Source organism: Ipomoea nil, unplaced genomic scaffold (genome assembly GCF_001879475.1).
Source record: "Ipomoea nil cultivar Tokyo-kokei standard unplaced genomic scaffold, Asagao_1.1 scaffold1509, whole genome shotgun sequence".
Classification (NCBI taxonomy): Eukaryota; Viridiplantae; Streptophyta; class Magnoliopsida; order Solanales; family Convolvulaceae; genus Ipomoea; species Ipomoea nil.
This window is the reverse complement of record NW_017617937.1, coordinates 2207202-2278907: the sequence shown is the minus strand read 5'-3', so window position 1 is coordinate 2278907 and position 71706 is coordinate 2207202. Positions and strand designations below refer to the sequence as shown.

Below are 71706 nucleotides of genomic sequence, written 5' to 3'. Positions count from 1 at the left end.
TCAATATTCGTAACCGCAGTGAACTTCAGCATCTTGATGATGCAATTGCTAAAGAACAGGTGTGCAGTCTTTTCCTAAGATATGTGTTGCTGCTCTTCTTCTTAATTGCACCCTCTATTAGCTGGTGATGTATATACATAGAGTTAACATGAATATCACATTCTCTATTTTCCCTCCCAGGCTATTGAAAGAGAAGGAGCAGCTGTGCTGGCTCTAAGAGCAAGGCGTCAGATCATTCTTGATAACATTCGTGACAATGATGAACTTGGTGTAAATTACCAGAAGGTGGAATCCCCTGCTGGTGTCCCTCACTTTTAAAAGTTTTGATCACTGTACTCTTTTCCCATGCATAAAGTCCATCATAATGCAGGAGATTGAAGCAAATGAGAAGCACAAGTGTCAGCTACAAGCCATGATTGAGGAAGCCATAAACAACAATGGAAACAAAACGTACTTAAGAATTCTTAGCCAATACAGGCTCCTGGTAAATAACTACTATTCATATACCTTATAAGTCATAACTGTGCTTAATAGATACTAAATGCAGTATGTTGGTCTTTATTTATTTATTTATATTAATCCAATGTTTGGCACCGATTTGCAAATTTGAATTATCCTTGCTGGCTGAAAAGTATAACTGTTACCTTCAGAGTTTCCTTATTGCAAATTCTTCACCTTTGTTGTTCCACTACCTCTTTTGGTTGTCATGTGGACATGTGCCCTTCAGTCTGGCTGTGGATGGTGTCTATTATAGATGATAATTTGATAAACATGCAATGGTAACTTATGAGTTTTGCTGGGATTAAATAACCTTTCTTTCATCCTCACATTTATTCACCAAAATAATGTAGGGAATGGCTAATACTGAGCTTCAGTTTGAAATTGCAATGAGAGATGAAGTTATCTACAACTTGAGGGAAGCACAATCAAACCTATGGAATTTACTTCTGAGCTTTGGACTAAGTAAGAAGCAGATATTGGATCTTGCTGCTAAACAAGGAATACTTATTGAAGACTGGAGAATGACATCACGACTTAAGCTGTCAGAAAGGATACAATGTCCAAGTCTGGGTGGTCGAAAATATCCTCCAGCTTCTTCTCCATCAACTTCTCAACACTTCATTAAATCATCTTGCAGCTTTCCACTAAATCAATATTTTTATGCTAGGTAATATTTAACTTGGAAAATTTCAAACTGCCCCCTATAGATTGTAGAGAAGAGCATCGCAGTTCATATTACTATTCTCATGACCAATCTCTATCAACTTTGTACAAGGCCTAATGGTAGTGAAAGCTGGAACAGTTCCCCCTCTGCCACTCCTGATAGATATCTCCAAGATTTTGGTACTTCACATCTACCACCAAGAAGCCAATTTTATTCATGCAGTGAGAGTAATATGCCTTCATCACTCTCACGCAGCAGCAGCAGGTATGTATGCAATTATTCACTCTGAAATTGACCTAGCAAAAGAATGTTCCTGCAATTATGATCATATTCTTCTTTCAATATCGATTAAAACTCATAGTTTTAGAAATTTGTCATCCCGTTCAAGTTCTGTTTCCTCACTAACCATACTCCTCAATCTTATAAACAATATGCGCAGATGAGCAGCCCAAGGCAGCAGTTGAATCAAGTCTCCATGCTGGATTAAGTATCAGCAATGATTTCTGTCATGAGTGGTCATGGATCGCAGGGTTCGATACTATACCAGACTCATTTCCATCCATGTATTGAACTGAACCTGCAAGATATCCCCCAGGTTCCGTTTAGTGTCCATTGCCTTGATTCTCAGCCAGCTTAGCTCTGTATAGAAACTTCTCCGGCAGTCCAAATTTGACGCCGTTTCAGAAGCTTCATAGTAATAGTTGAGGTTGAATAGGTTCATTTGTTGATATATATATATATATATATATATATATATATATATATATATATATATATATATATATATTGTTCGAGCACTACATCAAATAGATTCTACCTACTTTTAGGTGAAAATTTGTAAATAACAGCACACAAATTGTTATGCATAGGAGTTTTTACCCATTTTGGTCCCTTGTCTTTTTAAAATTATCCCAATTTGGTCCTCTGTTAGGTTTTGCGTCAACTGACGGTTAAATGTGGGAGTATTTCAGTCAATTCACCCCAATATTAATGTTATTGTGGAATTTTCCCAATTTCATCGCAACCGAAGTAATCCAACCGCCACTGACGGTCACCTCACTGGAAAAACTGAAGATCTCCGACATCTACCACAGCCTCACCAACCACATCCACCGCCGCAACTACCGTGACCTCTACCTCCGTCACTGCCATCATAAAAAAGACATCAGAACAAGCAAAATTGATGAAAGAACAAATTGCACTTTTGGTCCTGTGAGTATTAGGGTACTGACAATTTGAGTACGTGACTTTCAAAACTCCCAATTTAGACCTTTAACTATGTAAAAATTGACAGATTTGGTCCTCCGGGCCAAATTGCCGGCCAATTTTGGACTGAAAAACATAAATTGGTTCGAATTTATTTGTGTTGAGGGCAAAATCGTCATTTCACTCCCTTCTTCTTCATTCTCCCTTTCTTCTTCGTTCTTCTTCTTCTTTCTTTCTTCTTCTGTGCTGCTTTTTTACCGACCCAATACAATGCATGAGCCATGATTAATTAATTTAATAAAAAAAAATCATCTAAATTTCTCTCAAACCAAATTTGGTAAATCCAACAATCACCCATTTTCCATTCTCCTAAATACATAAAAATAAAACGGTTGTACATAAAAACATATATGTAATCAATAAATACATAAACATATATTGTTGGGTCATGAACTTTCTGAGCTCTGCCTGGGCAAACCGCCGCTGAAGTCCCTCTCCGTCTCCGCCACTGTCGGCGACGCCCTGTCCGTTCTTAGAAGCTCGGAAGGCATCTCCATAAGCGTGTGGATATAGTGATTTATATATGAAGATTATTTCATGAAGGGAATTTAAGAAAATTTTGCGAAATGATTAATATATTCTTTAACAATATAGAAATTCAAAATAAATTATTAATGATAACAAAAGCTACAAGTAATAGATTAAAGAAGCAGCAAAGAAGAAGAAAGAAAGAAGAAGAAGAACGAAGAAGAAAAAGAAGAAGAAGAACGAAGAAGAAAGGGAGAATGAAGAAGAAGGGAGTGAAATGACGATTTTGCCCTCAACACAAATAAATTCGAACCAATTTATGTTTTTCCGGCCAAAATTGGCCGGCAATTTGGCCCGGAGGACTAAATCTGCCAATTTTTGCATAGTTAAAGGTTTAAATTGGGAGTTTTGAAAGTCACGTACTCAAATTGTCAGTATCCTAATACTCACAGGACCAAATATGCAATTTGTTCATTGATGAAATTATAAAGAAGCTCAGAAAGAAAAAGGCAAAATTGATGAAATTATAAAGAAGCTCAGAAAGAAAAAAGGCAAAATTGATGAAGTTATAAAGAAGCTTAGAAAGAAAAAGGCAAAATTGATGAAATTATAAAGAAGCTCAGAAAGAAAAGACATCAAACAGAAAAAATTGATGAAATTATAAAGAAGCTCAGAAAGAAAAGACATCAAACAGACAAAATTGATGGAATTATAAAGAAGCTCATAAAGAATGGCGAGCAACGACCATCATCCCCGCTCGTTGCCTCGCCAGTGATTGGTATGGATTGGTTCCCCCGCCGTGATTGCCGCTGCTTCGAACCCTCTCAGGAATCTCAGACCCAGTCGCAACTGCAATCTCTCGCTATCTCCTTAGCGCGGTGACCGCCGTCGGCCCGGGCGAAGAACCCAACCAGGCGATCCGGATTGGATTTCCAGACGCTGAAGGCGAAGTTGATGGACTCGATATTGGGGTCGACATCTTCGTCATAGACGAGGACGGCGCGGGTCAAGATCAATTTATGCAGGTAGAACTGGAGGTTGAGGCTCGTAGATGGTTGCCGAATCACTGAGATTGAGGCGATCCGGATATATGTGAGGTTTTGCGAGAGCTCGGCTAGGGTTTGGCTTGAAGTGGAGGGGTTGCTCCAGAGAATAATCACGGTAGAGACAGAGTTTGTGGCGGCGGAGTATGTAGCGCCGATGGAATGGAGTAGTGGAATCCGATGCTCAGAGTAGCCGTTGATCAGAAAAGTCGCCCACAAAGTCCTAGAATAGTCATTTAGTGTGAATTGACTGAAATACCCCCACATTTAACAGTCAGTTGACGCAAAACCTAACGGAGGACCAATTTGGAATAATTTTTAAAAGTCAAGGGACCACATTGGGTGTAATTGAAAGTCGAAATGCAAAATTGAGAATGAGTCATAGCCAAGGGACCAAAATGGGTAAAAACTCTTATGCATAGTCTATTTTAACAGTGGAAAGACTTGCTTGCATATAGTAAGTAGTTCATAGGTGGTTTTAACTTGTAACATTTCTTAGAAATTGAAATATACCAGAAGTTTACGTAAATGATTATATGACTTGGTTTACAGGCATGAAGTGACTCTTCCAGATGAGAGATTATAGATTCGAGTTCAGTGGGAAAGGTATTGACTTTTTATGCTTCAATAGATTAAAAAAGTAGTTATATAATACTATATTGTTAGTAGTATTAAAAAAAAAAAAAAAAAAAAAAAAAAAAAACTGTTTTCGAACTACTGAACTAAAATAATGCAAATTCTGGAGAATCCTATTTAGCTGCCGAAAAGATCGAGGCGGATTCCGAAGGTGCTAGTCTTTCGAAGCAGCGATTGGGATGGCCACCTCAAAGACGGAACCAATGGAGTCTTTCAAGCCCTACAAGCTCAAGAAAACCCTTGAAGGCCACAAATGCGCCATTTCTGCGGTTCAATTCTCCGACAATGGCCGCCTCCTTGGCACCTCTTCTGCGGACAAGACCGCCCGGGTTTGGTCCGTATCTGAAGGCGCCCTTCTCCACGAGTTTCAAGGGCATGACCAGGGCCTCTCTGACCTCGCCTTCTCCTCCGACGCCAGGTATATCGCCACCGCCTCCGACGACAAAACCGCCCGCATATGGGACGTTGCTACTGGATGCCTTGTCAAAACCCTCTCCGGCCACACCAACTACGTGTTCTGCGTCAACTACAACCATCAATCCAATCTACTTGTTTCGGGCTCCTTTGACGAGACGGTCAGAATTTGGGATGTGAAGAGCGGGAAGTGCCTCAAGGTGTTGCCGGCGCACTCGGACCCCGTCACCGCCGTGCATTTCAGTCCAGACGGAAAATTGATCGCGTCGAGCAGCTATGATGGATTGTGTAGGATTTGGGATGCTTCCACTGGGCATTGTATGAAAACCTTGATTGATGACGAAAATCCGCCTGTCAGCTTCGTCAAGTTCTCGCCAAATGGAAAGTTTATTCTCGTTGGCACCTTGGATAATACATTGGTAAGTTCCTTCTTCTTTTGCTTATTATACGGAGTATGCTTTAAAGATTGAGTTTTGGAACTTATGGAGGCTTTCATTTACCTCCACCACTAGCATTTTACTTGCTGCTTGTTGAAATTAAGTGTTAATTGATATTAAAATTTCAATTTTCCTGCTAGACCTCTCTTATATATGCTAGACTAGATGTATGAAGCATTCCTGAATTCAATTTTAGGTGGAGAAATGCTTAATCTGTTGATCAAAATGTCATAGCATTGCTTGAACCTCTAATTCAGTTCTGCCATTACAAATGTGTGAAACTTCAGTGCTTTGCCTTTCCAATAATACATTGGTAAGTTTCTTATTTTTTGGGATCTTATCATTTTTTTCCTTTATAAGATACTTTCACCATTCCAGACGTAAGATTGGATTTTGGGAAGTAGATCTAGTTGTTTGTCTGTCTTGTTGAAGTTAAGCATTAATGAATTTGAAATGCGAACTTCCGGGTAGTGCTTTGGGAAAGCGCTTGTGTTTGTGGAGATTAAGGGTGAATTATAGACTGGTTAGAGCTTCTGATACGTATGGTCCAATGAGAACATCAATCTGTTTGATGGCTATAGCAGTTTTTGAATGTCAATCCTTTTATACATTGGGCATTAATAACATTCTTGAACTTAATTTGGGTAGAGGAAGAGTTTGTGCTTTTTGTCAAAATGATGTTGAAAACCATAGCAAAGAATGAATGTCTATATATGTTCAACCATTTAAACATATTCATGAAACTTTAATGGTTTATCCTTGAGTCTGCCTTCCCAATTCCTAATGTTAACGATGTAGATCAGACTAAGTTCATTTGATTTTATGTTAAGACACTACTGCAAAATTTGGCCTAGGTGGCTGCCTAGGCGCTAGGTGCCCCTAGGCTGAGGGGATTTTAGCCTTAGGCGAACATTAGTCAGCCGACTAGGTGCCCAAGTTGGGCAATTCGGCCGAGTGTGTTTTTTTTTTTGGTGTGCTGTTTTTCTTATTATTATTACTTGGCTGCCTAGGGGCTAGGCATCCCCCGAGCACCCGCCTAGCACCTTCTACAAAATTGATGTTAGATTGGGTATCTTGCTTTAATGAATGCCAATCTGGTCAGCCATAAAATCAAATTCACTTATGAATAAAGTAGGTGCCTGGAGAAATAGCATTGAAAAAGTGTTGGGCTACAAACATTCTTTTCTTGGGAAAAGGGTTTTATTGTTTCTTCATGTTCTTTGCCACTTGCCAGTTAAGAAAGCTTCAAACATGAGAAAGTTTGATGCCTTTCTAAGGAACATTTGTTTAAAATAATAATAATAATAATAACTTCTTTGGATAATACATTAATACACCACTCCATAAAGTTTGGTGGAAGCCTTTTTTTTTTTTTCTTTTTCTGGTTTTTCACTCTTCCCAGTCAATAGTAACTAATCCAACCCTTCTATTGGTTTGGCCATGGGTGTAATAAACTCCTACAGTGTCTTCTGCTCTTTTTTCACCATGGGGAAGGAAGAGCATTGTGAAATATGAAAGCGGAGAACCTTAAGAAAATAGTGTAGTGATTCTTAGAGACTTGGGTGATCATGAATCCTACCTGTCAAACTTTTGCCTCTTCATTGTTGGTTACAAGGATTTCTTTATGCTGAGTGAGTCGTATTACTTTTGTTCCCCTATATTTTATAAGTAACGTTTTATTTGTTTATTCTACTGCCAATCTGTTCCTAGAGAGACAGCAAACATGAAATTTGTATCCTTCCAATTGTTTCTTTGCTAGTTGTGATGTTACAAGTAGACTGAGTGCTTTGCTTCTGTTTTGCAGCGTCTTTGGAACTCTTCAACCGGTGAAATCTTGAAAACATACCGCGGGCATGCCAACTCAAAGTACTGCATTTCTTCAACGTTTTCCATAACAAACGGGAAATATGTTGTCGGCGGCTCTGAAGATAACTGTGTATATATGTGGGAGCTTCAATCCAGAAAAATAGTTCAGAAACTGGAAGGCCACTCTGATGCTGTTATATCAGTGGCATGCCACCCAACCCAGAACCTGATTGCTTCTGGCGCTCTCGGGAACGATAAGACTGTAAAAATCTGGACTCAGGAGTAGTAGGACTAATTTAATTTGTTTACTTACTCCATTACTCCTATCTGGTGATGATGAGTTTGTGAGGATGAATTTCATTTCTGCACTGAAGACTGAAGTAAAGGCCTTTCAATCTCTCTCATCTATAGTCACATATTTCAATCCCTAGCTAAAAGATCATTTCATTTGTAGTTCCAGATTGTATTGTATAGTAGGTGGTAAATGGTAATTGGTATGCTACATCATATCAATTCAACTCTGAATATCCAAGATAGAATATTGAAGAAAACATATTGGTTGAAAACCGGATCTAACGACTGCATCAATAAATATTTAGATTTCGAGTAATATTATATGTATTTTTTTAATTTTATTTTTTACTATTTGTTGACCGTTACATGCATTTATTGATCTAGAATAAACAAGTGACTTATTATTAAAGAAAATTTTCATTTTGATTGTGCTAAATATTTAATTTGAATAAAATAAAAGGACATTTAATTCAAGTTACATGTTTTGAAATCTCATAAAAGAAAATCTCACATTACTCAAGAGAATTGTATATAAATAAATCGGATAATAATCTAGAAAAATACATGGTTCGATATAATTTGTGAAAATTTTATTATTTGTACTAATACTGAGTCATTTTAATTGAAACTTTATTTAAAAGACTTATTTTTCTTTTTATTTCACATTAAAGAAAACTTATTTATTGTTTTCATACGAGGTACCAAAATATAGTGTGTACCATATGGGCGGACTCCAATACTCAATTAATAAATAGTTTGTCTAAATAACAATATCTTTTTATAGTCAACAATTTGGCCTTGGTCGATGAAAAAATTGTACGGTAAATACTTGGAATAATATAGTTCAAACTTCAAATACATGAGTTGGCGACTTAAACATACAATATTATTGTATCATTGAAGATAATGAGGGGTGTATTTTTGGGCCATTTAAATTTATTATTTTTTTAATGGTGGGAAAAGCACCCGGGATAATGGACCATGATCATTAATTGTAGGTTAATGACCCTATTTGGAATATTGTGGAGATCTATGCGTAATGTTGTGGGATTTGTCCTTTTGGGTTATTGTTGTCTTTGGACTTATTAAGTCTATTAGATCGTTAGACCTAAACTATATATGTGGGTTGCAATATGTGTGGACAAGTGAACGCAAAACTACACAACGTAAAACTAAAATGTGCATCTTATATAATATATAAATACAAACTAAAGCTAAAAAAAAAAATGTGACCACTCAAAACTACAAAGTGCACCTACATGTTCTTTTATTACACTTTTACAATTCATATGGTCTACACATCCTCCCGTATATTTTTATATCATTAAATAATGAATACACCGTGGTTTTGTTCGATAACGTTTGCACATTAATACACATTTATATTTGATCTTTCATATATCTAAAATCTAAAAACATAATAAGTGTGAATGAAAGTTATATCCCTGATTTATGTCCGTTTTTTTCGTTAAGTTTTTTTGTACATTATGCTATAAAGGTTGTACATTAAAATATTTTGGACAAACATACCCCTACCGTTATAACTTCTGTTATCTTTTTCACTATTGTTACCATACACATGCATCCACCATATTTTCTTATCTTCTTCATTAATAATAATATATACACATTAAATATTTGAGTTATATGTTAATTATTACATAAATATAAATATCAAATTTATAAAAATAATTTACATTATTATTATTATTATTAAGAATAATTTAAAAATCTAAAATCTAAATAAATTTAAAATTTTAATATAATGTATTAATATTGGGCACCTATTTTTTGCGCATCACGCATAAAAAACACTAGTATATACATACACACTATGAATTTAAATTTCACATGCTATTTAATTTCAAAATATTCATTTAATAATTTATTTTGTCTCTATATCCCCATTCCTCATCATGTTCATTCAATCATTTGCCCCCACCGACCGGCCTCCCTTTCTTCTCCTCTTCTCCCTCGACCTTATCCCACGTGTGTAATTTGCTACATCAATGCGGGGTACATATATGTTATAATTAATTTAATTAATATTATCCTTTGTTCTTACCTTTTAGATCTGATGACACGCAATGCTAGAACGTGTAGTCAATTATGTTAATTAAATTATAATAATAAAATAATTAGCAACGAAGCTTTGAGTACAGTGTGGTCACATGTGCGAGATTACCGTATCTTAGCCAAATCAGAGTTGCACATGTCATATTATATTATTAATCTCGAAATTGACACTCATTTCATCCACTATACAATACTACAACTCTACAAGTACCTAGTAATTAATTTTCTTAGATCATCACCCTCAATGTTTTTTTTTTTTTTTTTTTTTTTTTTTTTTTTTAGTAAAAACCAAGTGTGCAGTTTTTGCACAAATAAAAGATTGAATTTTTTAGTGTTTTATTCTCTTGTAAGTGCAAAACTTTTGTGGTGTTCACTGATTAAAAAATGAAAACAAAGCTCTCTGCTTCTCTCAGCGTGTTGGAGACGCAGGCACCCAATCGAGCGCGTGTACTGCGTCAGACCTCTTTTTTTTGTTTTTGTTTTTGTTTTTTTTTATTTTTATTTTTTTTTGTTTTTGTTTTTGTTTTTTTTTTGTTTTCCTTATTTTCTCTCTCTCTTAGTGACATTTAAAAAACTGTGTAAAGTTCAAAGCTGATGAGGATGCTCTTATAACCCATATTTTTGTTAGAAGAAAACAAAGAAAAAAAGGGATGAATTTATTGATGAAAACAAATTATGCATGCCTATTTATACATTTGACAGAGGAGAATTTTGTTGTAGTAGCATAATTTTTTTAGCTTATAAAACTATTTGTCGATGAGTTGGTGTTGTAGTTATAACCAAAAAGATGAAAATGATTTATTTTCAAACAAACGTTTCAAGATTTAAAAAAAAAAAAAAAAAATCAATCTTATTTGATAGGCAGGGGCGGCACCCCCAACCCTCACCCCACTCCACCCCAAAAATTTTACGGGAGTAATAAATATGTATGTATATATTATTATATTAGGAACAAAAGATCTCTTTTGGATCCCCTTAATTTTTATTTTTATTTTTAAATTTAACTATGTATATATTAAATAAGTCTGGCCAATCAGATGGAGTGTTCTCTTTTATGTGGGAAGTTATGAGATTGAGTGGAGGTGTTATTGACTCTTTGTGCATATTTGAACAAATACTATAATGTAATAAAGTCAGTAGCATTATTAAATAAACCTTAAACATATATTTAAGTCCAAATAATTAATTATTTATTTACACTTTTAGGACGTTCATTTGCTAATTCAAAAGATTATTTTTGAAATTGAAAAAACTAACGTTAATATTTGTTCTTTAATTCGTGATTTTGAGTTTTGTCCTCATCATCTCTCAAATTTTTAGAATATTAATTTAATTAGTAAAATAAATATTAGTTAATTATGTAAAAAAAAAAATGTTGCCAACAAAGTGCAAAGTAATTCAAAACTTTTATTTGATAAAAAAGTAACAAACAAGATTATTATTGTATATATTTTGTGTTATATGTAAAATTATAAAGTATCAATTGACATTAATGTCAATCGTCACATAAAACATAATTAAAAATTATGAATCATACTCCGTAGTATATTTAGGTATGATAAATATAATAATATAATATATGATCGGTACTGGTATTAATTGACATGGTAAATTATGTTATAATTTTGGTCCTCCTAACATGAAATTTTTTGGCTCCATCACTGATAATATGTGGTTAAACAAATATGCAAAAGATAAATATTATTGTTATTATTATTATTATTATTATTATTATTATTATTATTATTATTATTATTACTATTATTATTATTATTATTATTATTATTCATGTGAATGTGAATACAGGAAGAGGAGTTCAATTATTTCATCCATAATTGTTATGGTTGTAAATGTGAATACAGGAAGAGGAGTTCAATCATTTCATCCATTATTGTTATGGTTGGTTTTACAATTTTTGGACGGTCATCGATTGGCTAATAATTGCATTTGTTGGTATTTACCAATTAAAACAATTAGCCAAAATTTCATTTATTTGTTAATGATACGGTCGATACGGATTAGTACTGGTATGTTGTTGGGCGTCAGTCAGGTTGGCTGAGTTTAACTTATGTTTGATTCGAGACGTGACACTGTGGTTTATTATGGATATATGTAGTTAAATGATTAATGTTCACTTACTTATCATTAATTAGTTTTAAGTACAATATGATAACCAGATAGTTAAAGAACTATGTGGTTAAGCGTGCAGTGCTTGACTTACACCACGTTGAGATTCATCAATTGGTATCAGAACCGAGATCACAGGTTTGAATCGATGATGAGGATAGGTGCCACTCACATGATGAGTAATTCACAAGGAGGTAATCATAGTGCAACACTGAGATCCATCATATGTGCCTCTTGCATCTAATATAATTAAAATAAATAGAAAAGACTTTGAATTTGTCCTGGGCTATCTTCACATATGTTATATAACTTTAAATTTTTCATCAAAACTTTTTTTAACTTGTATATGATGCAAAAGACCAATCATTATATCGTGCACCAGGGCGCACAATGCATTGTGTGCCCTGCCTGCAAAACGACGTCGTTTTTTATGTTAAGATTTTATGTGTATTATGTTAAAAGTTTATGTGTATTTTGTTAATAGTTTATGTGTATTCTGTTAAGAGTTTATGTGTATTATGTTAAGAGCTTATGTGTATTCTACTATACAATTATGTATATTCAAAATAGGGGATTTTTTTTAGAAGTTAACGGCAGAAACAGAAAACGGAATTTAAAGAAAAAAATAGATACAAAATGACATCGTTTTGACAGGATGTACAATGCATTATGCGTCCTGGTGCATGATATAATTTGCCTACAAAAGACACTGCTATTGAATATTGATTAGCACCATAAACTCTACTTCTTCCCGCCTCGGCCCAATTCCACTCACACGAGTCGTTATGCTGTGCATCCGTGTGCACCATGCATGTTGCACACGGATGCAAAAACGACGTCGTTTTGACGTCGACTTAAAAAAAAAATCAGAATTACATAACTACATATCTATAATTTCATAACTATATATCCAGAATTGCATAACTACACATCCATAACTTCATAACTATAAATCCATAATTGCATAACTTCATAACTATACATTCAGAATTGCATAACTACACATCCATAATTTCATAACTATAAATTCAGAATTGCATAACTATACATCTATAATTTCATAAATATACATTCAGAAATTATGCACAACATAATGTTGTTGACGGGAATCGGAACTGAATTTTTTTTTTTTTTTTAAAGTTGGACGCGCATTTTTAATCAAAACGACGTCGTTTTTGCATCAAGGTGCACACGGATGTACAACATAATTTGCCCACTCACACACGTGTATGTATGTATGGCGTGAGACTGAATATAAATTCATAAAGAATGTTACTTTAATTCACTATATATGGACGTACCTAACTTCAATTCAATAATCCAAATGATAAGGTATTTTATCGTTGTTTTGTGCGATATGATTTGTAATAGAAAGAGAGATGATGTCACGTTTTGATGTAAACAATATTTTGGATGAAAAAAAAAGATTAATGAAATGAGATTAAAAAATAGTACTACGTAATAAATAATAATTAAATTAATTATATCATCTAATTTAATTACTATCAATAACAAAAATAAGTATAAATTTAGTCTTTTTGTTGCTCTAGTCTATTAGCATTTGAGAGTATGTAAGTCAAATAGTCAATTGAGGCACATTCCTCACTTTACCTTTTTCAATCATTGTCAAGACATGAGTAGTAAAGGATACTTAAGGTGAACGATGGTCTACAAATTTTATCTCGTTAATTTTTTCTTTATTTTTTTTACAATATATATATATATATATATATATAAATTTACAAGTATTAAAACCATTACTTTAGATACATAAAACTGATAAAAGTATATACTATAAGTATATAAATTCACTACTGTACCCGCATGCCCCACTATTATGTTAAAAGTCATACTTGTTTGAAAGAGAGATCCTATTATTGAATCCTCGTGCATCATATGTGAATTGAACAACATCCTTAGAACTTAGCTATTAAACTCAACCTAGATGAGTTAGTCCAATGTATGTGAAATTAACATTAGGAAACGTGGGAAATAAGATAAAATTATTATATTCTCAATAAGTGTTATACATATATGCCAATTTTTAATGCTATGTTTAATTATTGTGTGTCCATTCCCCCGAATGACTCCAAAACAATATAATAAAATTATCATAAAAATCCCCATAACCAAAGTCGATTATAATAATATTTTTTTTACCACGTCACATTAATCTGAGAAGACACTGTAGTATGAGCAATGATACAACACACTTCACACTCTCTTCCCCTCTTATATATACTCTATCTATGTATGCCTGTCTTTCATTAAATAGCTACAATTGCTCATATCCTGAGAGGCCATCATATATATTGCTCTTATATTTTACTACACAGTTATTTTTTTTTACCTTCTTTAACGTTTACTTGTCAAGGGTATTATATGGACGTTTCACCAGGCTCTTGCTTCTCCGAACAGGTAAATTAGAAACTGTCATTTTACTAAAAATGATTAAATCATACAGTAAAAAGAATAAAGTTAACGGTTGGATTTTACAGGATTTTGACGATCTAATTTTCAACGGTGAAGATGAGATTATGAACACCATTGAGGAGCTAGCGGCGGCACTCGGGGAAGATTTGCCGAACGCGTCGTCAACGTCGTCGGAGAGCGTTGACTCTGCGTTGACCGGCAAGCGAAGCCCGAGCCCGAACGTTGTTGAAACTCAGGAAAGGGTTCCCAAGCAGCGGAAGCTTCATCACGGCGTCGTCCATGGAAAACCCGACCATACTACGGCGGATCTCAGTCCGTCGTCGTCTACCCCGTTCATCCTCTCCTTCGGCTACCCCAATAACTGCTTTCCGCAAAAGGGGGAAGACATCATTTTAGAAACCTTAAAACCTGAAATCCCGGCGACCGTCGACGCCGCCAGAAAGAAGATCAACAGTAGCGGCCGTGCCTCGAAGCTGCCGTCGAACACCTACGATCACATCATGGCGGAGAGAAAGCGCCGGCAGCTTCTCAGCCAACAATTCCAAGACCTCTCCACCATCGTCCCCGGCCTCAAAAAGGTAAAAATTACTCCGTATCATATAAGGATTATCTGATCTAACATTAAATTTCCTAAAACTCACAACCTAGAACGATTCAACGTTGTCGATTCAGATGGATAAAACCTCGGTGCTGGGGGACACGATAAAATACTTGAGAAATCTACAGGAGCGAGTTAAGAATCTGGAGGAGCAAGCCAGCAAACAGACCATAAAGTCGAACGTATACGTTCGGAGATCGCAGCTGTTAATCGAGGACGAAGGATCCTCGTACGAAGACAGCGGCTCCGGCGAGCAGTCGCTGCCGGAGATCGAGACGAGAGTGAGCGACAGAAACATTCTTTTGCGGATTTACTGCGAGAAACACAGGGGTGTTCTCACCAACATTTTCACTGAGGTTGATAAGTTTAACCTTAGTGTAACCAACACCAGCGTTTCACATTTTGGGAGTCTCGCACTCGATATCACCATTATCGCCGAGGTACGATTTTTTTCATTTTTTAATTCTTATTCTTAGCTTGCACAGTAATAATTGATTAATTATAAAATTAAAATTTAACGTAATGATGATGCAGATTAAATAGTTTTCAATAATATTATTATAATCCATCCATCTACTTCCACCACATTCTACCAATATTATTGTTGAAACTCGATTTGATTACATCCCTAATTAATTTTTTTCTTTTTTTTTTTGGAATTATTAGATGGAAAAGGAGAAGGATTTGTCCGTAAAAGATCTGGTGAAAGGAATACGTACAAGTCTGCAACATGCAACACGAGCATCTAAGAAGTCAAAATAAATAATTTTATCAAAGACCTCGTGATCGAGTGACATAACTGTGGTCCCTCAAATGAAAAGGAAAGAAGTCAAAATAATTTACGGAATATTTTTTTTTTGAAAGCTAATTTACGGAATATAATTACATATACTTTCATTTTTTATTTGAGGGTGATGATACACTGTTATGGTTTGTACAAGCCCTAAAGTATATGAAAAATTTGACAAAAACAACATTTCAAGAAGTCCTAATCACTGAAGTATTTGATTGTAGACTTATAGATATTAGATGAGATGTCCTAATCATGCTTAAATTGTGGAAATTATGGCTGCCTTATATTGTACCACTTGTAGTCATGCCATGGGCCCCTGGCACATTGCTGTAACATCTATTCATTGTTCAACTAACCCCAAATTATAATGTATAAATTAATTAATTCTGCTCACAAAATTATTATTATTATTTTAAAATACCTGCTCCTAGGCTATTTTGTCTTGAATGCCAATGTAGAAGGCACATTTAACTTCTTATAGTATCATATCGAAATTAATTTTCCTTTACACGGGACCGGCCCAATTAAGGAGCAAAATAGTTATATTGATTTTTCTATATGAGATGGAGTTTAAATAGTTATTTCGATTGAATTATGACGACTCTGTAGGAGGTACCTTTAAGCCTGTATCATGCTTAGACTAATCCAATTATTCGCATGGGTTGGCCCAATTAAGGGGTAAAGTGCCTAGTTAGATTGATTTTTTTCTATACTAGAGGGAGTTCAACCTCCCGACCTCGCTTAATGGATGAGAGTGCACGATCACTCACTCCAACCAAGCTAGTTATTAATTTGACCATATTGTTTCTTTAAATTTAAATATGTTTCCAAATTTAATTATACTTTTACATGTTAAATATGATAAAGATTAAAATTAAAGATATTAATTACTATATAATGTGATGATATCTCTGATTCTGAATGTGTTAACATTTCAAATGGGTGTTCATAAATTTAAGTACTTTTAGTTGGCTGATAAAATTAAAGCTTGCCCTAGGCTATCCCCATCTCAAAAATTACCCCCTACTTCTAGATGATGTGGCTTTTTGTTAGCAATTCTCTTTTATTTTATTTTGCCATGTCACTTAGCAAGCTTGCTGTTGACAGCTTTTGCTGCATTGACTATATATATATGTGGTTTTGGTTAATGATTTTTATTTTGTTATTAACTAATTTATTTTAATGCTTAATTATTATTTAGTTTATTTTTAAATTATTGTATTGAAATTTGTTATGTATAAGTTTTTAAATCATTTTTAAAAATTACGTTTTTGAATTTTTTGTATAACTATTTTTAATATTTAAAAGTAATTTATTTTAAAAATTACTCCGGATGTTTTTTGATTTGAGGTCATTTTTATTATTTTTAGTGTTTAATGTAATTTATATATTGATATAAATTAATATATAAAGAAGAGAAAATAATATTTATTGTGAAAAAGATATTAATTTTTAAAGTGATGTGAAATTGGGGCCTACTTTAAAAAGTTGGTTGAAATTGTAGGAATGTGGTGTGAATAGTAAATGATTTGTGAATTGGGTGATGTAAAAGTGGGACTTATTTTAGAAAGTGAGAGAGAGTTGTTGGGATGGGGTTAGCCGATTAATAAGACTATCGTCAACCCTAAAATTTTGGTTCTTTCAAAGTGACATGGCAAAAACAATATCACTATATATTAATTGAAATTCTCTTTTAAATATGATGTGGCTTGCAAGTTGCAATCCTTGCTAAGGCTGTCCTTACCCCTGCAAATATGGTATTGGCAAAGTGAAGTGGAAGATGACATGTCATTACTCAAGTTATTTTTCTTTTGTTTTAATGCCAACTGGCTTGCAAATTTGCTTAAATAGTAAATTTGCAAGCCAGTCTTTTGGCAGCTTTTGCTCAGCAAAAGCTGCGGAGCAATTGACTTTTTATTTTTTGTTTAATTTTTAATTTTGTTTATTATTATATTTATAATATAATATGAATGTGGGACCTATTTTTTAGAGTGAGATGAATTTGTAGGGATGTAGTGTGAATAATAGATGATTTGCAAATGGAATGATGTGGAAGTGGGACCCATTTTTGAGAGTGGGAGATGTTTGCAGGGATAAGGACAGCCTAATCTAGCCAGGATTGCAAGTCTTGGAAATTGTGGCCAAAGTGCAATGCATTAAATATGAGAGAGAATTTAGGTTTTTTATTTTTTTTTATATACTTTTGTCATGTTTTAATGATTTAAATAATAGGGAGTATTATTATTAAAATGTGATGTGAAATATGGTCTCACTTTTAAAAATGTGTTAAAATTATAAAGGTGTAGATAAAATAGTGAACAAATTATAAATATGATGGTGTGAAAGTAAGACTCATTTTTAAGAGTGAGAGAGTATTGAATGAATAAGGATAGCATAAGATGATGATTTAACTTGCCAAGGGCAATCGTGTCATTGGTAAGAGGGCTTAATATAAATATCACGCTCTGCATTGCAAAGAGCATCTTCTACTACACATTACATATTATATTAATCTCTGTAATATTAGCTGGTCAGGTAGCCTTGATCCTAACCACCAACTTGTTGGTTAATTTATTTTTAAAAAATCTCGAAATAACAACCACAAATACAAAAAAAAAAAAAAAAAAAAAAAAGATTTATAATCTTGTTTGGGAGAAGATTTATAATCTTGAAGATTATAATCCCAACTAACATATATATAAATATATATATAAACAAAAAGATTTAAAATTTATCAATATAATCCCACTTATGGAAGAAAATGAGAAAAAATGAAGGATCCAAGTGGTGTGATACTCACATTGTCTTTAAAATCGATTCGCTACCTCCCGAGGTGCTAGGAGTGTTGTAGTATCAGTCTTCCAAGATAAAATGATCAACTATAGTTTGAGTACATCTTTGGCGAACTAGAACAATAAGCTTGAACACAATCAATTTTGAAAAATAAATGAGCAGAGTTTTGAGAGGAAGACAACCTAGGAGTAGAGAGAAAATGATTTTCCATAGCTCTAAAATTCGGTCCAAAAACATAAGTATATATGAGGGACTAATTGAATTTCAGCATCAAGTATCACACGTAAATCCAATTTAATAATTAGATTAAAACGTTTGAAACAGTTATATTTATTATAAAAATAATACAAACGGTTACGAAATTAATATACAAAAATTTGAGTGGCCAAGAAGTCCGTATGTCTGAAAAGTAAATTAACCTTTCTGAATTAATCTGAAATTTCACTGCACTACGAACAACCATTGTTTCAAAAAACCCGAACAGTCAACTGCTCTAAAGGTGCTATAAATTGCACCTTTCGTGAAAGGTGCTGCATGAGCACCAAAGTGTTAATATTAATTAGCACAACCTTTAAATCCAACAGGGTAGTTCAAGTCGCGGGTGTATACAAGTCAAGCCTTTTCAAACTCAAATTTTCTAACTTAGATGAATCTACTTTGATAATTAATTTCTCATTCACCCATTAACCGTTTTGAGAGTACAATATATCAATTTTTTGTCTCAATATAAAGAACCCGAATCCACTTTGACCCGATTCAAATTGAAAGTGGACCCCACATATATTTGTACCACAAAATAGCCACTCAAAATTGTCATTAACTCTCAAATAAGCATTAACTCTCACATGGAAAAATAGCTTTAAAATGACTTCTTTTTTTTTTTTTTTTTTTACAAAGGAAGGGTATCATTAACTCTCACATGGAAAAATAGCTTAAAAAAGACATTTTTTTTTTACAAAGAGGGATACCCATACAATCTATGCCTACAACGAGGCTCGAAACATAGACCTCCCACATAAATGAGCAATTTGATACCAGTGAACCACAACTCACTAGGTTTACTTAAAAATGACACTTAAGTGACTATTTTAAAAATGACATTTTAAGTGAGATTTCAAGTTTTTTACTTTACGTTCATAAAGCGAAAGTTTGTAACAGTTGCAAGTATGTACAAAAGGTTGTTACATTATAAATGGGGAAAATGACATTTTTTTTCAGAGTTATATACTTATACTACTTTTTCTCCATGAATTATTTATGTAAGTATATTAATTCCCTTAATTATTTTAATAGTGACAATTTTTCCCCTGATATATTAAATTGACATTTCTACCTTTAAAATAAATATTTTATTTATTTTTCTTCTCCAATAAATTATTGCGTATATGTAGGGATGACCACGGTTCGATTCGAATTGAACTGAATACTATAACAATCAAATTAAAAGTTTCTGATTATGATTCAAATCCAGAATCCAATATTTGTATTTTAATTTATTAAAATTATGAATCTAAAAAACTGGATCCTAAACCGTGAACCAACGGTTCCGATCCGGTTCGCGATTTTGAACCGTATTTATTTTAAAATAATCTAAATTCAACAATAAATGTATTTTATTTTTTCAGTTCGGAACATGAACCGGCCGTCCCGGTTCGCGATTTTAATAAACTCTAAATATCGGGTTTCGATTCTAAATTGTAATTAGTATATTTCGGTTTGGTTGCTATAGTATCTGTTTGGTTTGAACCAAATTGTGGTCATAATTTGTTGAAGAAAAAAAATAAATGAAATATTTATTTTAAAGGTAAATATATCCATTTAACATTTCAGGAAAAAAAACAACCACTTAAATAATTCAGGAAGTAAAAATCTCATATAAATATATAACTCAAAAAAATGTCATTTTCCCTTATAAATACACAAGTCACAAATAAATAATTAATCAATTATAAATAAATCTCACAAATCAAATGTATAGATTTCAAATAAAATTTCATAGATAATTATCTTTTTTTGTTTTTTCTTCTTCACGGTACACAAGGGCCCACATAAATTAATCTTGTCGGGTAAGACGTTAAGGTCTTATGGTTCAAACTTGAAACCTGGTTAAATTGGAAAACAACTCGCCACTCATCCACCGCAAATTATGCCGTGGAATCGTGTTCACCGAGAATGGTGAACACAAGTCAAAACGACGTTGTTTTTAGGCAAAAAAAAAAAAAAAATCACGGATGTGGAGTTAACGGCGCGTTACTGATCAAATTATGAATTTTCTGTTATGAGATTATGAATTTTATGAAAATTCATAATCTCATAACAGAAAATTCATAATCGCATAACAGAAAATTCATAATCTCACAACTGAAAATTCATAATCTCATAACAGAAAATTCATAATCTTATAACAGAAAATTCATAATCTCATGGTTCCAAAGTGAATGTGTAGGCATGGTTCCAAAGTGAATGTGCAGGCATGGATTCATAATTTATGAATGTCCGTGATTTCGGACGGGAATATGTAGGCATGGTTCCAAAGTGAATGTGCATGCATGAATTCATAATTTATGAATGTCCGAAACTCCGAAATTATGAATGTAATGAAAATTCATAATCTCATAACAGAAAATTCATAATCGCATAACAGAAAGTTCATAATCTCATAACTGAAAATTCATAATCTCATAACAGAAAATTTATAATCTCATAACAAAAAATTCATAATCTCATGGTTCCAAAGTGAATGTGTAGGCATGGTTCCAAAGTGAATGTGTAGGCAGTCACGTAATTAATTAAAAGAAAAAAAAAAAAAAAAAAAAAAAAAAAAAAAGATAACGGTGCACTAACACCGTTGGAACCGTGTTCACCATGAATGGTGAACACGGTTCCATGGCATAACGTCTGCTCATCCACGCTCCATGGGTTTTCAAAGATGATTATCTTATTCTGCCTCTTTGTGTTGTAATATATATTCATCACTGGGAACAGTGGCTCCCATTATTAGAGTGTACCTCCGCCCTTGATTTCTATGGAGATCTAATTAAAAATGACTATTTCGCCACTACATATATAGAAATGTCAAAAAATCGAATAACAAGAACAGATAATTATTTAAAAAAAATAATAACATTACTTGTAAATCAAAAAAGTTTCATTAGGCTCGATGGCTATCATTTCAATCACTTTACCTTTCGCTACTACAAAAATAAATATATAAGTGTAACTTTACACTACATAGTAAGGTCAGAGGCGGAGCTAGCATGGGGGCAGTAGGAGCCGCTGCCCCCACTGCCAAAAATTATACAACCTCAAAACGAAGTCGTTTTGGGTTGTATATATATATAAAATAATTTTTTTTTCCCTTTTCTATACTGTGTATCCATGTCTTGGTCTTGGACAGCAGGGTTCCTTTGCGAATTGTGACTGCGATTTCACCCATCTCCATTGCCATTTAATTTTGATGATTAAATTATGGTTTTATGATCATGTATGTGATTGAATATATTGTGTGAACAAGGAAACTAGAAACGAAAAACAAATATTCTCTACAATATCTACGGCATCAAATGAAACCTTTTTCTAACTCAATAACTCGGTAGTCTTCAGTCTGCTTTGGTTAAAACTTCACTACCTTAAAGTTAAATTAGATCATGCTTACTTCTGAAATTTATTTGTGTTATAGAGAATTCTTTTAAAATATGAATGCATTTTTTTAATTCAGTTATGGAAAAAATTCTTTAAAATAAAATCTACTTTTGAAGATTCATCTATTCATGGTAGTGTTAAAGTGTCAAGTGTACGATCTCATATTTGTTATCATTTGAATTTCACTCCCACTCGGCTATTTTCCTGAATCCGCCCCGGAGTATGGTAGCAAAAGTGTAAATAATACATAAGAAAATACTACACTTGTGTCTAAAAGGTGTAACAGTTACTTTAAGGTGTAACAGTTCCAAAAGGTGTTTAAAAGGTGTAACAGTTCCAAAAGATGTCTCGAAAACTATAACTAATAAAATAAAATAAAATAAAATAAAAACTTTTCGCTACATCTTCTTCTAAAATGTGTCTCGAAAAGTATAACTAATAAAATAATAAAGAAAACACTTTTCGTGACACCCGCCACTAGGGGTGTAGCGAAAAGTACTAAAAAAAAATTACTTTTTATTTTTTTTTTTTAAAAAAAACAATAATACAAATCTCCTTCAATATTAAATTGACATGTTAGTTTCCTGACCCGAGATGATCACTGGACGGATCATAATAACCAATTGAATCAACAAAATATATAAGTAATTTGAAAGGTATAAGGAAAAGACAATTTAATTCTTTTTTGTAAGTAATTCGTACATGTAGTGTCATTGTACGTTGATGGAGCTGTTTTCTATAGGGAGATGATCCCCCTCTTTGAATTTTACTTTCCTAACTAGTAGTTACGTTGTACATGGTAGTGGCAATTTATGGACAATAAATGAAATTTATGGGTAATTTATAGGTAATAAATGAGTGATAAATTGGTAATAAATTGGGTAACTAATGGGTAATTAAGGGATAGTTATTTGGGAGTTATGGCAGGGTGTTTGGTATTCATCATCAATCATTCATTTTCTTGTGTCTCGCGAAGTATGGCGAATGAAAGTATATTGTCCCGTCTCAAAATCAATTCAACACCACCATAGCTAAATTCTTAATCAAAAATTTTCGACTCCTTTTACAAAGAGACGCGGTATATTATTTACTATGGATAGAAATAGATAACTCTAACGGTACATTTATTATACTGCGGGACGTTTCCCCATCCAACCCCGGACACTCAGCAAACTTAGTTTGGGTTTGAACCACGGAGACAAGTACTATTCCCTCTTTTAATTTCTCTACGCTTCAACATGTGTCATCTAACAATAACATGTGACTAATACACAATACTTACACGTCATTTAATTTTTTTTGCACTTTTGGTCCCACAAGTATTGTGGCATTAACAATTTTGATTCGTCCACAACTTTCAAAAGTTGCATAATTGGTTCATGAGTATCAATTTCTTAGCGTAAATGGTCCTTTTGGTGAAATCTCCGTCAATCTTTCACCATAAAAATTATTTCCCCTTTATGGCCTGGATATAATGGTCTTTTTTCTTTTCGTCAATTTTTAATTTCGCACTATTGGTTCTATGAGTATTGCGGCACTAACAATGTTGATCCACAACTTTTAAAACTTGCATAATTGGTCCACGAGTATCAATTTCTTAGCGCAAATGGTCCTTGCGGTGATTTGCACTAAGAAATTGATACTCGTGAACCAAGTATGCAACTTTTGAAAGTTGTGGATTAACATTGCTAGTGCCATAACACTCGTGGGAACAAAAATACGAAAAACTAAAAATTGATGAAAAAAACCATTATACCCCTACTATAATTAGAAAATAGTTTTTTTTTTTTTTTTTCTGGTGAAAATTTGACAAAGATTTCATCGGAATGATCATTTACACTAAGAAATTGATGCTCATAGACCAACTATGCAAATATTGAAAGTTATAGATCAAAATTGTTAGTGTCACAATACTCGTTGGACAAAAAGTGAAAAAAGAAAATTTGAAAAATTATAAATTTCCGTCCAAATTATTCGCATTTCTCAGATTTAAGGTGTGGTTTGCATAAATGATTGAATATCAATATTTACTTTTGACTGGAGAGCTCGAGATAATGCATGTGCTTTAATTTAATTTGGAAGTATTCCCAATTCCCATCCTCCATTCATTGGATGTAGTCCAACATAGTACATTCATTGATAAGGGTACATAACTACATAGTACATTAGGGCCCCGGAGAAAATTAGTACACTTTCAAATACCATTCGTCTTTTTTGATGAGAGTATATTAGAGCATCCACATTAATATGAATGTTTTGTCGATCCTCCCAATTTCCCATTCTCCTAAATGTTCTGTCGGGTCGGAGTGTGAGCGGGTCTTTAGAGTTGGGGTTCAACCTTTTGAAAGAATGAATTTTTTGTTTTTTTTTTTTTTTTTTTCCAGATATGTGTAGAAGAGAGAAAAATATAGGGAAGAGAATGAAGGAAAAAAAAAAAAAACCAGAAACTGACATTATAAAAACAACATAAATGGATTCTCTCACGCGCCCCGCTAGGCGCAGCTGTCCCCGCCACGTGATTTTTTTTTATTTGCTTTGTTTTCTTCTCTAATGCAGTGAACCCCACAAAAATTTATCATTTATCGGAGAAAAAACATTAAAAAAAAATTAAAAAATCCTACCCCACATTAGTTAAAAATCAACACACAAATTTTTTACTATATACTATTTTAAAAACCAACAAAAATCCATTAATATTGATGCTCTTACACTCTTTAAAAAATATTATATTCCATTAAAAAATAAAATAACATGAATCAAATATAAAAATATAAATTTTGAAATGTCACATTTAATTATACTCTATAACTTCAACCAAACACTCCTAATTGTGAAATTTTACAGTCGGTTCAGTCACTGTGCTGCTTTTAGAGCATCCACATTGGTTGGAGAGAATGTGGAGATAATGTAAGAGTGATTAGAAAAGAGAATGTGGGAGGGGAGAGAAAAAAAAAAAAAGAAAAAACAAAACAAAAAAAATTAAAAAAAAAAAAATTAAGTAATCTGACGCGCCACCGGGCGCGTGCAGTGCACGCGCCCGGCTTTCCTCTTGGACTGCGCGAGACGCGCAGTCCGTGCGTTGGCTGCATTTCTTTTCATTTTTTTTTCTGACATTATGTTTGAACTTGCAGGATAAATATTTCAACAAATAACCACACCCCACATTTGTTATTATCCCCATCTAAAATAATTCATCTGACATTATCTCCCTAATATCCACTGATGTGGATGCTCTTATTGAAATGTTCACAAATGACACATTTAGCACGTGATTCACGGTATCACGGTTCATTCAGAAAACAATCAATGATCTTCAACAACACAGACGGACCACATTTGCCTGTGTCATGACACATTGACACGTATATCACTCTATATATGTTCTTTTTTTTTTTTTTTTTTTTTCTTTTTTTTTTTTTTTTTTTTTTGTATTTTTTTTTTTAAATGTGTATACAACTATATAAGTCTATCATGTTAGGCAAAGGCAATAAATGTTGAAAGGGACAAGTCTAATATCGTACATCTAAACATAGTTTTTTTGTTCTTTTGATCTCATGATTATTGTGATACAAATGTGAATCCAAAACTTTCAAAATTTACATAATTAGTTTATAAGTATCAATTTTTCTAAAAAATGATCATTCCGGTGACATTTCTGACAAATTTTCACCTGAAAATGACTTATTTCTGGTGAAAATTTTATGGAAATGTCACCAGAACTCCACCAGAAGGACCATTTTCGCTAAATAAATTGATACTCGTGGTCATTATGGATCAATTACGCAAATTTTGAAAGTTACTTACACTATTAGTGTCAAAATACTCATGAGACCAGAAGTGCAATAAACTCCTAAAAAATATAAGTATTCATTATGTGTTATAGATTTTCATTTGATTGTAACAAGTGGAAGGACATAAACCGATATGGTAAGCTCTTCATTCTAATATACTTCTTCCGTCCCATTTTATGTGTCTGGTTCAATTAATGAGGTTGACTGAAACTATTTTTAATCCAATTTTTCATAATATTAAGTTTAGTATTAGTGTACAAAATTTACATATTTAGAAAGAGTTAATTCCAATTTTAGTCCTACAACTATTGGTGTGTTGTTAATTTGAGTCCACAACTTTCAAAATTAATAATTTAGTACCCTAACTATTCAATTTGTATCAATTTTAGTCAGTCCGGCCAAATTGTAGGTCGATTATCGTCGGAATCTTTTAATTCAATGTTAAAATGGAAGCTAATTTGAAAACCATTGTTTGAATTAATACAGAGGCAGGTGAGATATGGATAAAAATTAATGACAATTGGTCGCAAATTTGGTCAAACAGACTAAAATTGATAAAAATTGAATAGTTAGGGTATTAAATTGTTAGTTTTGAAAATCGTGAACTGAAATGGACAATACCCCAATAAACATAAGACCAAAAGTGAAATTAACTCTATTTAGAAACTACACTAAAAGCACTTAGGGTCCGTTTAAAAACCTGAAAAATAACTTCTGGAAAACATTTTCCGACTTTTCAGTGTTTGAATGCAACAGGAAAATATAGTCAACAGAAAACATTTTCCGTTGACTGAGGAAAATGAAGCCATTTTGGTGGAAAATGACTTCCGCCAAAATTTGACGGAGTCATTTTCCGCCACAATGTTTAAACATACAATTTTACTCATTTTTCAAAAAATATTTTTCAGAAGTCATTTTCCTTGTTTTCCAAACCAACCCTTAAACACAAAAGGAAAATACTTGGTGTACTCCTATTTTATACTTCCTCTCACATGTTCTTGATGTAGACATTTTTCTTTGAATTCACACATATGAAAATAACTAATCCTGATTTGACACCTCAATGAGTACAAATTAGGGAGTAAAATTTAGAAGTAGTAGAACTCAACACAAAAAATGGGGAAAGAAGAGTATCTAAACACTATAAAAAGGCGTCTGCAGAAGCAGACTTTCTGCAAATATAGATATAGATAGCGTTATTGCCTGTTTGGTTCGATGCTAACAAGTCTCGTGATTAATTCACAGTTTCACACGTACTCTTGAAATTATTTAGTTTTCCAGCTGTCAACTTTCTCTTCTCCATCTTCCAAATTCCAATACATCTCTGCAGATTTTGATAACTTCATCAAGAACTAACAGTGACAACATGATGAATCTTTCCCAAGCTTGTTTTTCTGGAATGGTACGACGTTGTGTATACTGTGATCTATGCATTCAAATCTCTGCAGATTTTTAAAACATTGTTATATTATGTTTCTTTTACAGGGAACGGACGATCTGTCATTCCTGGATCAGTTTCAAATCTTGCAGTCGATTGAGCAAGAATTTGCGGGTGTACTCGGAGAAGATGTCCTTTGCTCTTCTTCGCCGGAAGAGGGGTCGCCGCCGACGACTTGCCATCTCGGCGAAGATGACAGACCGTTAAAACAACTCAAGATCCACCATCATCCTAACATTGACGACGTTAACCTGCCGGAGCTGCGTCAAGAACTGCTCACCAGTAACGCAATCGCCGAGCAGGAAACGGAGCCGGCGGATACGACGACGATAAAGCCGAAAAAATCCGGTAGGCGTGGCCGGCCACCTACCCATAGGTATGATCATATATTGGCGGAAAGGAAACGACGGGAGCTTCTTAGCCGTCAATTTCTAGCGTTGTCTACCATAGTCCCCGGCCTCCGAAAGGTCTCCGATCCGATACACGTGTATATACATATTATATTCGATCCGACAAATAACTGTTTCTTATAATATTTTATTTATTTAATTATTCCGTGGAAAAAATATTTTTAAAATGTTTCTTGAATAAAATATACACAGATGGATAAAACATCGGTTCTTGGAGATACGATCAAGTATTTGAAACAAATACAAGAACGTGTGAAGACACTGGAGGAAGAATCGAGCAAGCGAACCATGGAGTCGGTCGTGTTCGTCAAAAAATCCCAGGTATCATTCGATGACGACGATGAAATGTCGTCCGGCGAAAAAGGGAACTCCGATGAGCAATCGCTGCCGGAGATTGAGACTAGGTTGTGTGACAATCACATTCTACTAAGAATATACTGCGACCGACAGAAAGGGATAATCGGAAAAATATTTTCCGAGGTGGAGAAGCTTAACCTAGCTGTGGTAAACTCGAGCGTGGCACGTTTTGGGAGCTTGGCTCTTGATATCACTATTATTGTCGAGGTAATTACTATTATATTAATCTTTAACTAGATTAAATCAATTATTGGGGCACCTTGGTGCTTGAAGATCCTCCGAAGAGAACACAATCAATTATTTACTATTTATCCAGCATCCCATTAAGATCTTTTAATTATTATTAGTTATTCAAGTTCTAAATTATTTTTTGTTTGTATTTTTGTTATTTTCAGATGGAGAAAGAGTTTGACTTGCCGATGAAACATATTGCAAAGATCCTTCGTTCGGCAATCCAACATGCTGCACAAACATCCTGAACAAGAATAAGTTTTATGTATGAGTATCTCATTTGAGATATGTAATATTTCTAATTAAAATATAATACTTTTCTATAGTTCCATTTAAAAAGTATTATCTTTTAATTAAAAATATTAGATGCCTCAAGGAAAATAATCCCAGAAAACATAATCCTTGAACTATGCATGCAGCAATTTTCACAATTCAAGAGGCCGAGTTTTTATTTTTATTTCTGGACTTTTTTTTTTTTTTTCAGTTCAGGGACATTTTGGTCATCATACTCATTATTTCTTACAATTTTAAATTCAAGCAAATAATGAAATCAATATTCCCAATAATTTATTTTTATAGAATTTAAATTTTATTCCTCCTCAAATATTTTTAGTGGATTAAACAAGCCATTAATGTAATATACTTTATTATTTATGAGTATCTATTTTTAATTTGATTTTTTTTGTCGTATAAAAAAATGAATAATTGGCATCAAATTTGATTTAGGGATTGATGGAAGTTTAATTTTATAGGTACGCCACTAGGCCACAATAACTTTTCCCCGAACAAGTATACAAGAGTAGGTTTAAAAAAAAAAAAACCGTACACGAACGTAACGTCAATAGTAATTGCGAAGATCGTGATCCACATAATTGTGTGGACCACGATTCAAAAAGAATGTCCTCTCATATAATTTTTATTTTTACGTGACTCACTGCAATATATATTTTTATAACTCAAAATATTCATTATTCTAAAGTATAATGTACATTCTCCTACTCAAAAATTTTATTATTTTAATAGATATGTACATTATTATTCTCCACATAATATACATTATTCTAATTCATAAAATTCAAGAATATTACTTTAGACCGTACTTCACACACCTTATGGACCACATTGCACGCAATAATTTGTCGCGTAAAGTAATGTATTCTTTAATAGCCATCATGGGGACGCGGAGCATCGTGCAAAACCCAGAAAAAAAAAAAGTCACAAAACAATCAGTTTTCTACTTGTCTGAGTTGTCTCACCCTAAAAATGAAAAAATAAAAATAAAAATCTTCTAGATAAATTTCGCTGTTGCCCTTTCATTGGTCGTTTCGGTATTTTGTTCTATTTTTTTCCCATTTTGGTTCAGTTTTGATTTATTCGGTTTAAAAAGAAAATGAAACCATTCGTTTTAACATTTTAGTTCAGTTTCACTGTTTCAGTTTCAGTTGAATTTGAAAAAGTTTGGTTTCAATTTGGTTTAGGAACCTCAAGTCTCAGAATTTCCTAGTATTGTAGTGCAAAAGAATAATTAATTAATTAATTATTTATTTATTTATTTATACTAATAATTTGGATTAAAAATCTATTCTGCATCCATTGAGGTCAATCAAGCTCATTTAATGAGATTATAACACCTTTTAAAATATTTTGGAGAACCCAAATGAACCATGATAGTGTTCTGTTTATAATTTATTTATATGGTCTAACAAACTTTTTTGTTAAGGTTCAGATCAGCCAGCAAAATCATAAATAACTGAAATAGAAAGGAAAAGAAAATCACACAAATGAAAAGCACATGACTATAACAATGAACAATAGCGTTCCACTCCCATATATAATATTTTCAGTTTAAGTGTTCATACAAATTGACTTCATGCATCAATTCTCAGGCACAATAATTATTATTATTATTTTTTGAATAAAGTCACGTTTCACTCCCAAGCTCAACAATAATGTCGCATTTCACATTCATACAATAAAAATTGAGTTCCAATTTTATTGAATGCATTAATTATGTTGAACACCTAAATTTAACTCAGAGAAAATGCTCATAGCCTCACATACATATGCAAGCATATAAACTTAGGCAATGGCGGTGTTCGTTGCGATTAAGAATTTAATAATTAGGGATTTGGATTTACTTCTTCTCTTAGTATTATTAAAAACTCCTCGAATTGCCTACCCTTACCTTAGTTTTTATGGTCATGTGTAACAGGCTCGATCGAGATTATGTTGGCAAGAGCGACTCTTATTTTGATTCGCACCCCTCGCGCACGAAAGAAAGTCTCTATGGTATACAATTTAATCTCCTAAAAAGTTCTTGCATATATAGTGGTGCAACTCCACTTCCAAATCAATGTGGGGTAGTACAAGTGTTTTTACAAAGTCTTTTCACTTTCATTCCCAACTCAAATGGATTTATTTTGAGAATCAATTTCTCATTTACTCATTATCCGTTTTGAGCGTACAACATATCATTTTTTTCATCTCACTACGAAGAGTGTGAATCCACTTTAATCCGACCCAAATCAAATATAAATCTACATATATTTATACCACAATATAAATATTTACATGCCATTTTATGCTAAAAGTTTCAAAACTTATCTCTCCGGGATGAACTTTATTGCCAACTATGCTGAATGTTATTTTGTCCCAATAGATTGGGACGGTGAGTGACGCAACTTAGTAAAGCTACACGACAAAAATCGATATCAGTTCGGCTAGCTATCTATTGTTGGTATCTCGAGTATTTATGGCAAACTTTTCGGTGTTCTTTATTAAAAATAAACAAGTGTTAAGTATTTAACACAAGTATGTAAAACAGTTTGTGAGTAGATTTTAATATAACGGTAAAATTAAAGGAAAGAGTTTTGGGTGAAATTTTTGGTTAGATTCTTATAAGATGTGTATGTTAAAAAGTTATGTGATATGTTTTTTTTCATGTAAAATTTAAATTATATGATAGTAATTCGAAATAATCTCATAATGATAGGATACCGAATGTTATATATTCTTTAATATTAAATTTAATTTTTATATTTACGTCACTTGTATAAGTTATATTATATATATATATATATATATATATATATATATATATATATACACACACTCATGATTTCTATCATCAGACACATTGACTAATTCTCTCGCTGAATTGTATAAGTAATATTATAAACATTACTATAATATTATAAACATACATAAAGGATGAAAATTGTATATTCTTCCACATAATTAATTTCTTAAGCTTCTAAATGATTTAGTTGGGCTACTAATGATGGCCCTTCTGCCAGGCTTAATGGACCGAGTCCCGTACCAATACTTCTCCAAGAGACTTTATTCAATCGTAATATCGTGTACCAGGGCGCACAATGCATCGTGTGCTTTAAAAAAATTTCTATTTTGTATATACATAATTGTATAATAAAATACACATAAACTCCTAACATAATACACATAATCTAACATAATATATAATAGACATAAACTCTTAACGTAACACACACACACAAAATTGTAACGGGAATACGGGATTGGACAGACGGAACGTTATCTGTCGCGTCAACTCTCCCAACTTATAGAAACGTCGTCGTTTTGGGTCAAGGAGCACGATATAATTTGCCGACTTTATTAGTTTTATTTGACGATATTGCTCTGTTTTGCAGTTTTATTTTGCACACCCACTAGTTTCATTATAGCAATACCAAAGTATTATTTTTTTTTTTTGAAAATTACCAAAGTATTATTTTAATTCTACTACAATTTAATTTGACAATATACATTATTGTATGAGCTCTATTTTGTAGTTTTGTTTTCCACACATACTAGTTTAATTATAATAATACTAAAGTATTATTTTAATTACACTTCACGTTCATATGACAATATATGTTATTGTATGGTTTTGGATTTTAGTTTAATATTTCACACACACTAAGCTAGTTTCATTTTAACAACATTAAAGTATCATTTTAATTATACTACAGTTTCATTTGAAAAAATATACATTGTTAAATGAGTTCTGTTATTACAGTATCATTTTAATTATACTACAGTTTCATTTGACAATATACATCATTACATTGTTGCACACTGTTATTAAAGTATCATTTTAATTATACTACAGTTTCATTTGACAATATACATTGTAGTATCTATTCATATACTTTATCAACCTACTGAAAACACAAAGAACCCAGATACCATTAGACCACATAGTCTTGGTACTCAAATATCATTTTAATTTTAGTACAATTTAATTTAACATCTATAATCTATATTGGACCATGATCCACGGTATAAGAACCGATTATTGTTGCTATAAAGTGAGAAGTACGTCCAAACTCCAAATATAGTTAAGTCAGAAATTTTCATTTTTTAATAGAAAAGATTATAATATTGTGATATACGGTTTTATAATTTTATAGAAATTATCTAGACATTTTTTTAATTAGATGTTAACTTATAGTTGTTTGTGTTGACTGTTTTAATTAGTTGATAGTATTAATAATTTATTTTTAGTTTTAGATATAAATTTTAAAATACATTATTATTATTATTATTATTATTATTATTATTATTATTATTATTATTATTATTATTATTATTATTATTATTATTATTATTATAAGCTATGGCAAAATTTTATTTACCAAACATCTTCTTGGTTGAACTTGTCAATATGGTCTTTTAAGTACAGATGTACCGTTTACCTTTCATGTGTAATTTACAAGTTATTATAAAATTTATTATTTTATTTATTAAATTATATTTAATTTATTTTTAGTTTTAGATATAAATTTTAAAATACATTACTACTTTGTTGCTATTTATTATTTTAACAATTGTTTTTGTTGCCTACTACTGTTTTTGTTGTCTACTACTGTTTTTGTTGTTCTTAATAATAATATGATAATACTCCTATAGAATAGATACCACCTTGTAAAGAATATGAGTATTCCAAAAAAATATAATAATACTACTACTAGAACTAATAATAAGAATAATAATAATAAATGTAAACTTGAATAAAAAAAAAAAACATAAACATTACAATAATGAATAATCAACAACTATTAAGAATAAATTAGACTTTTAAGTAAAAAGTGCAATCAATTAATATCAAAAAGTTACTCAAAGTAGCTTTTTCATTTTTACCATATTGATATCAATAAACTAAGACAAAATTTTATTTACCAAACATCCTCTTGGTTGAACTTGTCAATATGGTCTTTTTAGTACAGACGTACGGTTTACCTTTCATGTGTAATTTGCGAGCTATTATATAAGAGTGAGTTTTATCCAATGCACACTTTGGTTGCATACTTTCACTACTTGTCAAGAAAAAATAAAAACTAATTTATCACCAAATGTATATTTTAACTGTTTGACAAAATCAAGCAACTAAAATTAGTTTTTTTTTTTTTTTTTTTTTTGCTTGAAGTGATTATTAATATCAACAACCAAAGTTAATCATCATTTTAAAAGCTCTTTAATAATTTAATTAGCATTACTCAATTAAGCTCTTTAATAATTTAATTAGCATTACTCAAGCCATTTTAATATTTCCTACGTTCTCGGTGGAGATAACATAAATTAGTGCATATCATATGATCTTCCAGAGAAATTCTATTATCTTTAATTAATGTCGTATTACATTGTTTTTTAATCAACAGTCAGGTGTTAAACTAAAGGACGTGCATGGTCGTGTAATCGTGTGTTCCAATTATATAATTTGGGTTAACGTCAAATTTTACTATTATGTATATTTGGATCAAATGTTTCATGTCATGTAAATCATGTTAATGAATATTTTGATTTAGAGTAAACTCGCCCTATCTATTTGAATGTGTCTTTTTGGTGAAGTTTACCTGTTAATCATAATTGTTAAAGAACCACAATGAGATAAATGAGTGTAAATTGTCAATAGTTGGTCATCATTAAAATGAGAATGCCGGATGTTCACAATACACAATTTTTACATACCTGATGTTCACAATTTAGGTACTCAATGTTCACAAATTAAATTGTAAACATTTAGTATGAAAATTCTATACGTAAATTGTGAACATACATTTAGTAGGTAAAATTGTGACATTTAATAGGTAAATTGTGTATTTTTAAAATCGGAATGCAAGGTCCACATAATAATTTGCATATTATAGGCAGCTCAAACGGAGTGGGATCTGGCCTATCTGTACTTGAAGATTTGTCATTAATTTATAGTGAAAACACAAGTGGGTATAATTATTTATTCAATTTTCCGTTCCATCCCCAATGGGAGATTACCAGGTAAGTCCTTTATTTAAACACTACACCGAAGTACCCAAAGACTAAATTCTGGGGAATCAAGTTTGATAAATTTAAGTTGCATCAATGGAGGGTTCATCAATAAGTTGGTTTACAGAACTGGTAAGCCCAGACTTTTATTTATATATATATAATTTTAATTTTGGGAAAATTAATTAAATTAATTTAGAGTTGGATTAATGCAGGGAGAAGTTGATGATTATTACGATTTTGTTGATGGCTTCATTGCTCAAAATTCAGTCACAACACAAGAAGAGGTTCAGAAACGATCGTCGCAGTCGTCTCCAGAAAGCTATACTTCTGATTACTCCATTTTCGCCCCAAAAGATAATGGAAATAATGTCTCCGGCACCACCATTTGTTTCGGCGGCGGCGGCGGCGGCAGTGCATTGCCGGAAAGTTTGGATTTTCAGGCTGACGGCGGCTTTGAACGACAACCTGTGAAACGGCTCAAGGTTGATGACAATAAGAAAAGTTGCAGTTTTCATGTCCTTTCGGGGAGTACTAAGGGCGGCGATGATGTCAGACGTTGTTCGGTTGCTCGTGAGCACGTTCTTGCAGAGAGAAAGCGCCGGGAAAATCTCACCCAGAAGTTCATTGCTCTTTCCGCCATTCTTCCCGGACTTAAAAAGGTAATTAATTAAACTCCGATCCCATTCTTTATTGTTGAGATAAAAAAGACAATATTTATTAATTGTTGAAGAATTTTTTAATTTGTAGGTGGATAAGGCGTCGGTTCTTGAAGAAGCGATAAAGCACCTGAAGGAGCTTAAAGAAAGGGTGAAACAGCTGGAGGAACAAGGGAATAAGACAAGGTCCGAGGAACCTGCGGTGGTCGGTCGTAGCTCCGACGAGGCATCGCCGGAAATTGAAGTTCGATTCTCCGGCGACAATGTTCTGATCAGACTGCACTGCAGCAAGAATAAGCGCGGGAAATCATCCTTGTCTTTCTTCCTGAGAGAAGTAGAGATGCTTCATCTCAGTGTTGTGAACAGTTTCATGACGCCTTTCGGAAAACACGCCATGGATTTTACCTTGGTTGCCCAGGTAATTAATCTATGCATATATGCATGTAAAATTAACAATTATTAATCCAAGGATTATATATAAATTTCTAATAAGCTCTAATGATAATCTGAGATGATTATTATAATTATAATTTTAAATTGTTGCAGATGGATGAGAATTTCTGCATGAAACCGAAGGATGTGGTGAAGCATCTGCAGTGCATTACTCGTAGCTAGCTTAGGTTTATGAATTCATAACATATGTAAAAGTTTTGAGTGAAAACTACGGTTTAATCTACGGTTACAGGACCTAATTGCTTCATTAATGTATGACAGTATGAACTATTATAATTAAAGTTTTAAAGTTGAGAATTTAATATTAAAATTTGATTTATTCAAAAAAAAAAAAAAGGTTAATTTTACCCTATAATTATTGATGTCAAGTGGGCTGACATTAATGTGACCCGATGACTCATCACTCATGTTTATTGCGCAACGTGATCCAAGCTATATACATTCACTTATAATTTATTATAATAAAAATAAATACATAAATTGACAAATATAATATTCTAAATTTAAAAAATTGAAGATTTACCAAATGGCTTGTGGTCCACTGGTATTGGATTGCTTCCTTATGTAGGAGGTTTAGGTTTTGAGCCTCTGTGTAGGCATGACATAGATTGTATGAGTATCCCCTTCCTTTGTAATAAAAAAAAAAAATTGAAGATTTTTTTTAATGGCTGTGGGCTGAGCCAGGCTAAGATGTTTAGGTTCCGTTTATTTTAGAAAATTATTATCTGTTTTTTATTAAGAAAATTTGTTTACTAACACTAAGTTTTTCATTTTTATTTTTCATATCAACGTTATAAAATTAACATAAGTTTAATTGCGAGTCATTTTTAGATTATATATTTAAAATATTTTTGGATATATTTGGCTTAAATGGAATAAATATAATTTTTACTTTTAAATCTAATATATGTAATATTTTTACATTTGATATCCAAACCAAATTTATATTCGTATATAACATATCTACAAATATATCCAATCAATAACCTATTAAGTTCACTTAAAATTTAGTTTAGATAATATTAATATTTGTGAGATAATATTGAAAATATTTTTAGATATATTCATTTGAACGGCATGTATATATAAAAGTCTTACTTTGATGTCTAATGTATGTGAAATTTCAATATTCGATATTCGGATCAAACTTGCAGTTTTGTACTAGGATATAACATAACTAAATTATCCGAACCAATAATCTATTTAGTTCAATCAAAATCAAAAACTTGGTGTATGTAGAGTTCAAGTTTTAATTTTGATAATGTAAACACTATCTAACGTTAAGCTTAAGCAAATGAATTATGTTTATATAAGTAAATGCGAGCATAAAATATAGAAAATAGTGATAAATAAAAGAAGATGATAATGAATGTAATCATAGTAATGATTAAATAATTTTTTTCTTTAAAATAGTAATGAATAATGTAAGTAGATAATGATGAGAACGTGATTATAGTGATATATAGTCTAATAGATGATAGATGATTATATTTTCCATTTAGAAATTAATTTTTAAAAGTTCTCCAAATTTCTAAAAAATTGGAAAATATTTTCCGTTGGAAAAGTGTGCTAGTGAACATATTTTCTATTTTCTATTCTTCAATTCTCATAATTGAATTTTGACAAAACATATACTTTGTCAAATTTCACAAACATATCCATTTATCATTTGTGCAACACAACATTTATATATTATCCTCGTTTAGAACATCGGGGGTGATTCATTACATAACCAGGCCAGTTTTAGACTTGACATGCATCATGGGGATCAAATAAAATATCTAGTACCCAAGTAGCCCATCAAAAATCATATATTGGTTTCTCACATTATTAATGTCAAAATCTTTGTATCTCGAAGATATCGAAGGTTATGTTAAGCACTATTCCTATATATCATTGTAGAAGTAACACTAAATGTTGTTAGCAATTTCATCGTAAATATCAGGCATGTTGCGATTATAGAACTTATGGTTCTAAAGTGATGCTCCAACGACAATGAAGTAATGACAATTTGGTCAAATGGTATCCTTATTATCCTCTTCGAGTCTAAACAGTTTATTATCTGCTCTAAGAGATTGAATAACCGTTAGTGTGATAAGTTAAATGATACCTATCAATATAGAACATTTTCAAGAGATTTTTCAACGTAGACTAACTGGTGCATAAAATTTCTTAAAGGAAATACTCGATCTGCTTGGTGAGACAATATTTGGTTTCCCAAGTCTTTCATTTCAAAATTCCGTCTTTAGGCATGGGCTAATATCATCAATCTCTTTATGTGTTTCAATGATGATTATACCATCAACACCAACCGATATAATAAATAAACAAACAAATATCTCTATTAGCAATTTTTAAAGAACACATAATGACACATATTATATGCATATTCCTTCTTCAAGAGAAAAAACAATCACTCATCTACTGACTATTTCAAGACACATAAAAACCTTCATAATTTAACATTTTACATGCTATACGATTTTTATTTTCATTATTTTGAGAGCTTTAAATCCTTTAGGGACTTTCGAAATAAATATTAGCGTGGGACCGTATTCATTAGAGCAGAGAATTATGCATGCATTACAGGCTGGGCCGGTGCAATTAGTAATAAATTAAATAATCCAATTCCAAGATTTTAGTTGTGAGCAGATCCATGGTGTTAATTAAGTGTCGTCGGTTGCCGGGGCACCCAAATCCTGGTATAGATCTGGAATCCCGGATCATGATTTTCAATACTTTGTCAGGCGTGTGAATTGCTAGGTTTAAAGTCTATTTGCATCTCTGAGCTCCGGCAACAACAGAAATATGAACCATCTATCACAAATTATCATTGTATTGAAGAAGAGGTTATAGGAATATTAAACTTGATCAACTTAATTGGTCTCGAATGGGGTTAACAAGCACGATTAATCATGCCTACATATCAATATAGCTATTCAACAAATACTTGCACACTATCATATTCGAGATGCACGCACACGTACACAAACATACAAACATAGCATCTTTAATAGTGGTTTTTTTTTTTTTTTTTGAGAGTGATTAAGAAAGAGAATATAATAAGTGAAGAGAAAAAAGGAAAAAATAAAAATAAAACAAAGCTGATTTAAAAATAAAAATAAAAAAATCTAAATAACGCCATTTACGCGCCCAGTGGGAGCGTGCACGCTGGGCGCATTTTGTGACTTTCACGCGTGGACGGCGAGATGTGCTTGTTTTGTAGTGGGTCTCACATTTCTGCAAAAAATCTTGGGTCTTTGCAGGAGGAGCTCAAACCCTCTCTCTTCTAAGGTGACAAAAAACTCCTCAAAAAATTGGGATAAAGTAACTAATGGAGATGCCCTAATTAGATTATCACACATGTATTGAGAGTTGTGACTTTTCCTCTTGAGTTCGAACTTCGACCATCATTTTGATAGCAGGTAATATTGGTGTAGCTTGACCATGCTTTATTTAAATTTTAGTTGATATATAGTTATTCTACTCGATAGAATATATATATATATATATATATACACTTTTAAATATATGTGCCTTGTAGAGAACATTGTGGACGGAGAACGTATTAACTTAAATGTTTAGTCACCGTTACCGCTATATGCAATTTAAATTATAGTATAGATGCAATGAAGCATGGGTAATATATCCACTGTCCACTCATTTCGGAGAAAACCAAGGTTGCTACGGACTTGTTTGTCTTATTTTCAAATATATAAAGACCCTGTGTTATTCAACTCTCAGCTGGCCTCGCTACTTTATATTTATTTGTATTCTTTTACTAATATATTTCACATAATTCATTGACTATTATACTAGAATACATTTGATCTTTTACTATTAAAATTTATTAATTAAGTGTGTGACTATATAATTTGTATCACATTTAGTTATGTTGTTTATTTTTTCTGGTCAGCTATTGTTAGACGTGCTTCTTCCGGAAGAAATAAATGTAGTGCTCCTTTCAAAAGGAGTACTTTCGACATATAATTGACCGAAAAATTGAAAAGTATGATCAAATGTGATACAAATTACATAGTCATGCACTTAATTAATTAGAAAAGTTTAATAATCAAAGATGAATATAATTCATATATAATAGTCTGAAAATCAAAAATAAAATTTTCTCTTTCACAATTAAAAAATTAATGAGAAGCTCACCAGTATATGCATATTAAAATTTATTGACAAAACCTTATAAGTGAGGTTTACGGAATCCACTAGTAGCTTTTAAGAGCGTCTTCTTGTAATTATTGTAATTAAATATCGAGTTCAAAATAAATTTTGGTTGACCTAAAATTTAAAATGAAAACAAAAATCAGTAGCAAATTACTAAGGGTTCGAGAAGGAACATGTTTCATGTGTAGACAGACAAGAAAAAACATTTACGTACGGTGTTGAATATAGCATACACCCCCCCCCCCCCCCCAAATTATTACAATAAAATAAATTATCCCTCATTGATTCAATAAACTATCGCTTTCAATTCTCTCAAATTTTAGAATGCGAGTTTTCGGCTTCCACGAAGTCAGAGATGACCAGGTTTTGTGATAGTGAAGAAAAGGAAAAAAAAAAAAAAAAAGGTTTATGGTTCATTTTTCGAACTAGAAAATCAAAATATCATATCTTTTTAAAGACAAATATCATATTTAAAACAAAACAGAGATATTTAAATGGAAAAATTGTATCTTTGATCCTTGAGTTATACTAAAGTTTTGATTCAGTCCTTGAGTTATGATCGTATTCATTAACGAAGTGCACATTTGGTCCCTGACCGTTAAAACTAAAAGAAATTAAAAAATATTTAAAATTTGAGAGGTAAAGTAGGAAATTCACATTGTATTCTCCTTCTTATATTAAAACCACTTTCACAACATTATTTTTCACTTCTTGAGTGACATTTAGTGACAAATCTTTTGTGAAACAACCCTAAATGGTTCAATTGTTCAATTCTAAAATCATACATATTAGCCTATGATCTTATTTCCAAATTGTTCAATTTTAAGAGCATTTCAATAACTTTAGTATAACTTGTTAGGAACCTGACTCTCGTATAACAAACTTAAGACTTAGCACAAACAAAGAAACACTTTATCATTGTCTTCAGACGTGTGAAACACACTATCCTATCAATTTTCAATTTTTCTTTACTAAGCAACAAAGGTAATCAAACCAGAACTTTTGAGATACAAAATGATGTCAAATTTCTCAGGTTGCTTTTATGAGAAATTCACCAACAGAATAACTTGAGATTTTTAGTATGTACAATTTTTTCATATGCAACCGTCAATAATGGTTTTAGAAGTTACAAAATTTTTTAGAATTTTCATAATTGAGTCTTAGGTTCCTTATTCATTACTCTGATTTTTAAGAACAGAGGAGGTGATGGGTATATATATAATATAATTTTCATATATTGTCAGGATATACGATTCTTGATTAAGTTATTGCAGAGCTTATGAAAGAATTTTACATACTAAAAATCTCAAGTTACTCACTTGGTGAATTTGTCATAAAAATAACTGAGAAATTTGATATCTTCTTGTATTTCAAAAGTTATGGTTTGATTACCATTATGTTTAGTAAGGGAAATCAGAAACTTTTAGGATGATGTGTTTTACATGATTGAAGACAATGATCAAGTATTCTCTTGTTTGTACTGAGTCACATGTTCCTTATACGAGACTCAGGTTATTAACAAGTCATACGAAGATTATTATTGAATTGCTGTTGAAAATGAAGAACCTTGAAATAGAATGCTAGGAAGTTGAAAATAATGATGCAAAAGTGGTTTCAATATAAGAAAGTGAATAAAATGTTAAATTCTTTCTTTATCCCTAAAATTTTAATTTTGTTTTCGTCAGTTTTAACGGTCAGGAACCAAATGCGTCACTTCGTTCATAACTCATGGACTAAAAATGGATACGGTCATAACTCAGAGATTGAGTCCTCACTCTCATTATAACTCAGAGACCAAACACGCTATTTTCAGTATTTAAAATGTAAAATTATACACCACTATTTCTTGTAAATTTGATGTGACATTATTGTATTAATTTGTTTAATATTTAATTACTGCATCTATTTTTTTTAATGATATTGTTGTATTTGATTAACGAATAATTATAAAAAGATAACGAATAAGTATACAAAGGTCTTTTCATTGCATCAAAAGATGAACATGAGAGAATATGAGAACGACCGTAACCATTTTCTATCACTGTGTAATATATTCTAGGTGTATACTTCAGGAATTCAAACTCACCGTCCAAGATAATAAGTAATGGGTACCATACTGAGTATCCACCGTAAGATTTTCTCTAATAATATATATTATATATTAAGGCCTTAATTAAGTGGTTTGATTGGACTGAATAATTAGAAGTTATTAGTCCACCAAACTCTGTACTTAATATAATCCTAGATTTTTTCCTAATAATATATATTATATATTATATATTATATATTAGGGCGTTAATTAAGTGGTTTGGTTGGACTGAATAACTAGAAGTTGTTAGTCCATCAAACTCTGTGCCTAATATAATTCTAGATTGATGAAATATACTGCTCAGTAGATATCAATACACCATCTATACAACAGGAATATTAACTATGGTTGGAGATCAATACTGCTACACTTCCGTCTCACACGAGATCAGATTTCTCGTATACTATGGTTCATTATGAGGTGGCGTTGATTTTGAAAAGTCCACCCTCTAGAAACTAAGTTGGAGGTTAGAATGTAATGAGTGCGTCGGATAGTTACTATAATTATTCCGGATCAATTGTCATCCCTAATAATAATATGAAAGGATGAAAAGTAAAAGCTAAGCAAGAAGTTACGATGGGAAAATGGGGATGCATTGAAGGGTGAGCCATTGTTGACCAAAAGAAGCCATCTAGTCTGTATAAACCCTGGAAATGAAAAAGAATGAATGACATCGGGATATATGTAAGAATATTACAGAAGGTCAAAATGTTTGATAACGACTCGTTTCGTACACGCAGAAAAACACCAACCCCCACATCCATTGCTAAACATCGGACATTCCGGGTGTTTCGGAGGAAGAAAAGTCAATTCTCTCCCCATATTTCTTCTTCCGAGTGTCATTATTTCAAATCTGAAGAAATTAAGTCTCCTTAAACAAGCCATCTAATTATGACATTTTACACGTGTCCTATTCTTTCTCAATTTATAATCCTGGCTTTCTTAATAATGGAGGATGACAGTACAATATAATATTGTTGTTTGTACATCTCAAAACGTGTTCCTACTCGCCCCGCTGACCGGACTCGCTGCTTCGGGGTTTTCCATGTAAGCTTCCGACCATATCGCCTTTGTGTCGTTATCTCCCATTTTCTGGGTTGTCTGAACAATACAGTGGAACTATATATATTTCTGCGTTTATATAAACATCGAGTCTTACTGTATAGTCCAATATAATTGCCTTTCACGTAGAATATTATCACAGCTTTAGAAACAATAATTCTATGGATAATCTTTCATCTGCAGAATGGTTCAGTCAGGAGATGGATGAGTGGCAGATGATGAACACATTTGACGATTTCGCCGTCTTCTCTCCTGAAATGATGCCGTTCCCATCCTCCGCCGGCTACTGTTCGTCGCCTTTTCCGCCGTTCTCGTCAAGTAACGGATTTCAGACGGTGGCCGGAGCTCATGTCGTTGAGAATCCGGCGGCTGCTGTGAACCGGGTTCAGGAGAATCCCTCTTTGTCTTCTTCGTCCTCAAGCATTATATCTTTCGCCAACTCTGACTTGCCATGGGCTACCCAGCATTTGCCTAATAATTCTAATAATCCCAAAGCGTTGGTGAAGACGGAGATGGTTTTCACGTCTCGGAGTTGTGTCGTCGCAGATGGTCGGAAGGACATGATTGGGTTCAGCGGCGCCGCCGATGTCAAGAAGGGTGCCGCTAGAAACGCTGTACAAGCTCAAGATCATGTCATGGCTGAGAGAAGAAGACGAGAAAAGCTCACACAATGCTTCGTTGCTTTATCTTCCCTCGTTCCTGGCCTAAAGAAGGTAAATTCTTGGTGTCAATACTTTTATAGAGACTCACATGATGAAAATAGTCTATATATCAGTATTTGTATCACAGAGTAAAAAATTGGAAGTGAAATTTAGAAGTATACATAATAGAACTCCCCAGCAAGGGATTTTAAACTAACAAGCATTATAAGAGTTTCACCCTCTCACCCTCTTGCGGGTGACTCCTTGTTGGCACCAGCATGGTCCTTCCATCTAATTGCTCGCTGAATCATCATGTTTTACTCTTCTAAAATTATATTTCTGGTAGACTAAGTTTTTGGACCCTCGTGCTGGAGATTTCACATTTTGTGAGCAAGATAAATTAACTTAAGTGGTTTATAGTTGTGCGGTTCAAATCTTCAATAGGTAGAGGAGTTAAACTTAAAAACAGTCGAACTTATAAACTTATCAATAGAAACAACTTGACTATGTTGCTCAATTAAATTCATTCTTACATCTTCAAAAAGATTTATGATCTGCAATTTCTTTTTATATATTAACATGTTTCTTGTTTTTTGTGGGGATTAAATGATTGATTTGACAGTTAGACAAGGCATCAGTGCTTGGAGCGGCCATCAAACACATAAAGGATCTCAAAGAACGTGTGGAAACGCTGGAGGAAAACGCCAAGAGACACGCCGAAGAACCACCTGCGGCGGCGGCGGCCGTGAAGAGAGTGCGGCTGTCTGGCAGCGACGATGACAGCTATTCATCGGACGAAAACTCGGATGCCAGCACGGAGATGTCGTTGCCGGAGATCGAAGTGCGATCCTCGGACCAGAATATGCTAATTAGGGTTCACTGCAAGAAGCACAATAGGGTGATTAAGGAAATCTTTAGCGAAATAGAGAAGATGCAACTAAGCATCCTTAGTAGCAGTGTAATGCCTTTCGGCAAAACCACAACACATATCACCATTATTGCTCAGGTAATTAATCTCTACTCCCATGCATCATCACTTAATTAAAAACAAATAATGCCCTCACACACAACTTAATTAGTTTGTTCTTTCTTGGTTAATAAATTGTGGGCAATGACACAAGACTGAACCCGGACAATCTCACTATGATCAGATATGACAGACTTCTTGTAGGCACCCAACACTAGACCTCCCATCTAATAGGGCATAGACGAAGCCAAAGGGGGGCAGGGGGTCAGCTGCCCCCCCTCACCCCACCCCACCCCTACCCCTATCCCATATATAATTTTTGTATGTGTATATAGTATATTTTTGAGTATTAGTATATAAAAATTGTTAATTGTTCATAAGAAATGAGTTAAATTAGTTGGTAGAGCATGCATTTGGTTATAATAAAGGTTAGGCGTTTGAATCATATAGTTTTTTGGCTCCTTCCCTATGACTCTAACACAATCACGTTTTAATAGTTTTTTTAATATTTGATACACACATACATATATATATATATATTCAAATTATTTTATCAAATTAATTATGTTTCATATTTTGTTATGAATATTTTTATAAAGTTTCGATTTGTTTTATTTTTCGCCCATATCCAATAATATTTACACCTATATTTCTTAGGTAATTTATTTATTTATTTTTAAATATCTCTTTTATTTTAATGTTTCGCCTTTACTGAAAAAAATTTGTGAATCCGTCCCTATTTCGCCCCCCTCAACAAAATTCCTGGCTCCGTCCATGTAATAGGGTGGAGTTCACTCATCATAATTTAACCATCCACTATATTGTTGGGCCAGGGTTTGAAACCCTGGGGTGAGGGAATTTTGCCTTTAATTTGTGGGCAAGTAAAAATGAATAATTTGATCTTTCTTCCAACGTTTGTATTCATTCGATTGTATATAATTGTCACAGATGGATCATAAATTTTGCATGGCAGCTAAGGATGTTGCAAGCACCATTCGGATGACCATATTGAAGCTCTTAGGCTAGCTGTGAGGAATCGAGTTCCCCCTTTTAATTTAAAGAATTGCATTTCAATATCAAGAAACTAGGTTGTAGTTGAAATATATATATAGTGAGTTATATATGTTTGAATTGGTGTGTATGTAAGCTGATCTCATGCTGAGGATTGAGACCACCGTACCGACCAGCCATGAAAGATTAAGGTTGGGAATTGAAGCTGCGGCGATGTGTCGCAAAGGGTGTTTTTTGCGAGGTCGATAAGTTAGCTTAGCCCTCGTTTTATTACCCACGTGTTTCACATGGAACAAAGCTTCAGTTTGAAGAATCAAAGACGATGGACTGAGGTCGTCGGAGGTTTTTTTTTTTCCTCCTCTTTTGAGAGGTTGTGCACATTGTCACATGTATTTTTGGCTTATCAGTAATTATTTTTTGGCCTTACCTAAGCTTGTTAACCTTGTTATTACTTATTATTATGCATAATTATCATTTGTGTCATAAGGTTTTATTGGGTTCGTTTCAATTCATAAACTTAAAATTATGTGTGTGTAATCTATCTCTCGAGTAGACAATGATAAAAGAAAAGAATGCTTGTGAGACTTAATTAGTTAGACTAAAAATTTCTATATATATATTTCAAGATATATAGTAGCATGTATTCCTACTTTCCTTGCTCGAGTTTTTATAAATTTCAAGTAATAAATGCAAATTGTTGTTGTTCATTACTCCTTATTAATAGTTAAATAATGATTTTGAAAGCAATTACAATGATTTTTATTTAATGCACACAAGAGATGTTTGAAGTGGCACAACAAGTCAAGAATGCCTTTTGCGTGGATGCTTGTTGTGGTTATCTTCCTACACACTCACAGATCCAACTCGTCTTGACCACTTAAAATATGCTGACAAGCTAGCCGACAAGGAGATGAAGATCCTTAGTAGGTTGAGGATAAGGTTGAGAACCTCTAGGTAGGCAAAAATGAAATTAGAACCTAAATTGTTAAGGGCATATACCCTCCTTGGTCGACGTTGTGAGCAAGGGAGTCAACCACCACTGGTAAAGGACGTCTCTAGTCCTCCTTGTCCTTAGCTAGACTAATTTTTTATTTTATTTTATATAAAATACAGAGAAAAATTTTATTTGGTAAAAAATTTAAGCTGAACACTTTAACATGATGCACATAGAAGTCAAATCATCAAATCTCCAATCATACAATTGCATTTACAACTTATTCACTATTGCCCCAAATTACTGCCCTAGGTTATAATGAAATAAGTATTCAAGTCATTTTTTTAAAAATGAACATTAAACTCCCAAAAAAAAAAAAAAAAAAGACTGTTGGATGCATTTATATTGGGCCGGACAGTGAGTTGTTAACTCGTTATGGGCATGCATTGAGTTAATCAATTACTGTCCAAATAAAATTTCCAAGTTGTAGATTCATATGGACCCAATCCAATCGTATATTTATCGTCACCTTATAATAGATATATAGTTAGTTTTATGGTTAAAAAAGGATCGAGTAAGTCGGCGAGACAACACAATCGTACATGAAAAATATGAGTATTTTATTGTCAGAAATTAATAGTCAAACCCCGTACAATATACCTGCAGATGGTATTTATACATAGGCGTTGGTCTTAAGAAAGGAAACCCAGTCATTTACAAACGCTTGATAGTACCTCGGCCCGCATTTGGGCAAGCTGGCCGACTCCCCTATCCGACTGTTTGCCTGATCACCCACGCGGCTGACTAGGTATGCCTATTACCGGTCCATCAAATATATGTCTATATATAAATCTTCAAAAATATTAAATATCCGCCGAATGACAAACTATAAGCTAGGTACATACTAAGCCAACGTGAATAAAAAGGGGACCCAGATCGTAGGACATGACGAGGATGGAAAAGGACTAAATTAAAACGGAGCAGAAAAAACATAAATCTATATATACTACTAGTGGGAAGGCTGTCTGGTTTGTTTAACCTTATACTCTTAATTAAAGGCATGAGTAGTGTTGATTAATAAATCCAATAGAAATCGGACCCTCTCAAGTCTCATCTTGAATGGTATATTGGTATGGGAGGACGAGGACAAAGTAGTCGAGGTTGAAGGGACGGCCTAAAATGGGTAAGTGTAATGTGAGATAAGGGTCCCCTCTCACCAAACCCAAACCTACCAGACGCCGCATGTGCTATAAGGACCACTACCGTTAAGTTTTATTTATACGGCTTGCTGGAATGACCTCGTACCTAGTTAGCTTGTCCGGTTCGGATTGATTTAGCCAGCCCAATTAAAGAGTAAAGTATTAATCAGATTGGTTTTTTGTATTAGAGTAGGGTTAAACTTTCGACCTCTCTTAAAAAGATGAGAGAGCATGACCACTCACAACAATTAAACTTTATTTTTTATTTTTTGAGATTAATTAGGTAATGATTCAATTTTTTTTTATTTTTTTTTTATAATTTGTGATAAATTAGAAAGTGATGTGGAAACATTTCCAAACGAGGTAGCCCCATCATTACAATGGGACTTTGGCAACAAAACTGCCAAGCCCGTCAACGGTTTGGAGCAATGGCATTATGGTAAATTCATGTGTATTTATTAGTATTTAAAAATATGAATTTTTCACAAAAGGAAGTGGTTTTACCCAATACTAATGTGTTATTTTAAAGTTTTATTTAAACAAGTGTGAAGTTATACAGAAATCATGTAGTTTTTTTTTTTACTCAAAGTAGTGCATGTTTACCCAAAATAATGTTGTTTTATCTCAAAATGATGTTAGCTTTACTACAAGATGATGTGCATAACTTCTACATATATATATATATATATATATATATATATATATATATATATATATATATATATATATATAAAATCATTACGCTTTCTTTTTAAGTATAGGTGTAGTCTGCTCTCTTTTTTTTTTTTCTTTTTTTTTTTTTTGCAATTTATTGAATGAGATTTATTTACATTTTCAATGAATCTTTTCTTGTGAACTTGACACGTGCACACGCACACGCACATATACACACACATATAATAGCATGATGTAAGTTACTAGACTACATAATGAGTCTCCCAAAAAAAAAAAAAAAAGACTACATAATGAGTCTCTCCAAACCAAGTATGAAGTTAAAGAGGGCCTTAAACAAGTATGAAGTTAGATAGAAATCATGTAGTTTTTACTCAAAGTTGTGCGTGCATGTTTTATCTCAAATTGATGTTAGTTTTACTACAAGATGATGTGCATATATAAATTCTACATAATTACAAAAGGTCTTTGCCACAAACAAAGCTATTGTTGTTAACACCTTGATTACTGTGAATAACATCTGAGTTGGGAGCATGATTACTATGGATACCATCCAAGTTATTATGGTTTACCACTTGAGGCGAACCACTATGGATGTTCACTAAAGATGGCAAATGCCTCTTGCATTTTCTGATCCTCTAACTACTTAATTTGGACTTCAGGTGCAAGTGAAGTTGATGGCCCAGTCTTTGATCTCTGGTGTATCATAGCCTTGGAAAAGTAGTGTTTGGTATTCGACTTAAATAATTTTGAAACGTACTCACTTTCCTTACGCCACCAACAACCTCCAACTACACTACAGTTTCTACCACTTCAGGTTGTGTTTGCTTCAATTTAGTCATAATTTTCTAAGGAAAAAGTTGAGTTTATAATAATTTTAGTTGAGTCACAACCAATATTATAATGACCTTCAAACATATGTAATATGTTATGATTGTTTAATACAAAGCGAAAAATAAACTATAACTTGTAAGATTTTACATATGAGGATGCAACTTATATTCAATTCTCTTATCACTCTGATTTATAAGAAAGTTAACCATCACTTTTAGTCATAATAATTATATACAATGTGTGAACATCTCAAATTAGCACATGAATCATGGTGCATCCCCAAAAAATCAATGATCTTCAACATCACATGTGGACAACATTTGCCTGCGTCATGACACGATATCACTCTATATCTTTTTTTTTTTTTTTAATTTTATTTTGGAAGATGTATATCATCACTCAATCTAAACACTATAAAAAGGCGTCTGCACAATATGAGAGCCTTCAATAATTCACTGCCGAAAGAAGCAGACTTTCTGCAAATATAGATAGTGTTTTAATTTATTGCCTGTTGGGTTCGATGCTAACCAGTCTCGTGATTAATTCACAGTTTCACACTTTTTCTTCTTCTCCTCCAATAATAGATCTCTGCAGATTTTGATAACTTCATCAAGAACTAACACTGACAAGATGATGAATCTTTCCCAGGCTTGTTTTTCTGGAATGGTATGACGGTGTACATTGTGATCTATGCATTCAAATCTCTGCAGATTTTTACATTGTTATTATATATGTTTCTTTTACAGGGAATGGACGATCTGTCATTCCTGGATCAGTTTCAAATCTTGCAGTCGATTGAGCAAGAACTTGCGGCTGTACTTGGAGAAGATGTCCTTTGTTCTTCTTCGCCGGAAGAGGGGTCGCCGCCGCCGCCGCCGCCTCCGGCGGCGACGACTAGCCATCTCGGCGAAGATGACAGACCGTCAAAACAACTAAAGAACCACCACCATCCTAACCTTGACGTTAACCCGACGGAGCAGCGTCAAGAACTGGTCACCAGTAACGCGAGCGCCGAGCAGGAAACGGTGCCGCCGGCGGAGACAACGACGAAAAAGGGGGGGAAATCCGGGAGACGCGGCCGGCCACCTACCAATACGTATGATCATATAATGGCGGAAAGGAAACGGCGGGAGCTTCTTAGCCGTCAATTTCTAGCGCTGTCTACCATAGTCCCCGGCCTCAGAAAGGTCTCTGAAAACTTCTTTTTTTTTTTTTTTTTTTTTGCACGGTAATCCCACATTGACATCTTAGCCAACAAAACTAATACTTTTTTTTTTTTAGTACACTAATAAATTGTTTTAGTTAAAAGTGAAATTTATAATAATCTTATAATTACTAAATCATCTGCCACGCTTGACCAATTTAGTTGAAATTGCTAACATATTCTAAACAACGTTTAATCAAATGTCATTTTGTCACACGTGTATACATATTATAATATTTTTTTATTTATTCTGTCAAAAAATTATTTAAACAATGTTTCTTGAATAAAATATACATAGATGGACAAAACATCGGTTCTTGGAGATACGATCAAGTATTTGAAACAAATACAAGAACGTGTGAGGTTATTGGAGGAAGAATCGAGCAAGCGAAGCATGGAGTCGATCATGTTCGTAAATAAATACCAGGAATCATTCGACGACAATGATGATATGTCATCCGGCAAAAATGAAAAGTCCGAGGAACAGCCACGGCTAGAGATTGAGACAAGGTTGTGTGACAATCACATTCTACTAAGAATACACTGTGAACGGCATAAAGGGGTGATCGGACAAATATTTTCCGAGGTGGAGAAGCTTAACCTAGCCGTGGTCAACTCGAGCGTGGCACGTTTTGGGAGCTTGACTTATGATATCACCATTATCGTTGAGGTAATTACGGTTATTTTAATTTTTAATTAGATTAAATTAATACTCCGTATTTAGTACCACATTCGGGTGTTAATAATAATAATAATAATAATAATAATAATAATAATAATAATAATAACAACAACAACAATAGTAGTAGTTAAGAGTAAGACAAACTTAATGGGGTAACCCTAACTACTGTTGTAACACCACCACCCACATCATCAATAAATTGAATGGGGTAACCCTAACTAAATTGGTTAGGAGAATTGGTCTGATCTATTAGTGTTTTTTATTTACATCCGTCAGCTATGAAGGGATGATTTAATCAGTACACATTCATGGATTAGGATAATTTGTAAAATAAAATTATTTTAAAATTTATATTTAAAACTAAAATTAATTTAAAGATAATTCAATAAATAAAATAAAAAAAGTTAATGCATTATGTCCCTATAAATCAATGCTACTAATTGCTAATTACCCAACATCCCCTTAAGATCTTTTAATTATTATTAGTTATTCAACTTCTAAATTATTTTTAATTTTTTTTCTATTTTTGTTATTTTCAGATGTTGAAAGAGTTTGACTTGCCGGTGAAACACATTGCAAAGAACCTTCGTTATGCAATCCAAAATGCTAGCAAACATCATGAACTAAAATAAGATAATCCAACATGCTATGCTAGCAAACATCATGAACTAAAATAAGTTAAAGTCTTATGTAAGACCATTTCATTTGAGATGTGTAATATTTTTAATTAAAATATAATAATTTTTTAAAGATTCATCAAAAGTATTACATTTTAGTTAAAAAAATATTGCATGTCTCATTAAAATAATCTCGTACAAAACCTAATCTTTAAACTATGCCTCCAGCAATTTTCACAATTCAAGAGGATTTTTATTTTTATTTTTTCTGATTTTTTTAATAGATCACCTCTAAGTCTAACCACTAATCTCTTCTTATCTAATAAATCTTCATGGTCTTTTAAAGTTAAATCTTATGAATTGATATAGTATTAATTGTTTAACGACATAAGATTTTTGCATTTTAAATTTATGGGGTTTGTGTTACATAGTGCTATACAAAGAATAATTGGAATATACTATATTTGTTTACTTAGTATAATTGATACTAATTGGAATATTGATGCGTAGTATATTTGCAAACAAATAATTCTCGGAGTACGAGTTATCGATCCACAGGGAAGTGGTTGTATCAAGCACTAGTTACTAACTTATTCATTAGAGCTAATCCTAACAATTACTTAGATGATTGATTGGCATAAAATAAATAAAATAAAACAGAGGTTCAGGATTTTGAAAACAATTAGAGAGAAGTTGAGATTCATGGGATTCAAGTGTTTAATCACCTAGTGCCAATTATCGTTTGCAATATTTAGTTTGGAATTAAGATTTGTGTGGGAATGCAAAGTGGAATCGAATTACTCCCGTAATCTCTATTCCTAGTGAATTTCCACTCCCATGGCTTAAACACCCAATAAGATCAAAGATCAGCATTCAATTATTCCTAGTTACTACCATCTCCCGATGAGCAATAATCTAGAATAAACTTCCCCTAATAAGTTCCCCTTTCCCAAGGACCAACCATTAGGTGCAATCGTGTGTGCCCTAATTTATGCCCCAACTCCCATTGGTGACACAAACATGGCTATGAGGCTAGTAACTATGGCCATTAATTACAAGCATCAAACAATATTATCACGATTGCAACACACTAGTACAGATTTGCACATCCGCTACCCTTGTAAAAGGCTATCCGCTACCCTTGTACAAGGGTAGCGGATATTAGGGTCTCTGAAAACCCTGAGCTTTCCGCTACCCTTGAATAAGGGTAGCGGAAAGTTAAGAATCCGCTACCCTTCTTTACACAGAAGGATAGCGAATACCATTAATTTATTAAAACAATCCGCTACCCTTCTTTTTAAGAAGGGTAGCGGATTGTTTTTATGAATTAAAAAAAAATCATTATTATATTTAAATTTCCCAATTCTTTTAAAATCCTATACGAATTCATACAAAACATATCAACATAATATTAACCATCAACAAACTATCAAAACACAATATTATCAACATACTTTAAATATACATAGTTCTATTTAAATTTTCTATATCATAAAAAAGTTCTGTCCAGACGAAAATGCACAAAGCCAAAAACAGTTACTGCTTCTGAAATTACACTCAACAACAGTGTACAGGTGAGACAACTTAATAACACCCACAAAATGCTTTCCTGAAGAAGTGTACCCAAAAAAGCTTTTACTAAACCTCTCAGAGCACTCCCTGTAAACTCCACATATCATTACAGGGATAATTGGAACTTACTACTCATGTTTTCTTCCCTCCACTAATTTCATAGTTATAGTGATATCCTAACAGCACTTCATTGATGGGTTGCGTTTAGTTGATGCCACCATTATTCACTATAATTAAGCTAGGAATAGACTCCAGCTGACAGAAGAGCATATATCCAAACAGGGCATGATATGAAAATAAATCAAATAATTGTAATGAGACAAACCTCGGCAGCTGCTCCTTCGTCATATTTGTACCCAAGTTTTTCTAAGATTTCATGTATGGCAGTCAAGTCCGATCTCAAGCAAGCTTCACCAAGAGGAGATAAAGACATAGATTCACCATTCACTGGTATACCCATTAATACATGAGACGGAACCTGAATACCAAGTTTCCATAACTTCAATTAGTCACGTTATCTAGTTAATCAAATAATCCATTACAACATGCTTATCAGATGAGAAAACATATCGAAATGACTAGATGAACCCATAAGGCGTAAACAATGCAGAAAACTAAACAGACAAATATAAATAGTGCAACTGTTAAAGACTTCTTTAATATGAAAAGCAGCCTCAAGTCTCCTCGGGCTAAATATAACTTCTCTGTAACTTGAAACCCAAAACAAAGGGGAACAGAGAAGAGAATATAAGAGGAAGAAGATAGTTCATATGTGATGGCTGACCAGATCAGGCACACAAGTGGAGAGCCAACCCTTAATTCGTGCAAGAGCTCGTCAAACCTTAATACGCACCACAAACGAACCTGATTAAATTATGAACACATACATGTGCATCAGAAATAACTCAGGACAGCTTTGACTTGTAGGGTTTTATCAATTCATCAAGTTTATCAAGTGGCGAAAATCAAGATCATAACAAGAATCTATACTATTTTCTTCCAATTATTGGGGGTAGTTTTACACAGCTAATAATTTGCACAGCTAATGATGAAGTACCTTTTAACTTTTTAAGTTTGTTTAGTAAGCAAATTTGTCAAAAACATTTAAACTAGATTTGAGCCAACATCTCTGTAAATGGACACTTCTCCACTACCCATGACCATCTTTGGTGCAAAAGTAAATGTAATGCTTGTAATCTATTGTTTTCCAGGACTAGGAGTGACTTTTCAGATAGAATATACTCTCAAAAAATCTCAAAAAAATTAACAAACTTGGTTACTAACAGTCTGATAGAGGGACCTAAGCTGTGTGTTCCACTTATCCACGGCAGTGTATTTCTTCATCCCCTTTGACCTGCATGCAAAACATTACAAATGTGAAATATAGTGTGGAAAAAAAAGTCAAAAACCAATAAAAATCAGAAGAATGGCGGTATTTAAAATAATACTCTGTAATAATGAATAGATAAATAGGAAAACAAATATGGAATGTCCTTGCAGCTCCTTCACTGTACAAGAGGACACTGATCTCTATCTAATCACCTTGGATATGAAAGGGATCCGAATTCTTGTGTAAGGCTTGATCAGTTTGAGCAATACTTGAGTCCTCACATTCCTCATAAGATCTTCAAGGTAATTTCGTATAAAAGGATCATCCATTATTGTCCTTCTATTACTCTGAAGAAATTTACAAAATTAGTTTAAACTAATCACAGCCGCATTTACCTCGTATTTGTTACGGAACTTGTTGTTCATAAAGTGAGTGATGATACTGCTTTTGCCGACAGACTCGTCTCTTAAGATGACGAGATTGTACCTGGCACTGGCGAGGACGGGAAACTGTCGTACATAAAGCAAGTGAGTGATGATACTATGAGCTCATAGGCAGGGAGTATTTCTACATTATATTGTTTGACCTATCCAATGATTACTAACAACAAGAAGAACCATTAGTTGCAGAATCAGCAGAAGCAAAATGTGTTTTTCTTGCCTTGGTATCATCCAGGTACTTCTGATATATGTCCTCCTTGGACAATACTACATTTACAAGACCAGACCAGCTACAGGGCATCGTACTTGTAGAACCATCGATGCCTCTCAGTCCCTGTCGTACAACGAGCACTCTCTCTCCCATCTCTTGCACTGCAACAACGAGCATTCCACCGCCAGTCTCTGATTCTCCTCTAGTCACATATGATAGCACTAGTCATCAGCAACTAGAACAATCATAAAAACATCAAAACAAACTAATTGTTAAACTTGGGAGAAGATTGAGAAACCACAAAGACATGAGAGCAAGAACTGATCATGGAACTTGCATTTTAGAGATACTATCTTTTCAAGAAACAGTAAAGTGACATACTGACATCTGCTAATACAATTACTATAGAATACTAGAACTACCAAAGATGTTTATTACGAAACAAGTTTTTTTCACTTTTGGTTCCTCTACTATAATACCCCTTCCAAAATTAGGTCCCCGACTATCAAGATTTTTAATGTTTGTGCATGAATATTCAATTTCTTCATCCTTAGCTCAATTTCTCGGGCAACCTAAGCCTCTGGAAAATTGAGCTGATGACAAAATGTGAGAGCAATTGAATAGTCATGCACCAAAATTGGGGGTATCATAGTCAAGTAACCAAAAGTGGAAAAAACTCTTAGAAAACTAAACCATTATTTAACTAAATTATTTAACTAAATTAGAGGTCCTGGTTAATTATTTTCAGCCCCCACCCCAATCTCATGCTTATTGTATCTGCAGTTAAGGTTCCTTAAGTAAATACTCGAAAACCCTAAAAGAAGAATCATCTAGAAATGAGAAATTACACTTCAATTCCCAGGTTGAAACCTAGCTCGAAACAACTATTATCTGCTAAAAAAGAAAACAGATATCAACAATCTCTGTCTAAACAGAGCTAATTTAGTCCACGAAGCTCTGGATCCAACTAAATCCAAGCTAAACGCGAAGAGGCAGATCAAGCAAAACACATAAATTCATTTCAATAACATTGGCACCCCAAATGAATTGAGAAAGAAAAGGACGAAGAAAGCAGAAAGAGAACCTCATAGGTAGTGCCTTCGGCGGAACCGGCGGCGGCTGAGAACCACAGTGGTGGTGGCGACGTCAGTGGCAGGCGTCGTCGACAGTACGTGGAGGCGTCGTTTTCGGCTGGGTCTGGTCACCGGTAGCTAACGAGAAGAAGAGAAGCGTCATGGGTGGTTGATGAGAGTGGTGCTTGAGTCCTTAGCTTGGTGTCAGCGGTGGCATTTGATCGGGGCTGAGGGAGCGTGGTGAGAGAGGTGGTGTCGACGGCGGAGGTGCGGTCAGTGAGGAGCGACAGCAGAGAGTGTTGGAGAGGTGTGAGAGCGAGATCTGGTTTGTGAAAACTGAAGAGGCGTTGAAGGTTTTTGTTTTGTTGTTTTTTTTTTCTTTTTTGCTTTTTTTTCTTTTATTTTTTCCCGATCTGGTTTCCGTGCCCTTTCTAAAAGAAAGGGTAGCGGAAAGTCTATCCGCTTTAATGAACCGCTTCCCTTTTTTAAAAAAGGTAGCGGTTTCTTATTCATTTATTTACAATGATGCCACCGCCCTATTTTTTTTTAAGAATACACTACCTTTGTTTAAAGAAGGGTAGCCTAAAGTCAGATTTCTTTGCTCCATTTTGTACTAGTGACACAAGTATTAAACCCAAATAATAATATATTAAAGAAACTGAGAGCTCAGGCACATAGGTTCATAAACACTTTTACCCAAGAATCTCTAAAGAATTTAGCCAAGCATGACTAAATTATACATAGCAAATATAAATAAAGAATTACAAATCATCAAAAGAGTACAAGAATTAACCAGACGATTTTCCCAAATCTCCCTAGTCTTCTTCTTGCTTTCCAAGACAACTTGTGGCTCTTGATTTCTCTCCTTCTTGTCTCCAAGAATCTCTGAATTCTCTCGGTCTCTCGGTGTCTTATTAGGGTTGAGGAAGGAGGGATTTTATAGTGGGTACAAAGTTGAGATGAAATAGGAATCTTGTACAAAAATTGGACTCAAATTATAATTCCTATATTTAAATAAAGAAATTGCCGTAATTAATTTGGAATTGAAGTTGAATTGGGATTTGGAATTGAAGTTGAGGATGCTGAAGCCAACGCCCTTTTGTATTAAGCTGGCGACTTCGTGCGTCGCTCGACGCGTCGAGCCAAGTCTCGACGTGTCGAGACCAGCAGGTCTCGATCACAAAACATTCTGGAAATTTTCGACGCGTCGAGCCTTTGGCTCGACACGTCGAGTCCTCTGGGCCCCGAACTTGTCCAAAATTGCTCCAAACTCATCCTTGAACTTCCCTTGCTCATAGAATTGACCTACAATGGTTCAAAAACACTAACAAACACCGTAAAACATTCAAAACAAGTGTGAACCATAATTAAATGATAATAGCAAGGAAAACATGTTTTAAATAAGCAAAATTAAAGAACTTAAATACTAAGATGATTCAAAATAACTATAATAACAAGCAAAGATGCGATAACATCACCCCCTCACACTTAAGCTTTTGCTTGTCCTCAAGCAAAACTAAGGAATAAAATCACAAGTCAAAACATACAAATTACTCATGCTCTCTCTTGCACAACCTTTCAAACCACCAACCAACTTGCTACAAAACAACAAGCTTCAAGAATCAAATTAGTTTGGCACATAAGAGACCCATTTCCAAGCCAATAACCAAGCACCAAGAATTTAAAGTATGTGAGGATCAAGTGTGTACAAGTACTCAGTTGAGATTACGCAGGACACGGTTCATGAATGAGATCCCATAGGCTTGCCTTTCATACTCCCCTAGATCAAATCTAAGAATTCATGCTAAGATCAAATAGGACTTTATTTAGCTTGTAATGGGGCTACGGGTGATAGCTAACAAAGAAGTGGTATGGAAAAATTAATCAAAAAGAGAGAATGTCACAATTTATCTAAACTTTTCAAAATTTGGAAGAGATGAGATAATCATAATTTCAAGGAGCAAATTTCTTTTAAGAACTTAGCAACTCTTTGGTAAAGTGGGGATCCAAACTCAAGAACTTTCAATCTTTTTTTTTCTCATTCTTTTCTTTGTCTTTGGACTTCTTTTGGATATAGCAGGATAATTTTAATCCAAACTTTCATGACCTCCACACTTGAAGATTTGTAACACTAGCTGTTTTTTTTTTTTAGCACAACTCCATAAAACTCTTCTTACGGAAAAGATACAGATAAAAGTTTCATTCTCTCAAGGGTGGAAGGGAAATATTTGGCCATGGGCTAAGGGTTTAATAATGGGGTAAATCAAAGAAAAACAATCACAAAGAGGGGATAAGTGCCTAGCACTTATTTGAACAAACAAAAGGCACAATGGGGACACGAAGGATAAAAATATATATAGGGACAGGTTTAAAAGCTATGGCTAAACAAAAATGGCCTAAATCACTTCAAAACATGCAAAACTTAGACATCACTTAGGGAGTAATGAGGCAACCTTCTAGCAAAACACCCATGACCGGAATCTCACATAAGCCTTCACTAGCAATGCAAAACACAAGATCAAGAATTAATCCAATTATTAAGTGGTTAACAAAGTTATTGGCAAGGGAATAGATCAAATATGTGTTACACCTCAAATCATCCATCACAAATTGAGATGCAGCAAGCACCACTAAAACAAACCACAAACCAACAAGAGAGAATAATTGTAACTGCATGCTAAGACAAGTAACTTATTCACCAAAAATAGCATATGAGTCATCCAAGCAAATTAAAAAATTTAGAAATATCCCCAAATTAATGATTCCTCCCCCTCACACTTAAAACTTTGCATCATCCCTGATGCAAAATAAAAGAAAAGGAGAACAAGAGAAAAGAGAAAACTAAAAAGCAATAAAATAATCACGAACTAGAAAATAATAAAACTAAATAAGACGAAACTAGAAAGCAATAAATAAATAGGGAAAGTAATAAAAGATAACATGGGGTGCCTCCCATGAAGCGCTAAATTTAACGTCGTTAGCTCGACGTTACCTCTCTAGCCATCAAGTGATTGGAGAAGAAAAATCCCCTTCTTTCCATCAACTTTCTCTTCCAAGTATTTCTTCAAGTGGTGTCCATTTATAAACTCTCTTAAGCTCGAACCCTTCACGTCATCATGTAAGGAACCACATTTGCCCGAATCAAGAATTATGCCTCCATTCTCTTTTCCTTCTTTTTCAACACTCTTTTGTTCAACAAGTAATGAGAGTCTCGGATCATTCACATGAACCAGCAAGTATTGAGAATCATTGGATATATAGATAGGCAAATGTGTGCCATTATCCTTAAGAACTCCAATGCCTCCCAAATTCAAAATTTCTCTGAAGTTCTCTCCAAGGGAAGTGTTCTCCATTGGTGAGACATCCTCATTCAAATCATGTGCTCCATTAAGAACTTCCTCATCTAATGGGCAACTCTCTATATGTTCCTTGCCATCATTACCTTGCAACTCTACATTTTCCTCCCAGCTTGGTGTCTCCATCTCAATGCATTTATCAAATATTTCTTCATCTCCCTCTCTAAGATCCTCATCATCCTTTTTATTTCTCTCAACTTCATGACCTTCATTTGGCAAGAGCAACTCTTCTAGAACCTCTTGATGTTATCACATCTGTGCTTGTTTTTATGGTTATTTTGAATCATCACAGTAATTAAGCTCTTTAATTTTGCTTATTTAATACATGTTTTCCTTGCTATTATCATTTAATTATGGTTCGCACTTGTTTTGAATATTTTACGGTGTTTGTTAGTGTTTTTGAACAATTTTAGGTCAAAGATATGACCAAGGGGAGTTCAAGGATGAGTTTGGAGCAATTTTGGATGAGTTCGGGGCCCAGTGGACTCGATGCGTCGAGCCAAGGGCTCGACACGTCGAAATTTTCCAGTAGCTAATTAATTCGCGCACAGGAAGTCTTGACGCGTCGAGAAAATTCTAAATGCGTCGAATATGCGTCTGTTTCTGGGATAAAAACAGACGCCTAAAGTGGCGCGGATAAAAAAATAGACGCTTAAAGTGGAGCAGCTGGGCAAAATTCAATACAAGAGCGAGATCTCTTTTCCTAATATCAATTGCGCGGATTTCAAGGCTCATATCTCCATATTAAAAGTTAGCAATTCAAGGAATCTTCCAAATTCTAAATATCATTAAAGACGACAATTTCTTTATTTAAATATAGGAATTAGAATTTGAGTCCAATTTGGTACAAGATTCCTATTTCATCTCAACTTTGTACCCACTATAAAATCCCTCATTCCTCAACCCTAATGGGAGGACGGGGACCGGGAGAATTCAGAGATTCTTGGAGACAAGAAGGAGAGAAATCAAGAGCCACAAGTTGTCTTGGAAAGCAAGAAGAAGACTAGGGAGATTTGGGAAAATCGTCTGGTTAATTCTTGTACTCTTTTGATGATTTGTAATTCTTTATTTATATTTGCTATGTATAATTTAGTCATGCTTGGCTAAATTCTTTAGAGATTCTTGGGTAAAAGTGTTTATGAACCTATGTGCCTGAGCTCTCAGTTTCTTTAATATATTATTATTTGGGTTTAATACTTGTGTTGCAATCGTGATAATATTGTTTGATGCTTGTAATTAATGGCCATAGTTACTAGCCTCATAGCCATGTTTGTGTCACCAATGGGAGTTGGGGCATAAATTAGGGCACACACGATTGCACCTAATGGTTGGTCCTTGGGAAAGGGGAACTTATTAGGGGAAGTTTATTCTAGATTATTGCTCATCGGGAGATGGTAGTAACTAGGAATAATTGAATGCTGATCTTTGATCTTATTGGGTGTTTAAGCCATGGGAGTGGAAATTCACTAGGAATAGAGATTACGGGAGTAATTCGATTCCACTTTGCATTCCCACACAAATCTTAATTCCAAACTAAATATTGCAAACGATAATTGGCACTAGGTGATTAAATACTTGAATCCCATGAATCTCAACTTCTCTCTAATTGTTTTCAAAATCCTGAACCTCTGTTTTATTTTATTTAGTTTATGTCAATCAATCATCTAAGTAATTGTTAGGATTAGCTCTAATGAATAAGTTAGTAACTAGTGCTTGATACAACCACTTCCCTGTGGATCGATAACTCGTACTCCGAGAATTATTTGTTTGCAAATATACTACGCATCACCTCTCTATTAAATGAATCTTGAAGTGGCTCTTGAATTGTCAAATCTTGCTGTCGAGCCATCATGTGATCGAGTCGAGCATTCATGTGATCAAGTTGAGCATTCATGTGATCTTGTAACTCCAGATATTTCGAGCACAATTGCATTAACTTGGTCTCTTTGGACTTCATCTCAATTATTTGGTCAAGTGATTGACAATCTTGTTGAAACTCTTGGTACGGCAACTCTTGAGCTCGCCCTTGATACTTGTAATTGGGATCCATGATAAAGCAATTTTCCGCCTCATGAGATCCACCACATATCATGCACCGTGAGGGTTGTGGAGTAGGTGGTGTGCATCTTTGATAAGTAGCTTGACTCATGTTGGCACAAAATCCTTGAGTAGATTGTTGAGGGATATGGTTGGTGGGGTTGAGCATGTAACAATTTTCCACAAAGTGATTCCCACCACAAAATGAGCACCATTGGGGTTGTGATGTTTGATATGAACTTTCTTGATAATATCCTTGACTAGAGTTGGCAAAATTTGAGAAAGGGAATTGTTGTTCCATTCCTCCATATTCTCGATTCATATTCCAACTCATCTCATAACCTTGAGAAGGAGGGTAAAACGGTGGCATGGTTCCTTGGAATGCATATCTATCCATAAACTAAATCACACTCAAAACAATGAACTTGTTACGGGTTAGCAAAATAAAATAAAATAAAATAAATAAAAATGGACTAGTCTCCTAGAATAAAGATTTCACTAATGTTAATACTAGAAACACCACCTCCCTCGCAACGGCGCCAATTTGATGCGTAGTATATTTGCAAACAAATAATTCTCGGAGTACGAGTTATCGATTCACAGGGAAGTGGTTGTATCAAGCACTAGTTACTAACTTATTCATTAGAGCTAATCCTAACAATTACTTAGATGATTGATTGGCATAAAATAAATAAAATAAAACAGAGGTTCAAGATTTTGAAAACAATTAGAGAGAAGTTGAGATTCATGGGATTCAAGTGTTTAATCACCTAGTGCCAATTATCGTTTGCAATATTTAGTTTGGAATTAAGATTTGTGTGGGAATGCAAAGTGGAATCGAATTACTCCCGTAATCTCTATTCCTAGTGAATTTCCACTCCCATGGCTTAAACACCCAATAAGATCAAAGATCAGCATTCAATTATTCCTAATTACTACCATCTCCCGATGAGCAATAATCTAGAATAAACTTCCCCTAATAAGTTCCCCTTTCCCAAGGACCAACCATTAGGTGCAATCGTGTGTGCCCTAATTTATGCCCCAACTCCCATTGGTGACACAAACATGGCTATGAGGCTAGTAACTATGGCCATTAATTACAAGCATCAAACAATATTATCACGATTGCAACACAAGTATTAAACCCAAATAATAATATATTAAAGAAACTGAGAGCTCAAGCACATAGGTTCATAAACACTTTTACCCAAGAATCTCTAAAGAATTTAGCCAAGCATGACTAAATTATACATAGCAAATATAAATAAAGAATTACAAATCATCAAAAGAGTACAAGAATTAACCAGACGATTTTCCCAAATCTCCCTAGTCTTCTTCTTGCTTTCCAAGACAACTTGTGGCTCTTGATTTCTCTCCTTCTTGTCTCCAAGAATCTCTGAATTCTCTCGGTCTCTCGGTGTCTTATTAGGGTTGAGGAAGGAGGGATTTTATAGTGGGTACAAAGTTGAGATGAAATAGGAATCTTGTACAAAAATTGGACTCAAATTATAATTCCTATATTTAAATAAAGAAATTGCCGTAATTAATTTGGAATTAAAGTTGAATTGGGATTTGGAATTGAAATTGAGGATGCTGAAGCCAACGCCCTTTTGTATTAAGCTGGCGACTTCGTGCGTCGCTCGACGCGTCGAGACCAGCAGGTCTCGATCACAAAACATTCTGGAAATTTTCGACGCGTCGAGTCCTCTGGGCCCCGAACTTGTCCAAAATTGCTCCAAACTCATCCTTGAACTTCCCTTGCTCATAGAATTGACCTACAATGGTTCAAAAACACTAACAAACACCGTAAAACATTCAAAACAAGTGTGAACCATAATTAAATGATAATAGCAAGGAAAACATGTTTTAAATAAGCAAAATTAAAGAACTTAAATACTAAGATGATTCAAAATAACTATAATAACAAGCAAAGATGCGATAACATCAAATATACTTTATTTGTTTACTTAGACTCTTAGAGCTAGCAACCCAAACAGTGCTCAAATGCTAGGATTTTTTGTCAAGAAAAAAAGATAATTTGGAAAAGGAAAACAAAATGATCGGAGGTTGGTTGCTACTTGGCGACAACCCTCAATACATCCACTGGGCACGACTAATGTGCGTATTTTACTTTTTTTTTTTTTAAGTCATATATTATTTTCTTGACAGGACACATTATAAAAACCCACAACAGTGTAAAAAAAATTCTCTCCTCATCCCTCTTTCTCTCTTCCATACCAACAAATAAGGCTGAATGGTAAGCTGATTACGCAGGGATTCCAAGGCGGGATCCTATGGGCTTAAGATTAGTCCATTGAACTTTGGATCATCTAAGTAAAAAAAAAAAAAAAAAAAAAAAAAGTGAAGAAGTCCCAAAAAAATTATTGTTGGGGAAGTTTTTAAGTTGTCTTTATCCCTACAATATTCTCTCATTTTCAAAATTGAGTCCTACTTTTGCATCGTCAAATTTGTAATTCATTATAGCCCTACAACTTTAACTCACTTATTTCAAAACTGTTACCCAATTGCATAAAATTTAAAAAAAAAATACATCAAGCAAAACAATTAAAATAAACACAACAAAAGCCGCCAAAATCTGCCTAGAAGGATCCGTCCCGACCTAAATATAAGTCGGAATGGCCGATCCAACCAAGTTCACTTGGAGAATACACCTAGATTCTCTACCTCAATCCGGCCACGGGGCTTAGTGGCAAGTCATGAACATCGCGCACGTGGGCATCACTGCACCACCACCGAGCTTTCCGACTGCATGCGCCATGGCGAAATCCCGGGACTTTTCGGCATCCTCACCTACTACACTACAGCTCGGGATTCTCTGACCTGGCATTATTACACGAGCTTAGAACTTAAACCGACAAGCAAAGTATTGAAGGATCATCTTATGACCAGACCCTAATACCCTTACGTAGTTGTAAATACCTCTGTATTTACCTCATCAACTAAAGTTTGCACTGACAGAGTGTATGGGTATTTAGAAAAAGTAAATGATATAATATGGGTAAAGTAGGAAAATCAAATAAAAATACTAAAATTAAAATAATATGAACCATTCATTTCATTAAATAATTGGACGAACATTTTTTTGTTCCCGTTATAGACCTAATTCTATTGGCTCTTGTTAAGAAGATAGATAGATTTTGAGTGGCTTGGGTGATTGGTGTTTGTGTTATTATGTTAGAGGTCATGAGTTGAATACTCTCTAACATCAAAAAATGGACATGCTGCTAATGACTCGCAGGATCCCAAGTTGTCATTAGTTATAATGAAATAAGTATTCAACTCAATTTTTTTTAAAAAAAAAATGACATTAAACTTGAAAATAAAATAGCAGTTGGATGCTGCATTCATATTGGGCCGGACAGTGAGTCGTTATGGGCAACCATTGAGTTAATCAATTACGGTCCAAACAAAATTTCGAAGTTGTAGATTTATATGGACGACCCAATCATATATTCCTGTCAATTTATAACCAATATATGATGTCTACAAATCTACAAAATATTCAAAATCCGCAGAATGACAAACTTGAAGGTACTGAACCAACGTGAATAAAAGGGGACCCAAATGGCACGACATGACAAGGATCGAAAGGGACTAAAGATGGGACAGAAAAACATAAATCTAGTGGGAAGGCTGTCTAGTTTGTTGTCACCTAGCACCTCTCCATCTGTATTATATATTAAAATGATCATCCTATCGGATTGATATATGAAACAGCAAAGAGAATTGAACAGTGGTTTGTTTAACCTTAAACTCCTAAAGGGATGAGTGTTGATTAATAAATCCAATAGAACTCGGACCCTCGCATCTTGAATGGTATGATAGGACGATAAAGTAGTCCAAGTTGAAGGGCGTAGGGGTTGTGGCCTAAAATGGCTAAGTGTAATGTGAGATGGTCCCCTCTCACCAAACCCAAACCGACCAGACGTAAGTGCATGCGAACAATTGCTATTTATATTAATATATATCTTCCAAAGTGTAAGAGTTAATTAAAAATAACATGATCAAGCTACCAAAATAAAGGTGCATGATTTCTCATTTATTATGCGACAGATAAAGTTCCGGTCCATGCTTGAACATAACTTTTATATTAAATGTATCATGCTAGCTAACAATCTTGGATTATCGAGTTTGGAATATTAAATTGGCCTCGGACCATATTGAATTATAATGACTAGATTATGCTATAACTTAATTTAATGTTATTATTAGCTTCTAATGAATGTTCTAATATTACACTAATGATCCATGATACAAATTAAAGAAACTCGATTTCTCGAAGCTATTGCACGTGCAATATGGTTGCATGCATATGTCGTTCATCATCATATATCCTAAGATAATACGTGTGCACTATCCAGTTCAGGGTACAAATATAATAATATAATAATTAAAGAAATAGAAGAATATATTTTATCTATAAAAAAAAAATGAAGTAATCATCATTTATGGATATAATAAGTGTTGCCCTGCACGCGAGCATCTGAATTCTGGAAGCATAATAAGAGAGAACAACGGGGAAGTAATTATACTAAAATATGATTGCATTTTTGCTTCTTTTTTATTGTATGGAATTATTATAAGCAATTAAGGATGACAGCCTCATATATCAACTTTTTTGTACTAAATTTAAGTTACAGATAAGCCCGTACCTAAAATACAAAATGCGTTATGGATGAATTATTTAAAGTTATCGAATTAGACTGATGTTAAAGTATATAGTGATTTTTATTACTCATAGGGTAAATTACACTTGTAGTCATATAACTATTGGGGTCTTGTTAATTTCAGTATAGGACTTTAAAAACTAGTAATTTAATACCGTGACTATGCAATTTTTAACACATTTGACCTACCCGTCCAAATTACCGGCCAAATATCGTCGAAAAGTTTTAAATTTTGTTTAATTCGTGGGCAATATGGTCATTTCTTGTTCTTCCTTCTTCTTCCTTCTAATCCCTACTTCTTCGTTCTTCTTCTTCCTTCATAGAGAGTTGCAGCGAATGAAAGGCACCCTACATTCCTCCATTTTAGCAGCCAATGAAAGGCAGGGCATAGATAATTACTTGATTGCGCAACTTTTCCTTCTTTTTTTTTTGAATGACCAATTTGCCCTCATTATTATATAATTTAAAATGATTTATAACTTTCCGGTGACATTTGGCCGGGTGGACCAAATGTGTTAAAAATTGCATAGTCAAGGTACTAAATTGTTAGTTTTTAAAGTCGTATACTGAAATTAACAAGACCTCGATAGTCATAGGATCAATAGTGTAATTTTCTCTTACTCATATGTGCATTCTTTGATTTACAGGAAAGTACATAACCGTTATTCAAAAGTGTGCATGGAGTAAAACCCGCCTTGTGACCTTATAATATAAAAGACTACACAAAAATAAACCAAATAAAAAAACCAACAATGATGAATTTGTTAATCAATAATTAAATATGAAAGGTTGTAATAGAGTGATTTCTTCTCCCAAAATATTTAATTATATTCCCAAACCCCAGGGCTTCCATATCCCGGCTCGACGGTGCATTTGAGAGGAGGTAAGTTACGGTGACTCAGTGGCTTAACAGACATGGCTAAATACTTGTGTGTACAAGAAATCTGTCTACTTTAAAGTTTAAAAATAATCCCCATATTATTGCTGCCAAGGTTTGAATCTTGAATTTTTTTTTCAAATATTACTTACTAAACTAATGAGTTAAGCCCGCGCGCGAAGTAACATAGTGATTTCTACTATGCAGATTGGGCGGATGTCAAGCTATATAGTGATCTATATATGAATAGGTCAATTATAGTAGAATATGAAAGATGCTTGAGATATTTTTAATAAGACAAGCGATATATTATGTTTTCATTGTTGTGTGTTTAAATTAGTTCATTTTTGAATCCTGAAAATTTTTAAATTTGATAGGGTTTATCTCGTTGAAAATTGAAAGTATATATTGTTAGTTGTTAGGGCCAATGTACTAATGTAATAATTAGTTGACCTACTACTAAAATTTAGAATAAGAAGAGTCACGTGTGATTTCTTATATTGTTATAATTAGGGATCTCAATCTAATATAAAATTAATGACTTGATTTGAAAAGATTAAACAAATAATAGGTTGTTGAAAAATTTGAACGTGATAAGAAAATTACGAAAATTTTTAGTCAGAAATTTGTTTTTGAAATTTTAATGTGTCATAAATTTTTAAATATGTGGATTGAAAAGTCAAGAACATGTTTTCAAAATTTTGATTAATTTCGAAAATATCTAATTTTTTTTATTTTGAAATTTTTTGATTAAATAGAAAACGACGCGAAAACATCTTCGAACAAATTTAATGATCCAATTTATTTGAATATTTTTTCTATTAATTAGAAATTATGCGGAAACATTTTTGAACAAGTTTCGAAGATGACATGTTTTTAAAAGAGAGAAACATCTCCCTCACATAATTTTTGTGCAATATAAGTTGACATAACTTTTTTTTTGAACGAAATATAGGTTGACATACTAAAATTAAGAATTGGAATTGAAAAGAAAATGTCATTGCTTAAAGGTATGGATGTCAATATAACCTGAAATTGGTTGATGATACGATCCAACATTAGCTCAACAAGAGATTATAGATTTGTAGGGTGATTCTTAAGTTTAGGTCAAACATTACTCATGGATTAGTTTTGTGACAGAGTTAAGAACTTAGGGGGGGTGTATTCAATCATGACTTTGTAGAGTTTTAAAGACTTTTAAAATGATAGATCTTAATAAACTTTGATTGACTTTCATAGAGTCGTTCAAAACTTTTTAAAACTTTATAAGACTCTATAAAAGTCTATATAAAAAACATTCATAGACTTTTATCGACTTTTTATTTTAAAAAGTCTACAAAAGTCATTGAAATTCTAAATTGAATACATCCTTACAAACATTCAATGATTTTTATTCTTATCATTTATAATTTTCTTACAAAACATTTATAATATATCATAAAATTCTTCTTATTATATTATTTTTGAATGCTCTTATTATATAGTTCTTCACCCATATCAACATTCTCAACATTATTATTTTTATCAATAGTATGCTGAGACTTATATGCTAATTACTTATTCTTCAAAAAAAAAATGCTAATTACTTATATATATTATTAATAAACATCAACAAAAAAAAAAAACTATTTCATTAGAAATTCATAACAATATTGAACAATAAAATTTATAATAAAAGAATTAATCAAATAAAATATTTAAAAATATAATTACAAGTTGCATAAATAAAAAATAAAAATCTAATATTAATAATATATATACAAGTTTTCAAAAAAATAATATATATAAAAAATTATACTTGATATATTGCTAGGCTTCCTGCAAAGAGCTATTATTTGCAATAGTAATTTGAGACTGTGAACAACAAGGTGTTACTGTTTGCAACCCCAAATTGTTGTTGTGAATAGTAGTTCGCTATTCGTAGTAACCTGTTGTTAATATATATATTATGAATATAAACATAATAAAAAAATCAAAATATATAAACATTTATATGAATATTATGAAACATATACTAAAATTTGAGGATGAAAATTTTGATTTGTTCATGTATTTAGGGAGAATTAGAGAAAGTTAGGGATAAAAAATTCATATAAAAAATAAAAATCAATATAAACAAGCAATAATAATGAAATAGAAATAATATTATTTCGAATTTTTAGATAAAGATTGTAAAGTTCAAGAGAGAGAGAAAAATTGGTAGAGTTTAGGTATGAGGAAAATATAGGATAATGAAGAAAAAAATAATTTTATTGAATTTAGATAGGTTTATAAAATTTAAATATGGAAAAAATAAAGTTTAAATAGAGAGAGAAAACATTCAAAGTTGTTAGAAAGAAAATTTTGAAATCTTGGGGTTGATGGTTGGATTTAAACTATTTATATTAGACCAGGAAAAGTCTACAAAAGTCTTATAATTAAAAAATCTACAAAAGTTCATAACTTTTTGAATACCACATGACTTTTAAAGACTCTTTAAAAGTCTTAATCGAATACCACACGACTTTTAAAGACTCTTTAAAAATCTTGATTGAATACCGCCTGACTTTTAAAGACGCCTGACTTTTAAAGACTCTCTAAAAGTTTGAATTGAATACCTCCAAACTTTTAAAGTTCATAAAAGTCTTTAAAACTCTATGAAAGTCATGATTGAATACACCCCCCTTAATTTGAGTGTCATATTAATATTAATATTTAATAATCATAATACAAGTGTAGTTTATTATTTTTTACGTACACCTAAATATTTCTTTTGTTACTTAATTACGTATTAAATCTTAGAATTCGAATTGACTAAACTCTTGAACTTTTTTTTTTTTTGTTGGCATTGTTAATATTTGCAAAATCAAATTAAATTTTAAAAAATTAGAAGAAAAAGACCCGCCTTGGGAAAGCCCTAAGAACTAACGTCCGAAAAACTAAAAAAAGGTAAAGAAAAACTGAGATAGAGACTGAAATGACGAGAATAGACATGCAGCAGGACCAGGCCACTTGTTTGGTGGCGTGTCGCTCCGACAGGGACACCCGGCATAGAACGTAACCCATTCTCAATAGTGTCGAGCCTTTTCGTTGTGTGTTAAGACATATCACAATCCGAAGGTGAGAGGTGAGAACCTCTGCTAGGACACTTTGGTCATTCTCCCTCATCACATGTCTGCCCCTCTAGTCCATTTTCCCATCCATTTTAAGACTCTTTTGGTTTGTTGGAAAATATTTGAAGGGAAATGAAATTGGAATTCCATAGGAAATAAATTTCAAGAAACAGATTCCATTGTTTGGTTGGTGGAAAAAAAATTACTGGGAATATGAATTCCATTGTTTGATTGAGTTTGGAATGGTAAGGAATAATGAGTATAATGACAAATATAACCCTACGCAACAATAATAATATAATAATAATAAGAGTAATTAATAAAGAATGGTGGGGTAAAATTGTCATATTAGTTTTTCATGGAAAACAAAATACCTAGCATAAGCTAGGAATTTGTTTTCCTTGTTGTTAAGGAAATGGAAAAAGTTTTCCATCCAACCAAACATCATTTTCCTTCACTAGGAAAACATTTTTCATGCATCCAACCAAACACCCCCTTAATATTTGTTCCCTTTAAAACTTTATAGTAAAATAAGTAAATCAGAAGATATGTCTTAATAAATTGGTATTTTTACTCAACAAAAATTTTTGTCATGCTATTAATTTAGTAACCATAATATGTTACAAGTTCAAAACAGTCTATTGACATTCTTAGTTTGAGATGATTAGTTATGAGCAATATAAAGTGATTTATCTCTTCATACTTATTTACAAGCTAGAGTCACAACTCACAAGACAGAATTTACTCAATGCACACTCTCGGATAGTGATTATATGGAAAAAAAAAAAAAAAAGTTGAAAATTCCTACCCTACAACAATGTTAAGATTTACGACTTTATGCTTAGCACTGCTACACTATATCTTGAGGGACCTGGCATCGGTTTGCAATAGGGCAACCGCAGGGTATGACCACACAGAAGAAGAGGGGCATATACGTAATGTCGATTTCAACACATTAACGTGGGGCACTACAACAAATGCCAAATGGGAAAATGGGGTTCCACTGCACCAAAACAACATATCTCGTGTCTCTACCACTGTCAGTCGCCCCTGCCTGCCATCTACTTTGACCAACTTTTTATCTAACCTAGCTCTCCGTTACACACAACTTTCACGGCGTTTCTTGGTTTTAACTCGTAATTTTGGGGGAACAAATTAAAGATCCAACTTTATGACAACAATGCGTTCGTTCCATCTCTTTTACGTGATTAATGATTCTTCTCCAAAGAGCTTTCCCTTTTATTTCGGTTGGGGGAAGTCCAAACTTCGGGAATAAAACGGGTGGTGTTAGGTATCCTAGGTAATCACAATGTTAGCTTTTCAAACT

The 71706-nt window shown here is 33.3% G+C and overlaps 8 protein-coding genes and 1 long non-coding RNA gene across 11 annotated transcripts in view; 7 read left to right on the top strand and 2 right to left on the bottom strand.

Annotated features, from left to right (window-relative positions):
- The window catches only part of LOC109189060 (kinesin-like protein KIN-8B), a 6905-nt gene extending 4997 nt beyond the window's left edge, over positions 1–1908 (top strand). Inside the window, exons 13-18 of one of the 2 annotated variants that reach the window (XM_019339772.1) lie at positions 1–59; positions 181–285; positions 371–484; positions 852–1168; positions 1277–1422; positions 1601–1908. The exon at positions 1–59 is cut by the window's left edge and continues 178 nt beyond it. In XM_019339772.1, coding sequence (XP_019195317.1) covers positions 1–59; positions 181–285; positions 371–484; positions 852–1168; positions 1277–1422; positions 1601–1608 — 749 coding nt within the window. In that variant the 3' untranslated portion in view covers positions 1609–1908. Of the gene's footprint in view, positions 60–180; positions 286–370; positions 485–851; positions 1169–1276; positions 1430–1600 lie in introns of both variants that reach the window. The other variant, XM_019339771.1, reaches the window with a different exon arrangement.
- Positions 1909–3732: 1824 nt separating this feature from the next.
- On the bottom strand, positions 3733–4209 carry LOC109188840 (glycosyltransferase family protein 64 C3-like). Its single transcript, XM_019339476.1, has one exon. It carries the CDS (start codon positions 4207–4209, stop codon positions 3733–3735), a length of 477 nt encoding a protein of 158 aa, XP_019195021.1.
- A 466-nt stretch (positions 4210–4675) lies between these two features.
- LOC109189064 (COMPASS-like H3K4 histone methylase component WDR5A) lies at positions 4676–7872 on the top strand. Its single transcript, XM_019339788.1, has 2 exons — positions 4676–5411; positions 7234–7872. The coding sequence occupies exons 1-2, from the start codon at positions 4758–4760 to the stop codon at positions 7519–7521; spliced, it is 942 nt and encodes a 313-aa protein (XP_019195333.1). The 5' UTR covers positions 4676–4757; the 3' UTR covers positions 7522–7872.
- A 6131-nt stretch (positions 7873–14003) lies between these two features.
- Positions 14004–15951, top strand: LOC109188786 (transcription factor bHLH25-like). Of its 2 annotated transcripts, none has more exons than XM_019339410.1 (4): positions 14004–14150; positions 14231–14743; positions 14838–15203; positions 15430–15951. In XM_019339410.1, the coding sequence occupies exons 1-4, from the start codon at positions 14115–14117 to the stop codon at positions 15523–15525; spliced, it is 1011 nt and encodes a 336-aa protein (XP_019194955.1). In that variant the 5' UTR covers positions 14004–14114; the 3' UTR covers positions 15526–15951. The 2 variants fall into 2 exon arrangements, with proteins under 2 accessions (XP_019194955.1, XP_019194954.1); XM_019339409.1 differs by lacking the exon at positions 14004–14150 and having other exon boundaries at positions 14157–14743; positions 15430–15525; positions 15632–15951.
- A 10996-nt stretch (positions 15952–26947) lies between these two features.
- LOC109189252 (transcription factor bHLH25-like) lies at positions 26948–28788 on the top strand. Its single transcript, XM_019340065.1, has 4 exons — positions 26948–27184; positions 27268–27687; positions 27823–28194; positions 28383–28788. Exons 1-4 carry the CDS (start codon positions 27149–27151, stop codon positions 28464–28466), a joined length of 912 nt encoding a protein of 303 aa, XP_019195610.1. The 5' UTR covers positions 26948–27148; the 3' UTR covers positions 28467–28788.
- Positions 28789–34579: 5791 nt separating this feature from the next.
- On the top strand, positions 34580–35774 carry LOC109188839 (transcription factor bHLH25-like). The gene is made up of 4 exons (XM_019339475.1): positions 34580–34632; positions 34716–35162; positions 35251–35577; positions 35706–35774. Exons 1-4 carry the CDS (start codon positions 34597–34599, stop codon positions 35772–35774), a joined length of 879 nt encoding a protein of 292 aa, XP_019195020.1. The 5' UTR covers positions 34580–34596.
- A 7282-nt stretch (positions 35775–43056) lies between these two features.
- On the top strand, positions 43057–46105 carry LOC109189250 (transcription factor bHLH18-like). Its single transcript, XM_019340063.1, has 3 exons — positions 43057–43655; positions 44206–44589; positions 45499–46105. Exons 1-3 carry the CDS (start codon positions 43104–43106, stop codon positions 45574–45576), a joined length of 1014 nt encoding a protein of 337 aa, XP_019195608.1. The 5' UTR covers positions 43057–43103; the 3' UTR covers positions 45577–46105.
- Positions 46106–49629: 3524 nt separating this feature from the next.
- LOC109189251 (transcription factor bHLH18-like) lies at positions 49630–51823 on the top strand. Its single transcript, XM_019340064.1, has 5 exons — positions 49630–49715; positions 49795–49866; positions 49947–50387; positions 50703–51074; positions 51626–51823. Exons 2-5 carry the CDS (start codon positions 49831–49833, stop codon positions 51716–51718), a joined length of 942 nt encoding a protein of 313 aa, XP_019195609.1. The 5' UTR covers positions 49630–49715; positions 49795–49830; the 3' UTR covers positions 51719–51823.
- A 2104-nt stretch (positions 51824–53927) lies between these two features.
- Positions 53928–55052, bottom strand: LOC109189253. The gene is made up of 4 exons (XR_002055568.1): positions 55001–55052; positions 54818–54900; positions 54560–54629; positions 53928–54139 (listed from the first exon to the last, which is right to left on the bottom strand). It is a non-coding gene; the product is annotated as an uncharacterized LOC109189253 (long non-coding RNA).
- Between the last annotated feature and the right edge of the window lie 16654 nt (positions 55053–71706).

What these genes read in the sequence shown, in the direction of transcription:
- LOC109188840 (XM_019339476.1), bottom strand. Translation starts at nt 4,209, where the DNA reads ATGTGGGGGTATTTCAGTCAATTCACACTAAATGACTATTCTAGGACT.
- LOC109189064 (XM_019339788.1), top strand. Translation starts at nt 4,758, where the DNA reads ATGGCCACCTCAAAGACGGAACCAATGGAGTCTTTCAAGCCCTACAAG. An exon ending in GCACCTTGGATAATACATTG is followed by an intron (nt 5,412 to 7,233) that starts GTAAGTTCCTTC and finishes TCTGTTTTGCAG; the next exon opens with CGTCTTTGGAACTCTTCAAC.
- LOC109188786 (XM_019339409.1), top strand. Translation starts at nt 14,180, where the DNA reads ATGATTAAATCATACAGTAAAAAGAATAAAGTTAACGGTTGGATTTTA. An exon ending in TCGTCCCCGGCCTCAAAAAG is followed by an intron (nt 14,744 to 14,837) that starts GTAAAAATTACT and finishes TTGTCGATTCAG; the next exon opens with ATGGATAAAACCTCGGTGCT. An exon ending in ATATCACCATTATCGCCGAG is followed by an intron (nt 15,204 to 15,429) that starts GTACGATTTTTT and finishes TGGAATTATTAG; the next exon opens with ATGGAAAAGGAGAAGGATTT.
- LOC109189252 (XM_019340065.1), top strand. Translation starts at nt 27,149, where the DNA reads ATGATGAATCTTTCCCAAGCTTGTTTTTCTGGAATG. An exon ending in TAGTCCCCGGCCTCCGAAAG is followed by an intron (nt 27,688 to 27,822) that starts GTCTCCGATCCG and finishes AAATATACACAG; the next exon opens with ATGGATAAAACATCGGTTCT. An exon ending in ATATCACTATTATTGTCGAG is followed by an intron (nt 28,195 to 28,382) that starts GTAATTACTATT and finishes TGTTATTTTCAG; the next exon opens with ATGGAGAAAGAGTTTGACTT.
- LOC109188839 (XM_019339475.1), top strand. Translation starts at nt 34,597, where the DNA reads ATGGAGGGTTCATCAATAAGTTGGTTTACAGAACTG. An exon ending in TTCTTCCCGGACTTAAAAAG is followed by an intron (nt 35,163 to 35,250) that starts GTAATTAATTAA and finishes TTTAATTTGTAG; the next exon opens with GTGGATAAGGCGTCGGTTCT. An exon ending in ATTTTACCTTGGTTGCCCAG is followed by an intron (nt 35,578 to 35,705) that starts GTAATTAATCTA and finishes AAATTGTTGCAG; the next exon opens with ATGGATGAGAATTTCTGCAT.
- LOC109189250 (XM_019340063.1), top strand. Translation starts at nt 43,104, where the DNA reads ATGGATAATCTTTCATCTGCAGAATGGTTCAGTCAGGAGATGGATGAG. An exon ending in TCGTTCCTGGCCTAAAGAAG is followed by an intron (nt 43,656 to 44,205) that starts GTAAATTCTTGG and finishes TTGATTTGACAG; the next exon opens with TTAGACAAGGCATCAGTGCT. An exon ending in ATATCACCATTATTGCTCAG is followed by an intron (nt 44,590 to 45,498) that starts GTAATTAATCTC and finishes TAATTGTCACAG; the next exon opens with ATGGATCATAAATTTTGCAT.
- LOC109189251 (XM_019340064.1), top strand. Translation starts at nt 49,831, where the DNA reads ATGATGAATCTTTCCCAGGCTTGTTTTTCTGGAATG. An exon ending in TAGTCCCCGGCCTCAGAAAG is followed by an intron (nt 50,388 to 50,702) that starts GTCTCTGAAAAC and finishes AAATATACATAG; the next exon opens with ATGGACAAAACATCGGTTCT. An exon ending in ATATCACCATTATCGTTGAG is followed by an intron (nt 51,075 to 51,625) that starts GTAATTACGGTT and finishes TGTTATTTTCAG; the next exon opens with ATGTTGAAAGAGTTTGACTT.